This window comes from Somniosus microcephalus, chromosome 21, assembly GCF_052327205.1.
Source record: "Somniosus microcephalus isolate GS21.2 chromosome 21, FLI_Smic_1.0, whole genome shotgun sequence".
Taxonomy (NCBI): domain Eukaryota; kingdom Metazoa; phylum Chordata; class Chondrichthyes; order Squaliformes; family Somniosidae; genus Somniosus; species Somniosus microcephalus.
The window spans coordinates 25,237,458-25,309,546 of NC_141007.1; the positions used below are offsets into that span (position 1 = coordinate 25,237,458).

Below are 72,089 nucleotides of genomic sequence, written 5' to 3' on the forward strand. Positions count from 1 at the left end.
TTGATAGGGTTGCTAGAGAGAATCTATTTCCTCTGGTGGAAAGTCCAGAACAAGGGGGCGTAACCTTAAAATTAGAGCTAGGCCATTGAGGGGTGATGTCAGGAAGCACGTTTTCACACAAAGGGTAGTGGAAATCTGCAACTCTCTCCCCCAAAAAGCTGTTGAGGTTGGGGGCCAATTGAAAATTTCAAAACTGATATTGTTAGATTTTTGTTAGGCAAGGGTATTGAGGGTCATGGAACCAAGGAGAGTAGATGGAGTTACGATACAGGTCAGCCGTGATCTAACTGAATGGTGGAACTGGCTCGAGGGGCTGAATGACCTACTCCTGTTCCTATGTTCCTAAACCAAGGCCCCGTCTGCCTTCTCAGACATAAAAGATCTCATGGCACTAGCTTGATTCCTGGGATGAGAGGGCTGTCCTATGATGAGAGATTCTGTAGAATGGGCCTATACTTTCTGAAGTTTAGAAGAATTGAGAGGTGATCTCATTGAAACATACACGATTCTGAAGGGGATTGACAGGGTAAATGTTGAGAGGTTGTTTCCCCTGGCTGGAGTATCTAGAACTAGGGGGCATAGTCTCAGGATAAGTGGTCAGCCATTTAAGACTGAGGTGAGGAGGAATTTCTTCACTCAGAGGGTTGTGAATCTTTGGAATTCTCTGCCCTAGAGAGCTGTGAATGCTGAGTCTTTGAGTATATTCAAAGCTGAGATAACTAGATTTTTGGACTCTAGGGGAATCAAGGAGATATGGAGATCGGGCGGGAAAGTGGAGTTGCGGTCGATGATCAGCCATGATCTTACTGAATGGCGGAGCAGGCTCGAGGGGCCGTATGGCCAACTCCTGCTCTTGTTTCTTATGTTCTTATGTTCTTATTCGAAGAAGAGCTGGGGTGTTCTCCACAGTGTCCTGGCCAACATTTATCCCTCAACCAACAACACAAAAAAAATTATCTAATCATTATCTTATTGCTGTTTGTGGGAGCTTGCTGTGCACAAATTGGCTGCTGCGTTTCCTACATTACAACAGTGACTACACTTCAAAAGTCCTTCATTGGCTGTAAAGCGCTTTGGGACGTCCTGAGGTAGTGAAAGGCGCTATAGAAATATAGAACCATGGTGCAGAATGGTGGTATAGGCCTCGGCTCTTTGCCTAGACAGTTCAACAGCAACAAAAAGCGTCTGTTTCATAACTCGCCTAGTGTCATCTGTTGTCATGCATATACATATTATTAAGAGGGTCTTTCTCAAGAAGGTTGGAGCCTTCATAATAGCAGATTGTGCAAATTAGACTTGTTTATTGCGGGTTTAAATCATGCTATGAACTAGGCCAACAAAAAGATTGCTTTTTTATGGGGATGATCATTAAATTCTTTTTTTTTCAAAGCACATATCTCTAAAATATTTCACTTGGTCAGTACTTCAAACTGCCATTTAATCAATACGAGATGATAGTGCTCCCTGATGACATATTTCTGGGAAATGCCACAGAGTGCGCTTTATAGTGGACATTCTTCCTGGACAAGGCCCGATTGGTTTCTGCCCACGAGGAAACAACTCTCAATCACTGAGGTTAATGGCTTCGGACATCGTAAAGAGATTGCAGTGAATTTCCTGCATGTACTTCAGCTGTTAAGTGTGTTCCCTGCTCTCTCTGTTAATGCGGGCACCAGGGACTACTCTCGTTTCTGCTAGGGGGGCCTCAGGCCTAATATAGCAACACCAGTGCAGCCCATTCGGCAGCTCTGGGCTGCACCGCGTAAATAAATCAGAGCAACTGTTCCACGCAATAAAAAACGATTCATTTGACCGCACCAGTTAACTGGTGAAGTTATAAGGTGTACCTGATGCTTAAAACCCCTCAAATACATTTAAAGAAGGTTCATGCATTGACAGTAAGAGACTTTTGCCTCGCAGCTCGGGCACTACCCGCACTGCCAGGTGTAGAACCGAACCATACAGACCACCAAGGTCCGTGCCCATCGCTAAGTTAGCTGATTTCATCCGGACTAGCAGTGAGGGTGCTACAGTTGGCCTACTGCTGAGTTAAGAGGGGAAGAAATCAGCCAAGTTGGCCGCACCTGATTACTATCCAGTGTGACTAAACTGGCCCCTCTGGAAACCTTCATCTCCACCTCTCTCTCCTCCTTTATGACCCTCCTTAAACCCAACCTCTTTGACCTCCCCCTCCCCCCCCCCCACCATCTCCTAATATCTCCTCCTTTGGCTCAGCATTCATTTTTTCCCCTTATGCCTTTGTGAAGCACCTTGGGATGTTTTTCTGCATTTAAGGCATCATATAAATGCAGGTTTTTATTATTGTTGTTGATTTGTAACAATTAGTTATCCTTGCTGGAAGGTTTTCCTCTGCAGATGACAAGTGAGGAGAGGGTTGGGTTTAAATCCCCCTCCCCCCACCGTTATCAAATAGTTGCCGATCGTCACATTCAAGTGCAGACTGACCACTTGGGCAAGGTGCGGGAGAGCGACCAGCATTCTGGAACTGTACCCCATACATTAGTCAACGCTTTCAGGAGAGGACTAAGAGTAATCGTAGGGTCAGAAAAAGTGAATGTCGCAACACAGTTGGGACCTGGCCCTACTAGAAGAAAGAAAGAACTTGCATTTATATAGCGCCTTTCACAACCTCAGGACGTCCCAAAGTGCTTTACAGCCAATGAAGTACTTTTTGAAATGTAGTCACTATTGTAATGTAGGAAATGCAGCAGCCGGTTTGCACACAGCAAGCTCCCACAAACAGCAATGTGATAATGACCAGATAACCTGTTTTAATGATGTGGGTTGAAGGTTAAATATCGGCCAGGATACCAAGGGAAAATGTGCTGCTCTTCGGCACCTCTGACAGTGCAGCACTCCCTCGTTACTGCACTGGAGTGTCAGCCTAGATTTTGTGCTCAAGTCTCTGGAGTGGGACTTGAACCCACAGCCTTCTAACTATGAGGTGAGCGTGCTACCCACTGAGTCACAGCTAACACTGGGTACAGAGCTCTGAGACCATCAAGTACAGAGGGAATGAGACCTACACTTCAACATATTTCTACCACTGCTATGATGGGGGCAATCTTTTTAACTATATTCGGTTTCGAGATGTGGGCTTCGCTGGCAAGGCCGGCATTTATTGCTCATCCATGGTTGCCCTGAGCTGAGTGGTTTGCTAGGTCACTTCAGAGGGCAGTTAAGAGTCATCCATGTTGGCGCGGGACTGGAGTCACATGTAGACCAGTCGGCCGGTATCCTTCCCTAGAGAGTGTTAGTGTTGGGTTTTTATGGCAATCCGACAGCTTCGTGGTCACTTTTACTGATACCGGCTTTTTAATTCCAGCTTTTTTAAAACTGTATTCAAATCTGCCAAGGTGTTATTCGAATTCATGTTTACTGATTGTTAGGACAGGTCTCTGGTCCGGTAACATAACCACTACATTACCCACTAATGAGGTATTGGGATATTATGTGAATGCCAACCAGACCCATCGTGGAGTGGCGCAGCCCTCTTCTGAGCTTCTGTGATAGGACCTTCCTGACCGTGCTAGTGAAAGAGAAGCGAGTGCAAAGCCCGTTAGTAATAATGGATATAAAGGTTATATCATCCTGGCCCGAACACCAATCATGCTTTGTCTAATGGGTAAAACCACTCATTGCTTCTAAGTGTGATGTTTCCCTTAACTATTGATTTTTGGATCATTTAGTAACAATGGAAAGATCTTAATATGGGCACTTCATTTAAAAAGGTTTTAAATTACAAAACTAATTGGTGCATAAAAGGGAATGACATTCTGATCGCGGCTGTCTTGATAATACAACTTTAATTTTGCTGCAGAAATAAAGTATAAAAGACAGTTAGAACTCCAAAATCTTGGACCTGAGTATAAATTCAATGTAGGGTCAAAGCAGATTTAAAAAGAGCACAAAGGTCGGGGGCAGTTGGGGGAGTGCGTGTGGGGGGATCCAGGACATAATTTTAGACTTACACATTCTTTTAAATGCAGTAAGAATACAACGTCCCAATGGAATGGAGTTTTGTGCTTGTGTATAAGCACAGACAGTAGGGGAGGCAGGCAGTATATAAGAATGAACGACTTGCGCTAATATAGCACCTTTCCCGAACTCAGGGTGTCCCAAAGCGCTCTACAGCCAATGAAGTACTTTCTGAAATGTAATCACTGTTGTAATTTAGGAAACGCGGCAGCAATGTCCCACAAACAGCAATGTGATAAAGACCAGATAATCTGGGTTTTTTTAAGGTGTTGGTTGAGGGATAAATATTGGCCAGGACACTGGGGAGAACTCCTCTGCTCTTCTTCAAAATAGCACCACGGAACCTTTACGTCCACCTGAGAGGGCAGACGGGGCCTTGGTTTAATGTCTCATCTGAAAGACGACCCCTCCAACAGTGCAGCGCTCCCTCAGTACTGCACTGAAGTGCTGGCTTAGATTTTGTGCTCAAGTCTCTTGGAGTGGACAACATTCAGGCTTGGGCTGATAAGTGGCAGGTAACATTCGCACCACACAAGTGCCAGGCAATGACTATCTCCAACAAGCAAGAGTCTAACCACCACCCCTTGACGGTCAACGGCATTACCATCGCCGAATCCCCCATCATCAACTTCCTGGGGGGCACCATTGACCAGAAACTTAACTGGACCAGCCATCTAAATACTGTGGCAACAAGAGCAGGTCAGAGGCTAGATATTCTGCGGTGAGTGTCTCACCTCCTGACTCCCCGAAGCCTTTCCACCATCTACAAGGCACAAGTCAGGGGTGTGATGGAATACTCGCCACATGCCTGGATGAGTGCAGCTCCAACAACACTCAAGAAGCTCGACACCATCCAGGACAAAGCACCCCATCCACCACCTTAATCATTCACTCCCTCCACGTACCGGCGTACCGTGGCTCCAGAGTGCACCATCTACAAGATGCACTGCAGCAACTCGTCAAGGCTTCTTCGGCAGCACCTCCCAAACCAGCGACCTCTACCACCTAGAAGGACAGGGGCAGCAGGCGCATGGGAACACCACCACCTCCAAGTTCCCCTCCAAGTCACACACCATCCTGACTTGGAAGTATATCGCCGTTCCTTCATTGTCGCTGGGCCAAAATCCTGGAACTCCCTCCCTAACAGCACAGTGGGAGGACCTTCACCACACAGACTGCAGCGGTTCAAGAAGGTGGCTCACCACCACCTTCTCAAGAGCAACTAGGGATGGGTAATAAATGCTGGCCTTGTCAGCGACGCCCACATCCCATGAATGAATATAGACAAAAAACTTGAACCCTTGGTCTCCTGACTCAGAGGCGAGAGTGCTGCCACTGAGCAACAAGATGACATGGCTGGACCTGGTACCAGAACGCCTGGTCTCAATAGCAACAGTATAAACACCCCCTCACATGTCTGCCTCACATGGTGCCAGTGGATATTGTTCAAACAAAGTCGAACAGCAGCACGAAGCACAAAGCAGCAGGATTGTCTTTTGCTATTGACAGATGCATTAAAGAGTTACTAGTCTGGAGACATTTCTACTCTATTAAACCTAACTTCCCCATTCCTGGCGCGGAGACGAATATGCTTCACTGATTTCCAGTTCCACTTTGTCTGAGGTTTCTCCCGCGCGCTTGAAACAGGGCCTGAATTGTGCTGCTCGATTCATAGATCACATCTCTATTGCCAGGGGTCCGTTCACTCACAGTGACAGTCTGCTGCACCGTGTGGATGTGTTAATGTCTTTGCCAGTTCACAGCTTCCTGTCACTGACCTTATAGCTTTACCTTGTGCTCAGTGATATCCATCCTATTTTATTTAACAAATGGTTCTATCGAGAAACTATCAAATTGAAATATTTCGGCGAGGGCAGGAGAAAAAAATCTCTTCCAATAACTACTGCTCACTTCAATGTGATTCATTCTCCACAATCTGTGGTGTGAGGAGCTTTCTGTTTCTTGGGCTTCAAAGATCAGAAGGTCACCTTGGGTTGAAAATGCCTACAGATGAGACTTTATATCCTACATTACAACAGTGACTACACGTCAAAAGTACTTCATTGGCTGTAAAGCCCTTTGGGACATCCTGAGGTCATGGAAGGCGCTATAGAAATGCAAGTCTTTCTAGATGCTTCTTTCTTTACATAAGTATCTGCTGCTGATACCTTTACTGACCCATAAATGCAGAGCGATATCAAATTCCTGCACCTTTTATGGCAACAGCAGGTAGGGATGGGACAAGGAGAGGCAAATCCCTTCTTTATAGAAACATTAAGGTCAGGCAAAGGTATTTTAGTTTGGCAGAGGTGCATGGTCCTTGACTGGCAGCATCACCACATCCTGCACTTAGCAGGGATGCTCAGCCACTTTGTGCCAATGTCTAGTTTTGTTTCTTAATTGTTCCAATGAGCAGCAAATGATACAAGCATGCTAACTGGAACTGTCGAAAGCCCGACTGTACATTGTGTCTCCTTTATTGGTGGGACAGTGCACGCTGAGTCAGTGGGGCAGTGTACTAACACATTGGGCCTGCTGATGAATATGATTGCGGCATGCAGCCCAGCGCTGATGGTGCTGCTGAATGGCTGCATGCTCAGCAAGGGGGCCCAAGGCCATGTGAGGCTAGCATCAATTAAAGCTAGCCTGCACTTCTTAAAGGCTATCTGCACCTCTTAAAGGGGAGGTGCATTCTGGCTGCAATGGGCAATTCAACTGGCTGGGGAACAGATTGTGAGCTGGAAGAAGAAGTACTGATGGCACGAAAGGGGAGAGAACGTGCTCCAAGGTTCTCTGATGCAGCACCGGGGTCCTTGGTGCAGGAGGTGAACAGGAGGAGAGAGGTTCTATTTCCACAGGGGGCCAGGAGGCCCTTGAGGCAAATTTGGAAAAGGCAATGGGAGCAGATAGCCATCATGGTCAATGCCAGCAGTGTAGTCCCGAGAACCTGGCTGCAGTGCAGGAAGAAGTTTAATGACGTCACACGAGTGGTCAAGGTCAGTGAGTTCATTTGCAAATGACATATCCCACCATCTGCACTGCTAGCCTCACACACTGCACCACACCCCCATCACTCACTTACCAACAATCTCTACCAAACATGACTCATACCTCACATTCATAGCTTCACCTCACCCTCACACACTTACCACTGCTGCAAGCTTCACACCCACATCACACACCTTGCCCACACTGTCTGCTATTCAACCACGACAGGGACATCACCCAAACACATTGCACCACACTCACTGACACACTTCACTTTCTCTTGCAGGACAAGGTGATTCACAACCAGAGGCAGCAGGAGCTAACCGGTAGGGGACAAGCGCGCCTGCATAACATGATCCCCATGGAGGAGACGGTGCTGGCCATTTTTGGGAGGGCCATCACTGAGCCTGTGGCCAGCGGTGGGGCTGAAACAATACAAGATGATGGTATCCTCATGCATAATCCTCCCTTTCACATCCCACCTCCCTCATCCCACAATCTCTTCTGATTTACAAGCTGCACATGGTGTAAGCATGCACCTCTTGCTTTTCCTCCCCTCCCCTCACCATAACCCTACCCTTGTGCCTTTCTCCTTTCAGATACCCAAGAACTGCCACTTGGCCAGGCACTGGTGGAGGAGCAGGAACTGGAAGAGGAAGAAGGTGCTGATGATAAAGACACAGTACCGTCACTCGATTTCACGCTCGCAGCCAATAGCTCAGATACTGACACTCCGCAAACTTTAGTGGATAACTTAAACATGGGATCTGCACGTGGTGAGACACTGGGCATGAGTGGCCTCCAGCCAGGGCAGAGAGAAAGGGTAGTGCAGGTGCCAGCTCCCCAGAGGGCGAGGTCGCACACGAGTTCTGCTGCAGAGGAGTCAGAAGAGGACTTCAATGGGGCGGTTTACAGAAGAAGGCTGATGGGTATGCACAATGAAATGCTTGGTGCAGTGGCAGGCCTGCCAGAAAGCCTGAGTGCAATGCCAAGGAGCATGGAGGAGTTCGGCATCAACCTTGCACAGGGCTTTGCGCAGAGCTTGGAGCCCATGATTTCCAGCATGGAAGTGATGGCCAACTCCATTAGAGCACTTGTGGACCCAACCATGATGCTGAGTCTGATGGTCAATGTCTCAGCTTCCATTGCAGCACAGGCAGAAACCATCCAACGTCTGAGTGCTGCAGTGGAAGCTCAGAATGCTCTCATGCAGGCTCAACTTGCTGTCACACAAGCTCAGACTGCTGCCATCGTGGCTGCATTTACCAGTGTGGAAAGGGGCTTGCAGGGTGTCACAGCAGTCCAGCAATCCGTCCTCCAACAGATTACTAGCATTGCTGAGGCGCCGCCCTGGGGGAGTGGCAGTGGCTCCGTGGAGCATGATCCTCTATCAGGATGACAACATTCATCCTCCCAACACTGCCACTCCACCAGTGCCCTTGCTGTTGTCTGTCAGACAGCCAGCCCAGACTGCTGCCACCCATGCTGAGATGGTGCAGTCTGCAGCTGGGCCTTCTAGGCTCAGAGCTGCTCGAGGTCATCCTGCAAGTTCATCTGCAGTCTCCTCCGTTGAAAGTCAGCAGCCTTCCACCAGCCATGTTGCAGCCACTGGGGTAGCACTGCATAGGAGCACTAGAACAGGCAAAGGCTCGCGGAAGGCATGCACTAAGGGAATCCACAAGGGTGATTAATTGACTCTGTTATGTTATATTAGATGGATTGATGTATGCAGTTGGTTTGTGGTGGATTTATTTCAACATTGTAGCCAAGAGGACTCTGTGATGGTCCGGAAGAGAGGGATGGTAAGGTGTGTGACTGTTGTACAATGGGGATTTGGGGTTGTGTTCAGTGAAACCATAGTTGAATGAGACAATCATGGATAGCCCAGCCGGAGATGGGATGTGCTGGTTGCCCCCTCCCTTCCTACTCCTCCTCTTTCTCCTCCTTCTCCTCACTTTGCGAGCAGCTTGTCCTCTTTGCTGCCTCTGTTCCATCTCCCTGTCTTGCTGCAGGCCAAGGGGAATGACAACTAGAGCACACATGACTGGGAGCAAATGGTCTCCACTTGCAGCACCACTCCCTGTCACCAACTTTAAACAACTCTGGAATGCACCAAATACACCACAACGCAATTGGGAGCCCGGTTAAAACTGTTAGTGCTCGGGTTTCCCAGGGGTCGCCGAACCTGGCAGTGAAAGGGAGGCTGGAGATGCCGGCTCCACAAGGTTAAATGCCTTTTTCCAGCATTCTTTCCTCCTGGAAGCCTTCAGCCTCCTCCCTGTCAATCGTGGCCTTTTTCTCCCCCCCCCCCCCCAATCACCCCCAGCCGCGATGGCCTCTCTCTCCCTCCAGTCCCGATAATGAGGTTGTGCCGTTAAGTTCTGCAGGACCTCCGCATCCCTGGACTTGTCGGGTTCTTTGGCCGTTTTCAGCCTCACCTGCACCCAGCCCACCTCCCCGTAAATATTTCTCTCTCTCCCCACTGTCGACTTGGAAGTGGGAGGAGAAAGAGAAAAATATGTTGCTTTATCCCCACAATCTTCCTGTGCCATCTTTTCCCCCAATTTATTTCCCTTTTTCCCCCTGTGCCTTTCAGCAACAACAGCAACATGCATTTATGTAGCATCTTTAACGTAGAAAAAAGTCCCAAGGGGCTTCACAGAGGCATAATCAGAAAAAAAGTGGACACTGAGTCAAGGAAAGAGATGTTAGGATGGGTGACCAAAAGCTTGGTCAAAGTGATGGGTTTTGAGGAGGGTCTTGAAGAAGGAGAAGGGAGTGGAGAAGCCGAGGAGAATTTGTGTGCGTTGGGCCGAGCTCGATGTTGAATAGGACAGTGAGGTTGAGAACAGTCTGATTCAACCTGAGACAGTGGGTCGTGAGGGAATGGAATCCGATGGCAATGGTAAGGAGTTTGTCGCAGAGGATGACAATGATGGGTTCGGTCTTCCCAATGTTTAATTGGAGAAAATTGTGGCTCTTTCAGGACTGGAAGCCTGACAACACAGAGGCAGTGGAGAGGTAGCGGAGAGGTAGAGCCGGGTGTTGCCAGTGTACATTGTGGAAGCTGACCCCATGCCTGTAGTAAGAGGCAGAAACCTGATTGGAGACATTCAAACCTGGAGTTGCTGGAAAGATGGGAATGGACTCTGGAAAGGAAAGGCAGGTTGGAAATGAGGGCTGCAGTTTGCAATATTAGAGGGGTCAAGGGTGAGTTTTTTGAGGAGTACGGAGATGATGGCAGTTCTGAAGGAAAAGGGGACAGTACCTGAGGAGTGGCAACATTTTGCTCCCTTTCTGTGTCAATCACTCTAATTTCTCAGTTTCTTTTTTTCTTGGTCAATGTTTTTGACCAAGTGAAATATTAGCCCATCTCCCATGGCATTGCTCCCAGGTAGCCTGGGGTCCACAGGGTGGTTGTGATGTTTAGATGGATCTGTGCTTGACTTGGTCTGTGCCTCTAGGCCCTGCTCAAGTACTCCTTGCCCTCAAATAATCCAGGTAATTGTATCTGCTTTTTAATCTCCTGAGGTCAGAAAATTGCTTGCACATTTCAGACTCCAGATCAGAAGAACTCAGGATGAAAAATTTCTCTTTCTTTTGCTTTTTTTGAGATTGTTTTGTATCTGTAACAAAGTGTAATGTCTCAATTGTGATGGGCATGTGCCAGCCACATATATATGTATACTAGCAGGGGGTGCCCGGCGTTGCCAGGGCAATTTTGGGCCGCGCGGTCTCCCTGCCCCTGTCTGTCCCCTCTCTCTCTCCCTCCCTCTCCCCCTCTCCTGTCCCTCCCTCCCGTCCCTCCCCCTCTCTCTGCCCCTCCCTCCCCTCTCCCTGCCTAGTGCCTCAGGCCCGGTGCCGTTGTGATACCAGCTGTGCGGGGCCTAGCGGTTGAGGGCTGGCCGGGATGTCGGGCCGAGACGGACCCGAGCTGAGCTCCCCAAGGGATCATGCGGTTGACGGCCAGCAGCTGCCGCTGAGCTCCCCCGTGGGTGGCGCGGTTGACGGGCAGCCGCTGCCGATGACCCGCCCGCTGTGTGTAAACTCACCTGCCGGTCCCGGAATCGCAATGTGGGGGTTTGTTTGGCCTGTGGGGATGAAAAAAATGGCGTCGAAGTTTAGGGAGACTGGAGGATTAGGTCCCGCCCGTGATGCACTGATTGGTCAACCATCAGGTCACTGAACTGTAGGATTGGTCAAGCAGCACGTCACTCAACGCTAATGAGAGGTAGGATTGGTCAACCGCTAATGAGCGGAGTTTTGAGGATTTTTGAAACATTTTTGTATACTGTCCGAATAATTTTTGTCTGACCAAAAAGTAAATACACCTATGAGACTCCCCTAATCATAAGCTTTCTTTTGATATAACATGAGTGTAGGTACACTCTATAACTTTTGATTGTATAGCCGGACAGGCGGAAAGACAGAGGGAAAGACGGAAAGACGGAAAGAGAGACGGACCGTTTTATATCTATAGATAATGACTTAAAAGGGGTGGCCCAGCTAAGGATTGCACAAAGTCCAGAGTAAGAAATGCTGCCAAGGCAAGTACTGCGACCCTCCAAAAAGCTGCTTCTCCGATGACACAGTGAGCACATGCATTGGACATTGTGCTACTCTACATATCGATCAGGAAAGAGCCAGGTTAAATCTGGACTGATCTCGGCCAGGTGGTGCAATTCACCTCAGTGCCCTTAGGCTAGAGGTGGAAGCAATCAGCCAGGAACCCCTACTTCTAGTTTCTACCTAGTGACCCCTGCCAGAAAGCACTCTGTGGCCCTTATTCGTGGTGAGGTACTTCATGCCACAAGCATGCATTGGAAAATTGAGTGCAGCATGCCCGTGATTTTCTGATGTGCACTTGCGGAGCGCCAGGGACCTCATCTTGGGCGAGGGCTCGGAAGGCCTGTCCCCCTCGTGAAGGCAGGTTCGATCAAGGCTGTGGTGACCCTGATGATCAAAATGTCTGTGGACACTCACTGACAAGGTTCACGCATGAACATTGGTCACCAGATAGTAGCTCGTGCCTGTGGAAACATATTGCAGGATAAGTCAATGCCTTCAAAGCAAGAGGGGAGAAATTTGAAAGAAAACCCGGTAAAGGTAGGCACCATCTTCCATATACTTATAAGAACAGAAGAACATAAGAAACAAGAGCAGGAGTCAGCCATACGGCCCTTCAAGCCTGCTCCGCTATTCAATAAGATCATGGTTGATCATCGACGTCAACTCCACTTTCCCGCCTGATCTCCATATCCCTTGATTCCCCTAGAGTCCAAAAATCTATCTATCTCAGCCTTGAATATACTCAAAGACTCAGCATTCACAGCCCTCTGGGGCAGAGAATTCCAAAGATTCACAACCCTCTGAGTGAAGAAATTCCTCCTCATCTCAGTCTTAAATGGCCTACCCCTTATCCTGAGACTATACCCCCTAGTTCTAGACACTCCAGCCAGGGGAAACAAACTCTCAGCATCTACCCTGTCAATCCCCTTCAGAATCTTGTATGTTTCAATGAGATCACCTCTCACTCTTCTAAAATCCAGAGGGTATAGGCCCATTCTACACAATCTCTCATCATAGGACAGCCCTCTCATCCCAGGAATCAATCTAGTGAACCTTTGTTGCACCGCCTCCAAGGCAAGTGTATCCTTCCTTAGGTAAAGAGACCAGAACTGTGCACAGTACTCCAGGTGTGGTCTCACCAAGGCCCTGTACAATTGTAGCAAGACTTCCTTACTCTTATATTCCAATCCCCTTGCAATGAAAGCCATCATGCCATTTGCCTTCCTTATTGCTAGCTTTCTGTGTTTCTTGCACGAGGTCACCCAAATCTCTCTGGACACCAACATTTGAAAACATGACAATTGATTCAGCTATGCCTAGTAAATTTATTTAAAATGCATCTATATTACTGGCATCATTGGCTGTGCACAATTAGCTGACCCATAACTTAAGTCAACTAGACATGAACAACAATGTTGCTTTATATTGCATTCATATTTCAATGCCCTTTTGTATATGTTGTCCATAAATCAGAATGAAAGATAGAGATTAAATTCTAATGCAGTAGACTCTTATATAAAAAAAATACAGGTTCACAGATCTTTCCAAACTTATAAATTCATCGAGTCTCTGTATGTACCTTGACTGATGAGTCCCAAGACACCAAAGCCTCTCCTGGAGAGGAAATGGTCACGGTTTCTGGTTAGGATGAAGAAAGGGATTCTGAAGACTCTGAGGAACCGGAGAGCACTGAGTCAGAAAGCTTAGTGTCCCAGGAGCAGGCAGTACTGCCAAAGACATGTTAGGAAGGATAGTGTCGCCAGGGGCAACCATTGCATGCATGACTATCACCTGCCCAAATGCATCCTGGGATGAGTCGCTGCCAATTGGAGCAAATCAGTCCAGAAAATATTGGTGGAAAAAGGCAAATTAAACAGCTGACATTCTCAAAGTATGATTTAGTAGGAATGTGAAGCGTTACATTCAATTTTATTTTTGCTATGTAAAATGCTAAAATTTACCCTCTTTAATCTTAAGGCTCAATAATAAACCATTGATTTTCATCACTTTTGTATCCTGTTGCTGTGAGTAGTGAGTTGGGCTTCAATAATAATTGATTAAAGTACAGTAGATGGCAAGGCCGATAAATCCCCTCACCCCAGCGTTGGGTACTTGGAGTTCTCAGACTGTTTTCCCCCCTGTAATGGTCTTTTAGTCCTGCACAATCATCTCCTAAATTAGTGAATGCAGGAGCTAGATCTTGCTGATTCTGCCTTCCATATTAGAGACAGGACACATGAAAAGACTAATACTGCCTGGAGATCAAGGGATCAGTCAGCCTGGTGCCACAACTCAGATTGGCATGGCTACTACTGGGACATGAGCCGATCAACCCTTGATTCATTCTTCAATCTTACACAGAGTCCTGCTGCTGCAGGGTGAGCTATCAGTAGTCCGATCATTATCTATAGTGCACACAGGCTCAATGTTACAGGGGCGTTGAAGAACTGCAATAATAACAACAACGTGGTAAATATGTGCTAATTGTGATAAATAGGAGTTCTGTCACAATTTAAATCTCAAGAATGTCTATGCATTTATCTACTAGAATATCTCCTGTGGCATTGCTCATGATATCAAAGTTTTCACTGAAGTGTGACATCGGCAGTGTGACAGGAAGTAGGTGTGATGCTTACAGGAAGGGCACACCATATGCAAGACTTCTAATACATTATATAGCCAATGACTAGTCGCTATAAACGTGATTACAGGTAACTTGATTTCCACAATGCTGTCTGGTAAATGGCACTTCAAAGACATTGGGCTGAATTTTGCCGGTGCTCAGAGTGCGGGTTTGGGGCGGGTCCGCTGTCAAAATCAAAATGATTGACAGCTGGTTGGGAACCCGCTGCGAACCCGCCTCCATGTAAGTTTCCAAAGTGTCGGGTCTGTGATTTCAGAACAGACCCGACACCAAGCGGCGGGGGAGGTATTTAAGATACTTAACTGCTTGTTAAGTGCTTGCTTACTACTATTTTGCCAGCCTTTTTCTATTTTACCACTTTTTTAACGAGGTTCACATTGTTCGGAGATCATGTCAGGTAAGTAGGTTGGGTTCTCTATGTCTCCCCATTGCTGTGAATAGGTGACAGCTGCAAAAGTGGTATGAAAGCTGGTCACTTTCCAATGTCAGAAGCTAGAGCCTTCTGGACTTGGAAGACACTTTTGAGCTGTATGCAATTTGGAAGTGTTTGGATTAAACTCTCTATCCACTGTCACCTCCTTGGAGAAAGCTCTCTCACCATTGACAGATCGCTTCTGTTATCTCAACTTCAGCTGCCATCTATTCCAGCAACATCGGTGCCCTTGAAAAAATCTCACCTTGGTCCTCTGAATCCCTCCACGATCAGCCCCAACACCAACATCACCAGTCACACCAACATTACCAACAACAATACCAACCTTCTCCGCCATCACCTGATGCTGCACAGGACACAGGGCATCAGCACCCGACAACATTGCTGCCCAGGAGGCCATGGATGGCATCACCATGGCCAGATTTACTTCACTTGACGCTGTACACCCTGGCTGCCACATGATGTGCCAGGTTGACACCACCCCACACCAGCACCTTTAAGCATTCCTACAAAGACCAAGCCATTCCTTTCACACTCATCACCGTTGCGGGGGATACCTTTATGTCTCACCATTCACTGCAACTCACTAAGGCACTTCCAAAGGTGAGCACAGATCTGTACAATAAGGCAAAGTGTTGAAAATAAAGATTTCAATGTTTGACAACACATTAGCAGAAAATTTACATGACCATTGCATAAAACACCCAAATCTACCCTTGCATGTTGTTAGTTGGTATGATTGCACTCGGATGAGGGTGAGTGTGAGGGGTGGCTAGTGGGATGGGGATATGATAACGTAGATAGAGAGGATTGGGTGGAGGTGTAAGGTAAGTTGGTGTGAGTAAGGATGTGCAGGAGTAGGGTAGGGAAGGCAGAGTGATGGGGATGTGATGAGTGGCACAGCACCATGAGGTTGAATGTGACTTGGCAGTAACGTTTCACGATCTACTGAGATCATGGAAAGGTTTGTGCCACTGCAGCCTGGTCCTCCTGACGACATCCCTGCTTGTGTCGTCCTGTGCGATGTGCAATGTGCAACCAGGCTGTGTTGGTCTCCTGGGGAGGTCTCTTCCGCCCTTGGAAGGGAAGAGGACCTCTCTGCATGCTGTGACTCCCTCCATAAGCATAGGGAGGGAGTCATGGGAGAGCCTGGGTGCAGCCGTGCACCTCTGTTTTTTTTTCAGTGTTTGCAGCACCTCAATGCTGTAGAACACTGACAGCACAGCTGTCAAAATGAATGTGGCCGTGGTCCCTTTAAGGAAGCCGGCTGATGACGCGTCATCAAATGACGTAATCAGACCCGCTTCCTTTTAATTGGCCGGGAACCCCGCAGTGCGGGCTTAACAAGCCCTATGAACGGAAAATCCTTTTTAAACAGCGGCTGCAGCCTGGAGCGAGACCGGAACCCAGCAACCACCTCTCCCGCCGCGATCCCACCTCCGCTGGCGAAATCGCGGCCATTGTTCCTGTGCTAATATACGTTGATCGTAAAGCAAGTAAAAAACACTTGGCATAGACTTTGTCCTGAAATCAATCTAATGAGGGTGCCTGGTAACCTTTGCAGAGTGAACTGGGGTCTTACATCTGGGCGGAGCTCTGGAGATAATTGTATTCATTCGCTAAAACTTAGTTCAACTGTAGAAGACACCTTTTATGTCCCAGTTTTCAAATTTGAAGTGTGCGAGAGGTATATCCCAGGCAGCGTGTTCCCCTTCATCAGTTCTTCTGGGTTCACTGAGATAGAGAGAAGTACCTAAAGACCCTGTGGTGCGAACCCTGGTATATACCTTTTATGTTACGCACCGTGCTCCAGGTTTAGCATCACCGAGACAGTTTCATGTAGTGTCGTGTCTTTTGTTATTTTTGTGTTCATGGCACTTTAAGATAGACGTTCTGTAACCAAGTGCGGTGTTGACTTCATGCTGTTGTTCAACCTTTTACCTTTTAATAAATCTGAGTCATAGTTCAAGGCCAAAGTCATTGACCTCGATTTTAAACCACCCCCCCACCTCCTGACGGGTGGGAGAGGAATTAAAATATCATGCCACCCGGCCCCTTTAAATTTTTTAAGTGCAGGAATCAGGTCCATGGACAAGGGTCCAGCAAAAGGCAGGTGGGCGGGGGGCCTAATTAACATACTGTGGAACCCAAAGTTTGGCACCATCTCGTCACTACTTTTGATTTCCCTTGTCTTGTCTTTTTATATCCTGGCCTATGTCCTGCACTTTGGTTTATTAATAAAAATTAAAATAAAATAGCCTCAAGCATTGAGCTTGTGGTAGAACACACGGGGCGGTGGTGGGGGGGTGGGTGGGGGTGGGGGGGTGGGGGCGGTGGGGTGGGGGCGGGGGTCTATACAGCCCATTAGTGAATTGAAGGCAGTGATGCAGTCTCAAGATTCACATGGCAAATGCAAACTGTGATCTATGATGACTATTATTTCTTACTGATCAGCTATCGATCATTACTCAGGGAAGCTTGCGGTGAGCACCTTGCAGTCATTAACTCCTCAGGGTGCTGCAGCAGCACACGACAGCAATATGGAGTGCGCTGCCTGGCGACATCCACCATGACAGCCCTCACCCGCTTCATAACGGCCCCTAAGGCAGAGTAAAACCAATCCCTGGACTCATTGACACATATAATCGAAAGGTGGTAGAAACCCTGGAGAGCTGTAATCTCACCTTGGGGTTCAAATGGTGGCTTGTAAACCACTCAAGCTTTGCACTGCTGGTTTATCTGAATTTGATGGGATTACTGCCTTGTAATATACTCTCGTCTATTCAGGAGACAGATAATTGACACAATCAGGAGATTATAGAGCTTCAGTTATTGAATGAGCTTAAACCACTGAAAATGTACAAACAGAATGAAATAAAAGTGCAGGAAATTTACAAGTGTTACTACTTGCTGTGGCACAATATTTTCAGGTCAGAAGTCACATCATCCACGAGTATAGTTTATGAGGCTTTTCTCTTAATTTTGCAACAGCAACTTACACTTTACCGGTGCCTCGGACGTGGCGGAATGTCTCAGTGTGCTTCATGGGGGGTGGGGGCGGGGGTAATTCCATCACTAAGTAAGAATCTGGAGAGGATGGGGACGGGGAAGGGGAGCTTTTGTGGAGAAAATAAAAGAAAGAACTTACATTTGTATAGCGCCTTTCACGACCTCAGGATGTTCCCAAAGTGCTTTACAGCCAATGAAGTGTACTCACTGTTGTAATGCAGGAGAACGCGGCAGCCAATCTGCGCACAGCAAGGTCCCACAAACAGCAACGTGATAATGACCAGATAATCTGTTGAGTGCTGTTGGTGGAGGGATAAATATTGGCCAGGACTCCCCAGGGGGGAACTCCCCTGCTCGTCTTTGAATAGTGCCATGTGATCTTTTACGTCCACCTGAGAGGGCAGACGGGACCTCGCTTTAACGTCTCATCCGAAGGATGGCACCTCCGACAGTGCAGCAGCCCCCCAGTACTGCACTGGAGTGCCGGCCTTGATTTTGTGCTCAAGTCTCTGGTGTGGTACTGTGAACCCACGAACTTCTGACTCAGAAGGGAGAACTCTACCAATGAGCCAAGGCTGATATTTACGTTTTGAAGGAAGGGAGAGAGGTGTCAAGGTGGACGGGTTTTGGAAGAGAATTCAAGGGACCTGGGCCCTAATGGCTGACAGTTGTGTTAAGAGGAATGGAGGGAGAGGTGCATGTAGGGCAAAAGGAGATTGCAGTGATAGGGTGGGGCAAGGCCATGGAGGAATCGGTAAACACGCTTGTGGATCTTTATATCGGTGCACTGTGGGGGGGGGTGGGCAGTTAATGGAGATTGACAAGGACAGGAATGATGGGCGAGCAAGGCTAAGTACTGTACAATAAGACTTTCGTTTTTAGCCATTGCTGAATAAAATGTTATATTACATTTTTTTTTAATAAGAACTGTTGCGTAATTTTTTTTTACAGTTATTTATTCTCCACATTGCAGGGAGAAATAGAGAAGAAAGCTACATTGCTTATCTAGGTCAACGGCTGTCTGATAATGAAAGGGAACCCTCCCACCAGCGTATGACAGGCAGAAATAGCCTAAGACTGATGATCCTTGCTCATCTCCAGTCCCCAGAGCTGTTCCCCCATTGTTCCTGGTAGGGGGCTGATCAACTTGGTCAGTCAGCTGAATCAATACAGTTCTTATTTCCTTTTCCTAGCTCATTATAAGGAGGAGTGTTAGGGGGATGTGCCACAGCCCCTGTCATCACATCTGCACAACAACCAGTGTTCTGCAATATTCCACATAAATGTGTTGATCTGGGGTTTTTTTGAGCAACTTAATTTTAGTCTCCCTTTGTTCTATTTTTAATCAACGTATTTCTCTTGCAAGACGGGGCCTGAGCTGCAGTTGCTTTACATTACCTGAGGCAGATTTTCTTTTAAATATAAAGGCTCATCCCCCAATCAGGATGGAAAAGCAGGCGGGCTAAGGGCCCACGTTTTCTCGAGTAGCGCTCCCTCACAGCGAGCTCTCGTTTGGGGATCCAGCCCTCTATTCATGGGCCCTGCCGTTATAGCACGGGATACGAGCGTATGAAGACTTGGACTCACTCCCTCCCTCCATTACTTTGGTGGAGAGAGGAATTTCAGACAAACAGGTCAACTGTTCGTACACTGATTGTCTTAGGGCAGTGTTGTCGACTCTAGTTGGAGGTATTCCTGCAGGTTTCATCACGTGACCTCGTGCCTCCGGATGACCGGATAATCTGATTCAGTGGTGTTGGTTGATGGGTAAGGGGGTTGGAGTATAAAAGCAGGGAAGTTCTGCTACAACTGTTCAGGGTATTGGTGAGACCACACCTTGAGTACTGTGTACAGTTTTGGTCTCCTTATTTAAGGAGGGATATACTTGCATTGGAGGCAGTTCAGAGGCAATTCACTAGGTTAATTCCAGAGATGAGGGGGTTGACTTATGAAGAAAGGTTGGGCCTCTACTCATTGGAATTTAGAAGAATGAGAGGCGATCTTATTGAAACATATAAGATACTGAGGGGGCTTGACAAGGTAGATGCAGAGAGGATGTTTCCACTTGTGGGGAAATCTAGAACCTGGGAGCAGTTTCAGAATAAAGGGTCGCCCTTTTAGAACTGAGATGAGGAAGAATTTCTTCTCTCAGAGGGTCGTAAATCTGTGGAATTCTCTGCTCCAGAGAGCCATGGAGGCTGGGTCATTAAATACATTTAACATAGAAACATAGAAACATAGAAGATAGGAGCAGGAGTAGGCCATTTGGCCCCTCGAGCCTGCTCCGCCATTTAATGAGATCATGGCTGATCATCCAAATTCAATACCCTGTCCCTGCTTTCTCCCCATATCCCTTGATCCCTTTAGCCTTAAGAAATATATCTAACTCCTTCTTGAATATATTTAATGAATTGGCCTCAACTGCCTTCTGTGGTAGAGAAGGTGGAGATAGACAGATTTTTACAAGATAAGGGAGTGAAGGGTCATGGAGAGCAGGCAGGGAAATGGCTTTGAGCCCAAGATCATCCATGATCTTATTGAATGGCGGAGCAGGCTTGAGGGGCCAGGTGGCCTACTCCTGCTCCTATTTCTTATGTAAACATTGGCCAGGAACCGGGGAGAACTCCCCTGCTCTTCTGCGGCATGAGAGGGCAGAGAGGGCCCTGTTTTTACATAAGCTGTTCTCTCGCACAGATCTTGAAATGTAGGTTTTGACAGGGTATTAGCTGCGCCCAAGCTCCTTTTGCCGATAATTTCAGAACACGTTCATTGTTGACACGCACATGTCTTTAACTCCGACCCCCTTCCCAACTCACCACTGTCAGTTCGGACAAGCAGGCTCTTCATTTCCATTTCACTGCATCACTCACGGGCTGGTATCTGAAAACGAGCCAAATGCTTGGTTTCTGCCAAAATAACTTGATTCCCTCAGCACATCATCTACATTTTAAACCTCTGCATTATTTATGCTTCTTTTTCTTTGTAAATGCACGAGTTACTATAAATATTTTTTAGGACAGAGCCTGGTGAATTTTTTATTGCGTGTCAAACTAATGCACATCCCTTGGTCTCAGCTCCAAGTGTGATCGAACCATTAGCAGGTTACAGCGACACTGTAAGGCTGGATGGTCAACCCAGTCAAATGGCAATATTTTTGTTATTATGTTAAAAAAGAAAATAATTTCAAAAAAAAATATGGTCCCTGACATTGCATTGTGGGACACTAGCATAGGAGCATGAACACACATCCAGAAATTCCTCACACCACTCTTTTAAATGTCAGCTGTGGCTCAGTGGGTAGCACCCTCGCCGCTGAGCCAGAAGGTTGTGGGTTCATAGTCCCACTCCAGGGACTTGAGCACATAAAACTAGGCTGACACTTCCAGTGCAGTGCTGAGGGAGCGCTGCACTCTCGGAGGTGCCGTCTTTCGGATGAGGCGTTAAACCGAGGACCCCATCTGCTCTCTTAAGTGGACGTAAAAGATCCTGTGGCCACTATCTCGAAGAAGAGTAGGGGAGTTATCCCCGGTGTCCTGGGGCCAATATAACAAAAACAGATTATCTGGGCATTTTCACATTGCTGTTTGTGGGAGCTTGCTGTGTGCAAATTGGCTGTCGCGTTTCCCACATTACAACAGTGACTCCACTTTGAAAGTACTTCATTGGCTGTAAAGCGCTTTGAGACGTCCGATGGTTGTGAAAGGTGCTATCTAAACGCAAGTCTTCCAAGTCTTCCTTTAATTGTAAACAGGTTAATGTCTCCTCTCCAATCCCAAGAGTTTCAGATGATCACGAACAGCTCAAGATGTAATCTCAGAGCCAGTAACTTTAAAAGAAAATTCCATGTGTTACAAGAAATGTAAATGTTTAGAACTAAAAAATTGGAACATATGGATGGGAGTCGGCCAATCAGCCCCTGGAGTCTGCTCCGCCATTCAATGTAGGGGTCACTGGGCAGTGATTCCTCAGCTGGTTTTCCCCTCCATATACTGAGGGTGAATGGGCCAGCAGTTGTGCTCCCAACATCAGACCAGTGATTGAACCCGGGACCTCCACTGGTCTGACATGATTCAGTGACTCACTGGATAAATTCACTGAGCCATTGACGGAGCTAAACAGAAGGTTAGGCAAGGTTCCTCTCATCTCCCCTCTCCTGAAGCGAGTAGTTGCAGTCGAATATGGTTTCCTAGGTAGTGGCATCCTCCACGATCTTGTATGCGTGTATATATGTGTGTACTAATTGACCGTGCGAGATATCAGAGCCGAGCCTGATTTTGTCCTTACCCCCTATGTCCACACACCCACACTCACAGTTGGATGACGAGCAGGAACCCTGGCTAGTTTTTGTTCCCTTCTCCTAGAAAACTGAGTACCCTCCCCAGTGCCACCCTAACTGTGACTGACCAACTTGGCACAGATCAATCCTCAGGACACAGTCCCATTAGCCAATAAGTCAGCAGCGGAGTTTAGCCAATTTTATTTTTAGCTTGATTGCTGTCAACATCGTATAAATCCTGAGGTTTTCAGTCATGTCAAAGCCATAGGCGTGGTTAAAAGGGGCAAGCTCGACCCTGCTGCTGCCTTTCTTGTTTCACAGCCTACCTGCTGTGAAGGGGTTTGAGGGTTTAACTCTTGCCACCTCTCACTGGGCAGTGAATGCTTTGGCAGTGAGGCTATCCCAGCACTCAGGGCAGTTTATTAAAATCGCACGTCCTATAGTGTAATGTATATATGTTTAAGGAGGGAACTATTTTTTACAGCTCATGTATACTGCAGTACCGGCAGTGACCACACCTGTATATAACACTGAGTAGTAATCTGTACAGATCAGTTGCAATGTGAGCCACGTTGAGTAAACACCTGTTGTACCGTTCTCTGCAGTCTGTGTCTTATTATACACGGACGTAACATTGGCGACGAGGCAGGTTCGAACCTACCTGCAACTCTGCATCACCTCCCGGGGATTCGTTCCTGGAGATCAGTGGATTGGAGGTCAAGGCCAGAGACTCGGGCGTCGACCACGGGCAACCGCCCAGTCATCCAGCAGAGACTCGAGAATTGCGGGGGAGGCTGTCGAGAGCCAGGCTTGGCTTTCCAGTCGAGGTAGTCCAGCGAAACGGGCTGGCAACAGGTAGTGCGCAGACCCTTCCCGAAGAGCGGCGGGCTAGAGCCCGACCGAGCGGCACAGCAAAGGGACGAGCAGCGTTGACGGGGGAGAGAGAGAGAGTGCAGAGTGCACAGGGCGCAGCCGGTGTTCAGGGGCCGAGCAGCGTCGGAGAGAGGAAGAGAGAAGCGCAGAAACCCACGAGGCGCCGCCATTGCCACGAGGACCGCCGAGAGCGGCGTTGGCAGCAGCGGGGGAGGAAGGAAAGTGCGGGAGACGCCATTTTAAGCCATTGGGAGATGCCATTTTAAACAACACCCAAAATGCCGAAGAGTGGCAGTATCACTGCAAGTCGAAGATTGGACTACATATGTCGAACGAATAGAGGTGTACTGCAAGGCAAATGAGGTGTCAGATGACAAGAAAGCGTCGGTATTGTTAAATTTAATGGGTGCAAAGACGTATGGTTTATTACGAAATCTAGTAACCCCAACGAAGCCAATGGAAAAGAGTTTTGAAGACATAGTAACTGTTGAGGAGAATTTCAGTATTAAGGACTTTTGCAAAGGCTGTCGGGATACTTGACATTAAACTGGTTGACAAAGGGGCCCCCTGAGCTCGCACGTAGGCTGGGATGAGATAATGCCAGCTGCAGTTTTGTTATTGAACGATTGTGGTCACCTTACAACGAAAAATAGATTGGACTTCTGCTTATCTTGTCTGCGGCCAGAGGCCCAAATTAACATATGGCCATTGCTGGTTTCAGAATATGTAACCGTTTGCTTAAGAATAGATAACCGTTTTAGATGTCACGGGGTGTCGCTCGGATTATGTAATCAACCGTCTAAGTTGTTTTGACCCCTGTATAAAAGTAGGCGGCTTAAGTGTACAAAACGAGAAGTGTGGCGATTGCACACCGGGTGTCTCGCTGCTTCTCCCAGAGCTCTGCAATAAAGCATTCTTTTACTTTGCCATTCACTCGTGGTCAGAGTTTTATTTGACTCCAAAGGCTTCTGTTGGGATCGTGTCGACCTAGAATATCACCTGGTCCACGTAGCCCCAAATTAGCTACAACAATTGGCGCTGCGAGCAGGGTCACCGAGTGACTGGCCGCCCTGATCAAGCGGACACACGCTCGAGTGATCTAAAAGAACAAAAGAGAGGTGAGATGGCATATGTAAAATTGTGCTAGGATACTAACAACCGTAAGACTGCATTATTTCTTGTAATTCCAGGGAAACTAGGTATAGCCTGGGAGGAGAACTGGAGATTCCAGGGAAACCAGGTATAGCCTAGGAGGAGAACTGGAGGAGAGGTAAAGGAGCCGGACCAACCTTTACTTACACGTGACGGACCCCGAGAGAAAGGTATTTGTGTTCTCAGAATCGGGGGGCCGAAGATAGTGGCCAAGGGACATAATGTCGAGTAAGGATCTGAAGCGGGGGCCCCCGGGCTCCCTCATCGATACTTTTATGACGGATAGATGTGCCCTAATTGAAAGAATGCAGAAAGACGGGTGGGACGTATCCAAAGGTTTGGACCAACAGCGGTCATGGTGGGACACACAGAAAAAGGGAAGAACTAAAAAAGCAGGAGTACTGTTGGTTCATCAATTGGCAGGATTGATAGAACAGGCAGAAAAGGCAGCGGTGAGTCTTAAGGGAAAACAACTTCAGATAGATAACCTCCGAACAGAGTGTGAGGGATGTAAAAAGCAAATAGAAGTCCTCAAAGGAGTTAATGAAGGACAACAACAATGGCTGAGAGAATATAACCGACAAACCTGGGGAGAGACAGGGAGAGAAGAAGCTCTGCCCCCATATACCAACCCCAGCGCACCCCCAGTTTATAATGTAGCACCGGCGACAAGGCAAGACCCACTGAATGACCTAGTGGTTGCTAATAGGGGAAGAGCAGATTGGAAAGCATTTACCCCAGGTGAAAAGGAAGCCGTTATGAGCCGTCTGGGAAAACTACAGACCCGGAGTTCTAACACTAAATTTTGGGCGGAGCTGGATTCAGTTTGGCAGGGTCATTCCCTCCACCTTAGGGACGTACACCAATTAGTGCAGGCAGCATGCCCCGTGGACAGATGGCGGTTGGTGCCTGAAAACCAAGGCGCTGGCAATGCCAACACAGACTACCGCAACGGAAGATGGGTGAATCAATGCCCACTAAAAATGAATAAGGAAGAAATGACTCCCGCCTTCCAGTTATACAAAATAGCAGTACAAGGGGTGTTAGGAGAGGCCCCCACAAATTGGAATAAAATAACGGCGTGTAAACAAAAGAAAGGAGAGGGCTCTTCAGAATACGGGGAACGATTGTTCGCCGTCTACGGAGAATCCTCTGGACAGCCAAACGCGGTGAGAACAGACCCAGCCTTTATCCAGGCATTTAAAGATGGGCTGTCCCCCCCCCCCCATCAGGCAATCCTAAAACTAGGAGTACTGACTACCAGAGTATATGATGAGATAGTTGAATGGGCATGTGGCGTTGACGGATTACAGACTAGGGAGAAGGAAGAGGTGCAAGTGAAGAAGGAGAGAGTAAGTGCAGTCCAATCCGACAATGTCGGGTCAGGGACAAAACCGAAAGGCGCTTGCCACAATTGTGGTAAGGTAGGACACTTTATTAGAGACTGTAAGCAACCAAAACCGTTGAAGGAGTATTGGGGTCGGGTATTTCCCATGATTGTGGAGATGTAGATGCTGACTTAGAGGGAGACAAGATAAAAGACACTCCGTTACCAGGGGCTGAAGAGACCCTGTACGTGGACGGGTCCCGAAAATATATAGACGGACAGCCTCGTACGGGCTGGGCTGTAGTAAATAGTCAGATGAGAACTGTACGAACGGGGAGACTTGAAGGAGGCTTGTCAGCCCAAGTAGCAGAACTAGTGGCTCTGACAGTAGCACTAGAAGAGTCCGAGAATAAAATTGTAAATATATATACAGATAGCCGATATGCGTTCGGTGTAGTCCATGACTACATGACTGCATGGGGCAGACGGGGATTTGTAACTACCGGAGGAACCCCCATAAGACATCAGGAAAGAATCGAAGCCCTCCTGGAAGCTAGTAATAAGCCTAAACAGGTCGCAGTAATAAAGATTAAAGCGCACCAAAAAGAACCAGCCAGAGACAGTCCAGAATGGACGGGTTATATGGGCAGCTCAGGCAGCCCTGATCTTGGAACGGAAAGAAGCAAACCTAGAAAGGCAAAGATGGAAAGAACAAGGAGCCAGACCAACAGCAGACGGAGTATGGCGAATAAATAACAAGGTAATGGCCCCCGAGTGTATACAGAATACCCTACTCGAAATACACCATGGATTAAGCCACTCGGGAAAGGAGGCGATGCAACAGACTTTAGGTAAGGAGTGGTGGTGGAAGGGTATGGGGCGGGATATTGCTAAGTATTGTCAACGATGCATCGTGTGCGCTCAGCATAACCCAGGAAGACCAGTTAAAATTAGACTAGGACACCAACCCAGGCCCCGAGGGCCATGGGAGCATTTGCAAATTGATTTTACGGGGCCCCTACCCATGTCAAAGGGTAAGACGTATTGCTTAGTGATTATTGATCAATTCACAAGATGGGTGGAGGCATTCCCCACCAGAAATTGTACGGCCACTACAGTCGCTCGAATCTTGGCGGAGGAGGTAATCCCACGTTGGGGAATGCCGCTCCAGATAGATTCGGATCAAGGGACCCACTTCACCGGAGGTGGGTCAAACATATGTGCCAATTAATGGGAATTAAGCAAAAGTTTCATATACCCTACCATCCCCAGAGCTCGGGGATGGTAGAAAGAATGAACCGAACACTAAAAAATGCGCTGGCTAAGGCCATGCAGGAATCGGGAAAAACATGGGTGGAAGTGTTACCTATCATTCTGATGAAATTACGAGCCACCTGTAATCGCACCACAGGCCTTGCCCCGTATGAACTTATGACAGGACGAGCAATGCAATTGCCAGAAGGCATAATTACGGGAGGGGTGGATGTCGGCCCCTTAAAGGACAAGCTACGGCGATATGTCCAAGAAATGAGTAAACAATTAAAAGAAATGCGGACGCAGGTAAGGTACCGCCAGAGGGAGCAGGACGAGAAGGAATTCCCCTTCCCGTTACCAGAAGTCCCTACAGCAGGAACTAGGGTAATGCTAAAGGTATTACCAACCCAATCAGGCTTTGCTCCCAAATGGAATGGGCCTTACGAAGTTATTATTAGCGGAGATACTTGCGCCTGTCTAGACATACGGGGAAAGGGAGTGTGGAAACATTGGACACAGCTAAAGATATATGAGCCAAAGTCATCCCTGGAGCCTCCTGAGACGGAGACTACCGGGGAGAGTGTAACCACGAAAGAAAAGACTGACTAAATGAATGTAACCAGCATAAAATTAAGATTAAAGTTGTTAAGTTATTGTGTTAAGGACTCAATCTGTAGGGGCGTACAACGCAGATTGAGAATTGATACTGTTTGGTTAAGGCATAAGGATTACGCTTCGGGGTTACAGAACTCGTACTCGGCCTTGGAAAGGTGACTGCGATTATGCGAGATCTGTTATGGTGTTTGGATCGTTCTGACCTGCTGACATCCAACACCCATTTTAAGTTTTAAGCTTTAATCTACCTCAGAAGGGGTGTGCATAGAAGTTACTACTAATACACCCTTGTATTATTTTCCAGGTCAACATCAGCTGATTAATGCCTGATACTTTGATCTGTTTGCCTGTGTGGGCATTTATTTTGTGGCTTATTGCATCGGTTGTGCTTGTGTGCTTTTATCTTAACGCGTTGTTACAAGAGTGTTATCGGGAGGGCCAGAGAAACCATAAGCCAGTTTCAGACAGGCAGTCCTTACTTAAAATTGAAAATGAAGACCGTAATATGTTTAGTTGCGATAATATGCATTGTTACGGTAACCCGGGGCAGACCGCGGTGTAAGCGTAATTTACACGTAAATACCTTTGTTTATATGTCCTACGAGTATGCTAAGAAAAGGGAGCAGTCCAGCTGTTGGGTCTGTATCCACATCCCGATACATAGTAGGGGTGGAATACCCCTTCGTCCGGTGGCCTTTAATGTTACTCAAATGCTGATATGGATGCACCGCCAGAACCAAACTAACGTACCGTGTGAGGAGGCAGTCGGAAACCGTACTGCCACCAGGGGTGCAATCCGACGGAACCCTTTTACTGGAATGAATTGTTCCGCCCTCAGGACGGCGGGTTATGAAATGACCGAGTTTGAGGGATGGTATTATACATCCTATAATACCAGTGTAAACCCCCCTTATCTGGTACTAACAAATACCAGTAGATTGGGAAACACCACGAATTTAAGAAACACCGGATTAAAAGAGAGCTAGGAGCTTATCAGAGATTTTTTGGTGTAATAAACCCTCCCTATGGAATAATGAACTTAATGGATGAAACAAGGAGGTTGGCAAGGCTAATAGAGGTAGTTGCCAATGTTACTGGGGAAGCTTTAAAAGAAATGAGTACTGAAATGGTAGCCATTAGAACAGTAACCCTCCAAAATCGAATGGCCTTAGATTACCTCCTTGCAGCACAAGGAGGAACCTGTGTCTTGATAGGAAGTGAGTGCTGTACTTATATCCCTGATAGTTCAGAAAAGATCACAAACTTAGTAAACCACATGAAGGATGAAGTGAAGAGAGTCCATACCAATCCGGGAGAAGGATGGTTGGAGTGGCTAGGACTAACAGGATGGGGTTCCTGGATAATGCATGCATTGGCTATCATCGTTGCGATATGTGTTGCAATATGCTGTTTGCTAACTATAGTGCGAGTTTGCTGCAAAATGGCGATGACAGCGACAATGCCAGTCAGTGCGATTCAGGCAGACGAACTATCGCTTATGGAACAAGACAAGACGGACGAATCCGAGCCGCCTGACGTCCCCGGGAAGAGGCAGTGGTTGTAGGAACAGCACTGTGAAGAAAGAGGATTGGTGGTCAGCTGGGCCAAGAAAATCGTGGTCCAGCACCAAAAGGAGGGATTGTTGAGGAGAATTTCAGTATTAAGGACTTTTGCAAAGGCTGTCGGGATACTTGACATTAAACTGGTTGACAAAGGGGCCCCCTGAGCTCGCACGTAGGCTGGGATGAGATAATGCCAGCTGCAGTTTTGTTATTGAACGATTGTGGTCACCTTACAACGAAAAATAGGTTGGACTTCTGCTTATCTTGTCTGCGGCCAGAGGCCCAAATTAACATATGGCCATTGCTGGTTTCAGAATATGTAACCGTTTGCTTAAGAATAGATAACCGTGTTAGATGTCACGGGGTGTCGCTCGGATTATGTAATCAACCGTCTAAGTTGTTTTGACCTCTGTATAAAAGTAGGCGGCTTAAGTGTACAAAACGAGAAGTGTGGCGATTGCACACCGGGTGTATAGCTGCTTCTCCCAGAGCTCTGCAATAAAGCATTCTTTTACTTTGCCATTCACTCGTGGTCAGAGTTTTATTTGACTCCAAAGGCTTCTGTTGGGATCGTGTCGGCCTAGAATATCACCTGGTCCACGTAGCCCCAAATTAGCTACAACAGTAACGATACTAAAGGAACATTTAAACCCCACACCGCTGCTGATAGCAGAAAGATTCAAGTTTCACAAACGGAACCAGCATAAGGATTAAATCAATGCTGATTATTTAACAGAACTGCACAAACTATCGAAACACTGCCAGTTTGGAGCGGGACTGGCAGATACCTTAAGGGACAAGTTTGTGTGTGGGCTTCAAAGTGAAGGAACCCAGAAATGGCTTTTATCTGAAAAGGACGTTACGCTGGAAAAGGCTTTCAGCGTTGCGGTATCATATGAAGCAGCAGCACGGGGCGCTGCAGAGATACAACAGAGACCGCAAGATTATGGCACAAATGAAATGTCATATGGAACAGAGAAGTGCTATCGCTGCGGCAGAACAACACACGACCAGAATGATTGCTGGTTCAAAGACAAAGTGTGCAGACAGTGTGGAAAAGTAGGACACATAGCACGAGTCTGCAGGTCGGGAAAGAAAACCAGCAATAAGAAGCCTACCAAAGGAAAGTACAAGAAGGTACATAAGATGACGGCGAATAGTTCAGACGAACAAAAGAGTGATAACGACTCCGAAAGCAGGGAACTGAGTTGTCTGAAACTACATAATGTGATCACAACGGAGGATCACCGAACCATTTGGGTCACTATCAAGTTAGCAGGAGTCCAGGTAAAGATGGAATTGGACACAGGATCAGCCCTAACAGTCATAAACTGACGGGACTACGAGCAGCTATTCTCACACATACCCTTGAGAGACACAAAAATTATTTTGAAGACGTACACGGGGCAAAAAGTCTACCCCAAAGGAAAAATAAGGGTGACCGTTATATATAACGTTAAGGAAACACCAAAACTAGACCTGTATGTATTGCAAGATGGAGGACCACCATTACTGGGACGTGAATGGATCCGGAAAATACAACTGGATTGGCATTCCATACAGGCACTGACTGTGGCTGACAAAAAGGATGACGACGTCACACCTGGGCGACTGTCAAAGATCCTAACTGATGTGAAAGAAGTGTTCCAGCAAGGACTCGGAACACTAAAAGGCATGACAGTGATGATTAAAATTGAAGAAAACGCAAGCCCAAAATGTTTTAAGGCCAGACCGGTACCTTATGCAATCCGCCCAGCCGTCGAAGCAGAGCAGGAGAGTCTGGAACGTTCAGGTGTACTGTCCAAGGTAGACTGGAGCGAGTGGGCTACACCCATTGTCCCTGTGATGAAAAAGTCGTTGAGCAGCACGCCTGGGGAACCAAGGAAGGTTCGCATCTGTGGGGACTTTAAGGCAACAGTGAACCCGGTCCTTCACACTGTACAATATCCACTTCCGCAGATTGAAGATATTTTCGCCTCACTATCTGGAGGGAAATGCTTCACTAAGATTGATCTGGCCCAGGCGTATCTGCAAATGGAGGTAGAAGAAGCATCAAAAAAATACCTCACAATCAACACCCATAAAGGTCTCTACCAATACAACCGGCTGGTATTCGGGGTAGCATCAGCTCCAGTTATTTGGCAGAGGGCAATGGAACAAGTCCTGCAAGGGATCCCAGGGACCCAGTGTTATATGGGCGACATCCTGGTCACGGGCGAAAATGACAGTGATCACCTTGCCAACCTGGAGCAGGTGCTCACTAGATTGCAGGAATATGGGCTCCGAGCTAACCGCCCCAAATGCGAGTTTTTTAGAAAACAGATCTTGTATTGTGGCCACGTTATCGATAAAGAGGGGTTACATAAGTCCCCAGAGAAGATTGAGGCAGTAGTCAAGGCTCCAGCACCGGAAAATGTGTCACAACTGAGATCGTTCCTCGGGCTAGTAAACTATTACCATAAGTTCTTGCCAAATCTGTCTACGATACGACACCCACTGAACAACCTACTGCAAACTGGGGTGCCATGGAAGTGGAGTGACAAATGTAGACGAGCTTTCCAGAAGAGCAAAACACTAATCACATCGAAAGAGGTATTGGCCCATTACAACCCAGCATTACCAATTCAGTTGGCATGTGATGCATCACCCTATGGCATTGGAGCGGTGCTGTCGCAAAAATTCTCGGACGGCTCAGAGAGGCCAATAGCCTTTGCGTCACGATCACTAACCTCAGCCGAGTGTAGCTACGCCCAGATTGACAGGGAGGCCCTCAGCCTAGTGTGGGGAGTGAAAAAGTTCAATCACTATCTGCACGGGCAGAAATTCACCTTGCTGACTGATCACCAGCCTCTTGTCTCCATTTTTAATCCGAAGAAGGGCGTTCCGGTGATGACTGCGCAATGACTACAAAGATGGTCACTTTTTCTATGGGCGCACCACTATGAGATTGAATATAAGGGCACGAAACAGCATGGAAATGCTGATGGGCTATCACGCCTGCCACTGCCTACTGCGGAGGAAGCACCAGCAGTGGATCCTGTCGAAATATTCCATTCAACTATAGTTGAATACCTACCGGTAACTAACGCTTGTATCGAAAAGGAAACCCGAAATGACCCGACACTGTCTCGGGTATATGATTTGACGGTGAAGGGATGGCCAGCACATGGCGACTCACTGTTGCCAGCATTCTCGACAAGGAGAGAACAGCTGTCAGTGTGCCGGGGGACCTTGATGTGTGGATCCCGAGTGGTAATTCCACCCAAGTTAAGGGATAGAGTGCTCAATGAGCTTCATGAGGGTCATCTGGGAGGGGTAAAAATGAAAAGCCTAGCCAGGGCTTATGTGTGGTGGCCGGGAATCGATAAACTAATCGAGGACCTGACCAAGACCTGCTCAGGATGCCAGAAAGTCCAAAATGCACCACCACAGGCCCCTCTACACCCATGGGAGTGGCCCTCATCTCCATGGCAACGGGTGCATATTGATTTTGCTGGTCCATTCATGGACTCAATGTTTTTAATAGCCGTGGATGCGCACTCGAAATGGCCTGAGGTCATCAAAATGTCCTCCACCACCACGGAGAAAACTATTGTAGTCCTATGGACCATTTTTGCCAGGAATGGCTTGCCAGAACAGATTTGCTCCGACAACGGACCACAGTTTGTGTCCGAAGAGTTCCGGAGGTTCTTGAAAAAGAATGGGGTAAGGCATTACACATCCGCCCCGTATCATCCAGCCACAAATGGATTGGCTGAGAGGTTCGTACAAACCTTTAAGAAGGCAATAAAGGCTATGTATAATGACAACATTCCGCTGCAGCACAAGGTGGACAATTTCCTGTTCGCCTACCGGAATGCGACACATGCAGTCACCAACCAGGCCCCAGCCATGATGTTCTTTAACCGAAGGTTAAGATCTCGCCTGGATTTGCTCAGACCAAACGTACGAAGAGATGTTGAGAGTAAGCAATTCCAGCACATCCACGAGAAGCCAACAAGGAGCTTCAATGTAGGGCAACTAGTCTTGGTCCGCGACTACCGAACAGAAAAATGGCAGCCAGGAACGATATGCACACGGCAGGGCCCACTAATGTACACAGTGGATGTTGGGGAGAGCATCGTGAGACGCCATGCTGACCAGATCCTAGAGTCACAGGAACAAGTCAACCCCATGCCTCGCCCATACGTACCTGGTGATGAACCCGATGTACAGGTCGCATCTACCCCAGAAACAGTAGCATCGGAAGCTGATGAACCAACCGACGATAGGGGGCCAGAATCGCCTCCGCACCAAGAGCAAGACACTCGGGAAAGGCGCTATCCAGAAAGGATCAGGAAGCCTCCCCAAAGACTGAATATATAAATAGACTATTTTCAGCTAATGTTGCATGTTAAAAGTGTTAATTGTAATTAGTTTGATATTTAATTGTTAAATGAGTGTTATGGTACTGTTAATCTAAAAGGGGAGGAATTGTAATGTATATACCTTTAAGGAGGGAACTATTTTTTACAGCTCATGTATACTGCAGTACCGGCAGTGACCACACCTGTATATAACACTGAGTAGTAATCTGTACAGATCAGTTGCAGTGTGAGCCATGTTGAGTAAACACCTGTTGTACCGTTCTCTGCAGTCTGTGTCTTATTATACACGGACGTAACATATAGTTGCAACAGAGGGCTTTCAATAGTCCGAGGAATGCTGGGATAAAGGTGAGGGAGGGCAAGAGAAAACCCTGGCGTGTGTCACAAAAGGAGAAAGAAAAATGAAGTAGAAGAAATTGCCAAGAAAATGCTACCCATGCATGTAGGAGATTGTGACCCTCAAGCAGGAGTGCATGAAATTCTGATCTCGTGCGCGAATCTGCTGCTGGATCCAGGAGAGCTGGTTGGCCTCATAAACAGCTGGATGACTGGTGGTCGCTGGTGTCTTGTGCTGCCTTTTCAGAGTAGCAAAGAAAGGCATGGAAAGGAGGGCACGGCTTTTTTTGAATGAAATTCTCCACACGGTGTGTTCCCCATCTCAGCGTAACGATGGCTAAAGATGCCAACCTTAGGCCAAGGGCAGTTTCACCGGGCTGGGGAGTGCGAGGCAACCTAAGCCATTTCTGAGCAGCCCCTAGTGGTCAGTCGGTCGGCCAGAGGCTGGGGAGCGGGCCACTTGTGTGATGCGTCACCTGGGGAATGGTGCAGGTCACAAGAAAGGCCTGAGAAAGGGGAAGGAGAGAAGACGTAAAATAAGTACCTCCCACCCGCTCGACAAACAGGGTCTATTAAATAAATCAAACTCAATCTAAGTAATCCGACTTTGATAAACTTCCACTGTGAGATGATCGGTGTCAGTGTGTGTTTAATCTGAGTGCAGGGTCAGATCAGAGGCAGCATGTTATTTCATATTCCTATCCTTCAGCCGGCAGCAGACGGCACTCACTATTCCAGAGGGAGCAGTCAGTCCCACTGTAAATGTATTTCATCCCTCCTATCTGCCCAGCATCGGCACTTATTCACTGTTTGGACACTAACAGGTTGTGCATCAGTGATCTGGAAGGAGTTCAGAGCAACTGTCGTCCCAATGGCTGTTACGCGTCAGGGAGAGCAGAACCTCCTGGTGTGAAGCCCTTTGTCTCTCAGCACCTGCAGTGTGATGGGCAGTGGGGGGAGGAAACTGCAGATTGAACAGTAAGTTACTGAACTCGCAATCGATACTTCCGTCATTGCCACTTTTTAAAATGTAATCCCTGCCTCTGATGTTTTGCCATCATTTCCTGGCCCCCTGCATCTTTTTGAATTATTTGGTTCACCAGACACACCTCAAATGACCTCCGGCCCTTTCCCACTCTGGCCTTTCTGTCCTCAGCCTCCTACACTGAAGCTCAATGCAAGCTCGAGGAACAGCACCTCGTCTTTCGATGAGGCGCTTTACAACCTTCCAGACTCAACATCGAGTTCAACAGCATTAGATCATAACCACCGCTCCCATTTTCTCAGACAGCAGGGGCTGGTAATGGTTCTGCTGTTACCATTTAGGTCTCCACTGGACCCGGCTTTTGTTTCTTTACTTATTCCATTTCCACTCCCTTTTGCCTTGAACCGTCATTCCTTTTTTCATTTAAGCACTCCTGCCCGTCACCCCATCACAGACCTTGTTCTTTCCTGCTCCTCCTCTTTTCCCCTACCTGTGTACTTGTTTAGAAACTGTTAAATCTCCAACATCTTCCAGTCTGATGAAAGATCATCGGCCTGAACCATTAACTCTGTTTCTCTCTCCACAGATGCTGCCTGACCTGCTGAGTATTTCCAGCATTTTCTGTTTTTATTTAAAATTTTCTTTGTTGGGGAGGTGGGGGGCTTAAAAAATAAATGTCAGAAACCCACTGTTCCTAGTAAGTCCACGGGATAGATCTTCATCTTCGCTGCTTAGCTGTTCATCTGGCGGGCCAGGTCGTTCGTCATTACAGAACCGGACTGATTTTCAATCCATTGCTGTCAATAGAATGAAAATTGTACGGGTTCTCAGACAGGCAAAGACAAATATCTAGCCTCCCCCCCTTTTGTTCTGTTGTCTTCTCATTCCTTTGCCAGTTCGTATGAAGTGTCTGGTTTTAATAATGTTCTTGGAAGCAGCTACAGCTTGGAGTTCCTCAGAAACGGTTCAGGTTGCCTTGCACTTCCCAGCCCTGTGAAACAACCCCTAGCCTCCAGCTGACACTCCCTGCCAACACTATGCTGAGATGGAAAAACACACCGTGTGGAGAATTTCCGCAGTCTCCTTTCCCTGCCAACCGCCTTTCTTTCCTACTCGGCAAAGACAGACATTCAGGGCCATGAAAGGTATTCTTGGGTAAATCCACTGGCTTGTGTGGCACTGACACGTAGAGACCAGCAAGGCCAGAAGTTTGATCCCCGGTCTGTACTGAGTTCGCTGATCGCAGGCAGGGTGACAATAGGAGAGCTATAATGGGCCTCAGCACATCTGGACAACTAACTACTAAAACTGCACACATAAAGCTAGGCTGATACTCCCAGTGCAGGGCTGAGGGAGTGCTGCACTGTCGGAGGCGCCATCTTTTGGATGAGACGTTAAACCGAGACCCCGTCTGCCCTCTCAGGTGGATGTAAAAGATCCCATGGCACTATTTCGAAGAAGAGTAGGGGAGTTATCCCCGGTGAACTGGCCAATATTTATCCCTCAATCAACATTGCTGTTTGTGGGAGCTTGCTGTGCACAAATTGGCTGCCGCGTTTCCTACATTACAACAGTGACTGCACTACACTACACCGGTGGTTGTGAAAGGTGCTATATAAATGCAATTCTTTCTTTCTTAAATTTCAGCCCGTTAGCTCAGCAACGACGAAGGGGGCCAAATAAATTCACTCCACTGTTGTGGTTCTGAACTAGCCTGGTCACTCTTGGTCATCTGTATCCCTTTCTGTGGCAATTTGCATACAGCAAGGTCCCGCAAACAGCAATGAGATACATGACCAGCTCATCTTTTGGCTGAGGGATAATTGTTGGCCAGGACACCGGGAGAACTCTCCTACTCTTCTTTGAATAGTGTCGTGGGATCTTTTACTTCCACCTGAAAAGGCCGCAGTTTAACATCTCATCTGAAAGATGGCATTTCCGACAGTGCAGCACTCCCTCAGTACTGCAGTGAAGGGTCAGACTAGATCAAGTGCTCACGTCTCTAGACTGGGGCTATGAACACACAACCTTCTGACTCAGAGGCAAGAGTGCTACCCACTGAGCCAAGTCTGGCACCCTGGATCGAGCTGTTAACATCATTAAAATACATCGGTTGTGCTCTCTGGGCCATACAGTAGGAAGAGACGATAGACAGCTGTGTGTTATTCAAGTCTGGTTCTCATCCTACAGGGCATCCAGAAATGAAATGAGTCAGGTAGTGTTGATTTATCATGTTTCTAGAAATGGTTTCAAACTGTAAAACATAGAAACATAGAAGATAGGAGCAGGAGTAGGCCATTCGGCCCCTTGAGCCTGCTCTGCGATTCAATGAGATCATGGCTGATCATCCAAATTCAGTACCCTGTCCCTGCCTTCTCTCCATATCCCTTGACCCCTTTAGCCTTAAGAAATATATCCAACTCCTTCTTGAATATATTTAATGAATTGACCTCTACTGCCTTCTTTGGCAGAGAATTCCCAGGTTCACCACTCTCTGGGTGAAGAAATTCCTCCTCACCTCTGTCCTAAATGGCTTACCCCTTATCCTTAGACTGTGACCCCTGGTTCTGGACTCCCCGACCATCGGGAACATCCTTCCAGCTTCTAGTCTGTCTAGTCCTGTTAGAATTTTATAAGTTTCGATGAGATCCCCTCTCATTCTTCTAAATTCCAGCGAGTACAAGCTCAATCGACCCAATCTCTCTTCATACGTCATTCCTGCCATCCCAGGTATCAGCCTGGTGAATCTTCGATCTTCGAAAAACAGACTGTAAGGGGCCTAAGTTCCCCTCCCTTTAAGGGGGTGATATACAATGTCAGAATTCCACAGTCTGGGCAGAAGCAGTGGCTGGGGCTGGATTATTCACCCCCCTTGTTTGAAACAGGCGCATGATGGGGCAAAGTGTGGCTGAACAAGACCCTGTTCATAGATGTCTAGTTTGTCCATAACGGGCTACTTCGGGATTTAAAGCCAGTGCTGTTGGCCATTGGAACAAGGAGGGTAAGGTTTAAAAGAGTTTTAGAATTATGATAGACCAGTTGGAAAAGAGGAAACATGAGGGGGGGGGGCCTTTTGCCCATTTTCCCATGTACAGATGTTGAGCCAGCTGTTGCGGGGGACATTTCCCCACAAATAACACGTGAGGTGGAACATTGAGAACTCCAAGCCGTGACGCACAATTCAACGCGTAATAGAGAAACCCCACAACAACTGGCAAATCAGGGGCAAGAGGTTGAGGGATGTGAACCATCCATTTCCAATCCCAAATCCCCGGATCAGTGTTGTGTCTAATCGTTCCTCCTAGCTTATTCTTTACATCATAGCCCACAGCCCAAAGTCCGTAGTCCTCAGTCTGAGCGTCAATGTTATCATTTTGAAATAGTTCCAAGCCTGCACCTCCCGACTGACTCCGAAACCCATCCAGTTCGTTCTTAAAATACTTCTACCAGCTCTTCATTAACCCCGAGTGCTAATTTATTCCATAAATCAGCAGCCCTTGGAGAGAAAAGGTTTCTTTTTCTTATTAATTCTTGCTTTGCCAGTAGTTTTCTAATTTGAAAATTATGCCTCCTCATTCTAACCTTCTGGATTGGATTCAAAGAGCTTATTAGTTTCTAATTTATCTCTTCCTTTCATTACTTTAATTACTCCAATCACCTTTGCTCTGGTTTTACCGATGACCCAGCACCCATTGAACAGCTCCGGGCAGTGGTGGAAACACTAATGGAAAAGAGTTAGATTGGTGTCAGAAAATAAAAATAAAAGATCCATTTTTGTGAATTTTTGTCCTCAGCAGTGTTAATGCTGGGTAATGGAACAGTCTGGGAAGCCTCTGTCAGTACCCAGGCCCAGTAGAGTGCAGTTGGTTGTCAGCCATGGCTCTGTGGTAGCACTCCGGCCTTTGACATTCTGAAGGTTGTGGGTTCAAGTTCTCGCTTCATGAAACTTGAGCACAGAATCCAGGCTGACACTCCCAGTGCCAGTGCTGAGGGAGTGCGCTGCACTGTCGGAAGGTGCCGCCTTTCGGATGAGACATTAAACCGAGGCCACCGCCTGCCTTCTCAAGTCAATGCAAAAGATCCTGTGGCACTACTCAAAGAAGAGCAGGGTGGAGATCTCCTGGTGTCCTAGTCAATATTCATCCCTCAACCAACATCACCTGGTCAGTATATCATTGCTGTTTGTGGGAGCTTGCTGTGTGCAAATTGGCTGCCGCGTTTCCTACATTACAACAGTGACTACACTTTAAAAGTACCTCATTGGCTGTAAAGTGCTCTCGGACGTCCTGAGGCCGTGAAAGGCGCTATATAAATACAGTAATCCCTCCCCAACCGCGGGGGATACGTCCCTGAAAACCCCCATGGTTAGTAAAACCACGGTTGGCAAATACAGTATAAATGTTCAAATAACACAATAAAAAAGAATATAAAAGCAATAAAATCATGTTATTTATCTTAATCCTAAATTAAAAACCGCGTATACGCAAAATTCACTGCCGCGGTTGGCAAAAGTTGTTGCAGAGAGGAAACCGTGTATATTTGAAATCCGCGTATAGCAAAACCACGGTTGGGGCGGGATTCCTGTACAAGTTCTTTCTTTTTAAATGGTCAAAAAGTCATACACAGTGCTCCCGAATTTCCGCTCTGCATTCCTGGCAAGTGAAGCTCCCCACCAGCAAATCGAAGTCTGAAATTACCCCGGTAATGGCATCACTAACGTGTTGTTATGTGGGGAAACACTGTGTGTATGTAGATAAACCTGTATAATCCCCTTTTAACTGCTGTATTCCCCTCTCCCCGCAAGACAGTTGCAAGCTGAGAGGAATAAGGCACGTTCAGACTTACCTGCTGCTGAGAGAAGGAAAACCAATCAGGTTCCAGCAGGTGACCAATCCGTGAGTCATCACAGGTTCGCAGGCTTCACGAATTCAGTACTGTATTGTGAGAGTTGGAGTAAAGACCTATTTCTTGTAGCTCGCTGTGTTGCCTATTTCTTTACGCGGGAGACCATAGTCCCCCACAGTATCACCTTAATCTGCGTTCAATCTACTTCACTTTTATTCCTGCATCCATCTATTTACAACTTTAATGTTTCTTGTTTGTAATTGATATGTACAAGTGACACGGTGACATTGTACTAATGCTTAACGTGCCCGTATCAAATTTTTGTGTCCATATTTTAATAGTCAGGAGTCTGCTTAAAATAACCAGTTAGCACCTCCATTAAAACAGCAGAGGAATTTGATACAACAGCACTAAGTGTTCGTACAGCTTTACAGAGTGTAAGGTTCGGGCTTACCTCTGGTTTTTCCTGATGTTTAAATGAAAAATGTGGCACCTGTCAAGGTGCAATATTTATCCAACTCACACCCTGGAATCAAAACGCCCCGGTGACATTGTCACTCGTGCATCATCCGTTGAATTGATGTGGTCTGAAGGGATAGTTTATCACTAAGTACTCGTTTTGTTTCTACCCATTATTGCCTAAGTACAAAAAAAATCTGTTAATCGCACAGAAATAGTAGACTCAAAAGTGTTATATCTGGTGTTTTTATCACGCCATCATTTGTGTTAGCATCCAGCACCACCTCATCCCACAGTCACTGGTGTGGCAATCCTGCCCATTTATGCATCCTTTTTGCATTCATTATTGTGAATAGACGTATAAGCCTAGTAAACACGCTTGCCGATATTAGCAGAAGAATGCGTTTGCATGACATTCCTTCTTTATGTTAGCAGAGGCATTAATTCAATTAAAATAAATGGATTAGCATTTGTGTAAAAATAACTGCCAAATGAATGTCATTTAAATGCATTAAGTGTTTGTCTGCTAAGATTGCTAAGTGTCATTCTATGCTATGGCTCCGGCAATGGGTAAATGCACCTGGTGTCGCGCTAAGCCATACAGGGTCTGTGTGCAGTCTGACTTGATCTAGGGCAGCAGCGAGGACACCACAATCGCTTTCCCCACTCCTGGGTTAAAGAGGTGTAAAAATCAGTCAGGGTCCCCCACCTATTCGTCATCGTCGCTGGAAAGTGGATGTGTGTATGTGCATGTGTGTGTGTGTGGCGTGTGTGTGGACATGAGTTCATGGATTGTGATCAGAATTTGGGTGAAAATCTCCCACAGAATAGAGTAGCCTGCCGACATTCACTGTCAAGGCTCACACTTGAAGAATGGTCAGTCGGGCAAGGTACTGCAGGGCTGCTGCCTCCCATGGACCTGTAATGACATCCTCTGTGACTGCGACCATGGTGAATTATACCTCCTCATCCTCTAAGCAACCTCTGATATGGTCGACTACACCATCCTTCTCCAACGCGATGCCTCCATTTTCCGGTTCGGTGGGACTGCCCTCGTTTGGTTCCACTCTTACCTATTTAAGCATAGCCAGAGTATCTCCAGCAACGGCTTCTCTTCCTGTCCCTGCACTGTTACCTTCAGAGTCTGCCAAGGATATGTCCTTGACTCCCTCCTCTTCCTCAGCTACATGCTGCCCCTTGGCGACATCATACTAACCTATGTAAACGTCGGACAAGAAAGGAGCAGCTGGTCCATGAAGCCTGTCCCGTACATCCGAAGGCATGGGGACAGGTTCCGCATGTGTGCTGACAACACCCAGCTCTAGCCCTCCACCACCTCCGTGCTCTCAGACTGCTTGTCCGACATCTAGTCCTGGATGAGCTGTAAATTTCTCCAGTTAAACACTGGGAAGATCAAAGCCATTGTCTTTGACCCCCGCAACCCCCCGCCTTAAACTACATACCCTCGCCACCAATTACTTCAGATTGTGCACAACCTTCTGCCTTCTCGCCATATCCCTCACAAAATCATAAGGTAAACAGAGATGAGAAAAGCCCTTGGACCCACTGAACTCAACCATTCAAAAAGACCCTCTGATCCCCTCATCATGGCATCCAACTGTTTCGTAAATTATTCCAGGGTTTTTGTCGCTGCTATTCTGCCTGGAAGTCCATCCCATCTGTTGATCACTCTTTGAGTGAAAAAGAACATCTTGACCTAAAGATGTCTTTTACTCCTGTATATCTGTGTCCTGTTCTCATGGTTTGAAGTAATGTTCTGGATCCAATTTTTACATACTGTCTACTGTCTTATATGCTACACAATGAAGTCACCTCTCAGCTGCCTCCTTTCAAAGACCAAGATTCTCCAGTGTCTCCTTGTATCTCGGCCCTCTGAAGCTCGGGATCAGCCTCGTGGCTCTTCTCTGAACCACCTCAAGGACTCAGCTTCCAGAACTGGAGACAGTAGTCAAGATAAAGTCTGCGCAAAGCATTGAGCAATTTCAGCATGACTTGGCCTGACTTGGCCTCCACTGTTTGCTTTGTTGATTGCTGCTATGCAGAAGTTGGGCATGTTGAACATTGAGTCTGCTAAAACGTCATCCTTAGCTGTGCTAACACCATTCTATTTTACCTAGTTTTTTCCCTTCTCATGCACAGTACATTACACTTGTCCGTATTAAATTTAATCTGCCATTGATCTCCCCACTTGCATATATTGTCTAACTCATTTTGTAGTCCCTCAATATAGGCCAGACGAGTCCGACACAAATGATTCAAATAGACTGTTTGCACATTCTCAGTTACCAAGCTTAATGTATTCCTAGTGTTTCCCTTTAGCTGTTGAACACTCCTGCAGTGTGCATAGGTATTTATGGCTCTTGGACAATAGGAACAAGATTGCCGCTACGTTACAGTATTGTCTGCTATAAAAGCAAAGTGGCCTTTTTTGATAGTAATTTTCTTGCCAAGTGGTCCATTGTGAATCTTTCCCTGAGGAAATCTACATCATCAAAGACCCGAGGGTTTGTTATTGTCATTTCTCCTCTTACTGTCACTTTGTTTGGGCCTCACAAATTGAGCGTGGCAATAAAAGGGCTCTGCTACAGTATCTGTCCGGGGACTTCAGAAGTTATGTGCCTATCTGTATAGTGCTATTGATTTACTGTCTCCATAAATGCTGTCACTTGCCAAGATGCTATTGACCAGTCCCTTATGTTAGGTGATACCACTGGACACTCTGCTTCCCTTCGATTTGCAAAGGCTTCTCCTTGCCCATGTAAAATGTTAGATTTATGTCAGGCTGGCTCAGTTGTAGCCCCTGAGTCAGAAGGTTGCTGGTTCAAGACCCATGCCAGACCTTGAGCACATGATTTAGACTGATACTCCAGTGTAGTATTGAAGGAGTGCTGCATTGTCAAAGGCACTGTCCTTTAGACGAGTTCCTATCTCCTGGATCAAGTAAATGTTAAAAGATCCCATGTTATTATTTGAAGAAGGGCGTTGGCAGTGTTCCCCTAGTGTCCTCGCCAACATTCCTTCCTTAACTAACAGTAAAAAAAACCCAGATTAATTGGTTAGACAACTCATTGATGCTTGTAGGGCATTGCTTTGTGCAAAATGGTGCCATGTTTGCCTGCTTAAAAGAAAAAAAGGGGGAGAAATTCATTATAGCCTCGTTTGGGGCGTTAACTTTTAAAAGTTGAGAAAATTAGCGCCAGACACTAATGTTTCTATGTGAAGGAATGAGCCACACCTATTCAGAAAAATACACCATCGAACAGAATTCTGACTTTATTAAAACATGACAAACTGGGTTTAAAAATCTAAAAGCCTCAACGACACAAAGCTGTAAACAGAATACAGGCTTTTGAGATAAGATAAGTTGTTAACACAAAGCTGTAAACACCATACAGGCTTTTGAGATAAGAATCAGTTGTTGACACTGAAACAATAGCCCTATTGAAGCAGAGGGTTAGAGCTTCGAGAAAGTCTGAGCTTTGGAAAGAAAACAATAAGATATACCCAGTTAAATTGTTTTAAACCAACACTTTGTAAACAGGCACATGAAAGAGCACAATGGTATAATGTTAAGGTGTCATAAATCAACACTTCGGGAAACAGAAACACAGAACATTAAAGAAACATATGCCTTCATAAATATGACATTAAATGAAAAAAGGAGATACAAAGTCTGTAATACAACCAACTGAGGTAGCTAGGAAGACAATCATGCACTCGGTTGAAGTGTTTTTAATTTACATGTTGTAAAAGATACAAACAGAAGACTTTGTAAATATGATATCAATAGATGCACCAAGCAATCACATTGTTTTTGTGTTGAACTTGGAACACATAGGAGACACGAAGTCTTCTTACAACCAGCTAAGGTGACTTAAGAATTGAATAGAAGGCTTTCTTAAAAATGGCATCAAATAGAACCACTGCTGTCACATTGTTTTTATGATAAGTTTTGAACACCTAAAGGTAGAGACACGATTCTGCAAGCTAACAGCTGAACTGACTGAAAGAATAGAAAAGGTCAACAGAAATATAACTAGAGATAATTAGCTTACATCAACAGAAAACTTCAAAGGATATACCACTGAAAAAAGGGTATAAAATATAGAACTTTCAAATAGGAAGACAGAATTCACTGGAAGGGGCAAAGCGATTCTCAGCTTCAGAGACAGGCTCTGAAAGCCTACAACCCTTTGAGTCTCGGGTAATCAAAGGTATTTTGATTTTGGTGGATATCCTGGAATAAGACGTAGAAATGTAAAAAAGTTATGATTTAAGAATAAGGATCTCTGAGAATAAGAATTGTAAGCTATTTGTATTTTGAACTGTTAAAGTTGTGATTGAATCACCAGCTATAATTACATGTCGGTTCTTTAATAAATCTATATATTTTTAGAATTATCTCACATAGTACTTCTGTATCAAACTCGCAAACTCAATCTCTGTACACTCTTTGGTGAGGAGTTGCAGAATTCTGGGGGAGTTTTTGTAGTGTATGTGCCTTTAAGAGCCCCATGTGTACTGTAATGCCAGTAATGGCCACTCGGGCTATATAAGCCTGTATATTGTGTTGTATCCGTTAGTTCCCCTCCAGACTTTGTTTAGTAAACACCTGTGAAACCAACTCCTGTCTTCAGTGTCTCTATCAACACACGGACACAACAGTGGCGACGAATTGGAAACGGACTTACCTGCAATTCGGCAGCACCTCAAGGACATCGATTACTCTGGCGTCCAAGGTTGAAGAGAAATCAAGAAAAAGAGAAAGCTGTGGTTTCACCAGCTAGCCAAGCTGGTGGCAGGTACTGCAATAATCCTTCCTGGGCGGCGGGCTGGGGCTCCAGCGGCTGGCTCTGCAGCTAGGCCAAGCAGCAAAAGCGGAGGCAAGCAGTAACAGATGGGGAGGGAGCACTCGGGAGACGGCCGGCGCTGCAAGCAGGTCGGCGTTCAGACCTAGAGAGAGAGTCCGGCGGGAACGAGTCTCCAACTGTAAATAAATAAATAAAAAGAACGGAAACCGCGGGAAACAGCGTTGTCATCGGCAGCAGTGGCGGGGAAGCGCGGGAAGTGCCATATCTTTTCTGCAGAAAAGAAACAAAAGCGTGGGAAGCGCCATTTTTTTTCTAGGATGCCTAAGTCTGGCAATATTGATGCTTTTAATAACAAGATAGAGGATTGGACCACATATGTGGAAAGAGTGGAGATATATTGCACCGCAAATGGAATAGAAGATGAAAAAAAAGCTTCAGTACTTCTAAATCTAATGGGCGCAAAGACATACAAGCTATTACGAAACTTAATCATTCCAGCCGAACCGATGGACAAGAATTTTAAGGAGATTGTTGATACCCTACACTGCCAATTCGAGGCAGGACTGGCAGATTCTCTACGAGACAAATTCGTCTGCGGTCTCCTAAGTGAAGGAACACAAAAAAGGCTACTTTCTGAGAAAGATTTGACACTGGACAAGGCTTTCAGTGCAAGAGGAGCTGCAGAGATACAGCAAAAGCCACAGGACTTCGGCACCCATGAAATGACACGGGGTTTCGAGAGATGTTATCGCTGCGGCAGATCCACCCATGACCAGAGGGACTGCTGATTCAAGGACAAAGCATGCAGGCAATGCGGAAAGATGGGACACATTGCATGTGTATGCCGATCTGGAAACAAAAAATCCACGAACAGAAAAAAAATCAATAAGGAAAAGCACAGAAAGGTACAAATGATGACGGACATTAGCTCCGAAGACCAGAAGAGCGATAGCGACTCCGGAAACAAGAGACTAAGCTCTCTCAAATTACATAATGTAATTGCCAAAGAAGATTACCAGACCATTTGGGTTACCCTCACAATAGCAGGGTCCCCAGTTAAAATGGAGCTAGATACAGGATCAGCTCTGACCGTCATAAATCGACGGGATTACGAGCGGCTATTTCCGCATATACCTTTAAAAGACACATCCATTATCTTGAAAACATATACGGGGCAGAAAGTATAGCCCAAAGGAAAAATAAGGGTGCCTGTTGTATACAATGGCAAAGAAATACAGAAGTTGTATTTCTACGTTCTACAAGATGGTGGTCCACCGCTGTTGGGACGTGAATGGATCAGGAAAATACGTTTAGACTTGCACTCCATTCAGGCACTGACGGTGACCAGTAAGGAAAAAAATGATGATGACGTCATACCTGAACGATTAAAAGACATCTTGGCCAACGCCAAGGAAGTGTTTCAAGAGAAACTAGGAACCTTGAAAGACATCACCGCCTCAATAAAAGTGGAAGATGCGGCAATTCCCAAGTTTTTTAAGGCGAGACCGGTGCCATACGCAATTCGTCCAGCAGTCGAGGCAGAGCTGGAGAATTTGGAAAAGGCAGGCGTATTATCCAAAATAGATTGGAGTGAGTGGGCAACACCCATCGTCCCGGTCATGAAGAAAACTTTGAATAATGATAAATCTGAAGAACAGAGAAAAATTCGCATCTGTGGAGACTTCAAGGTGACGGTAAACCTGGTCCTTCACATGGTACAGTATCATCTTCCGAGGATAGAAGATATTTTTGCCTCACTATCCGGAGGGAAACGTTTCACCAAAATTGACTTGGCACAGGCATATCTACAGATGGAGGTTGAAGAGGCCTCTAAAAGTTATCTCACGATAAATACACACAAAGGTCTGTACCAGTACAATCGACTGGTTTTCGGAGTAGCATCCGCTCCAGCTATCTGGCAAAGAGCTATGGAGCAAGTCCTCCAAGGGCTTCCGGGGACTCAATGCTACCTAGACGACATCCTTGTAACAGGAGAAAACGACAACGAGCACCTTGCCAATTTGGAGCAGGTGCTCACTAGGCTGAGAGAACGGGGCCTACGAGCAAATCGCCCCAAGTGTGAATTTTTCCAAAATCAAATATCATATTGAGGCCACATAATTAATAAGGAAGGGTTGCATAAGTCACCTGAAAAAATTGAAGCGGTCATAAAAGCCCCAGCACCTGAAAATGTTTCACAATTAAGTCGTTCCTGGGATTAATAAATTACTATCATAAATTTTTACCGAACTTATCAACTCTTCTACACCCTCTTAATGAACTGCTACAAACAGGAGTAATTTGGAAATGGAGCGAAGACTGTAAACGTGCCTTCCATAAATGCAAAGACTTAATCACGTCCAAAGAAGTTTTGGCTCATTACAACCCATCACTGCCAATCAGACTGGCGTGCGATGCATCCCCTTACGGCATAGGAGCAGTATTATCGCATAAATTCCCTGATGGCTCAGAACGGCCGATAGCTTTTGCATCACGATTATTGAACTCAGCTTAGCGTAACTATGCCCAAATCGACAGGGAAGCACTCAGCCTGGTATGGGGAAGTGAAGAAATTCAACCATTACCTACACGGACAAAAAATTACCTTGTTGACTGACCATCAACCCCTCATCTCCATATTCAACCCTAAAAAGGGTGTTCCCATCATGACAGCGCAAAGGCTACAGAGGTGGTCCCTTTTTCTAGGGGCACACCAATACAACATAGAATACAAAGGATCAAAACAGCATGGGAATGCTGACGGTTTATCGCGCCTACCGTTGCCAACGGTAGAAGAGGCACCTACAGTAGACCCAGTGGAGATGTTCCACTCAACCATAGTGGAATGTCTACCAGTAACAAATTCTGCCATTGAAAAGGAAACGAGAAATGACCCGACTCTCTCACGAGTCTACGACTTAACGGTGAAGGGATGGCCAGCACATGGCGAACCACTGTTGCCAGCATTCTCGCAAAGAAGAGAACAGCTGTCAGTATGCCGAGGAACCTTGATGTGTGGATCCAGAGTGGTGATTCCACCCAAACTCCAGGATAAAGTGCTAAAGGAGCTTTACGAGGGGCATCTGGGTGGAGTGAAAATGAAGAACCTAGCCAGAGCGTTTGTATGGTGGCCAGGTATCGATGGAGACATCGAAGAAATGACCAAGAGCTGCCTAGGATGCCAGAAGGTCCAAAACGCTCCACCCCAAGCCCCTCTACATCCATGGGAGTGGCCCTCATCTCCCTGGCAAAGGGTACACATCGACTTTGCTGGTCCATTTATGGACTCAATGTTCTTAATCGCGGTTGATGCACACTCCAAGTGGCCGGAGGTAATAAAGATGTCCTCCACCACCACGGAAAAAACCATCACAGTATTAAGGACCATATTTGCCAGGAATGGGCTGCCGGAACAGATCTGTTCTGATAATGGACCGCAATTTGTGTCCGAAGAATTCAGGAAGTTCTTAAAAAACAATGGGGTTAAGCACTACACATCCGCCCCATACCATCCCGCCACCAATGGATTGGCTGAAAGGTTTGTCCAGACCTTCAAGAAGGCCATAAAGGCCATGGGTAATGAAGACATAAAACTTCAGCACAAGGTGGATAACTTCTTGTTCGCATACAGGAATGCAACACATATGGTTACAAACCAAACTCCCGCCATGATGTTCTTCAATAGAAGCCTAAGATGCCGGCTGGATTTGATCAAGCCCAACATCAGAAGAGACGTGGAGAACTGGCAATTTCAAGGCATGAATGAAAGGCCAACTAGAACCTTCCAGATAGGTCAACAAGTTTTGGCCCCGGACTACCGTACCGAGAAATGGCAGCCTGGAACTATCTGCACATGACTAGGACCACTGATGTATACCGTGGACATCGGAGAAAGCATAATAAGGCGCCATGCTGACTAAATCATAGAGTCATCCGAAAAGGGACAACCTACACCACAACTCTATACGCCTAACAATGAAGTAGAGATACCCATATCTACCTCCGATCCGGTGATACTGGAACCCGATGAACCCGACACTGGCATTCAAGCCGAATCAGCCTTGCCAAAAGAACCTACTACACCACCAGAAACTACTACACCACCGAGGTGTTATCCGGACTGAGTCAGGAAGCCTCCAGAGAGACTGACTTATAATTAATTAACTGCAGCAATGTGTATATCATTTTTCTTGTAACATGTAATTAATAATTACTTAAAATATTATGTACTGGTTAGCTAAAAGTGGAGGAATTATAGTGTATGTGCCTTTAAGAGCCCCATGTGTACTGTAATGCCGGTAATGGCCACTCGGGCTATATAAGCCTGTATATTGTGTTGTATCCGTTAGTTCCCCTCCAGACTTTGTTTAGTAAACACCTGTGAAACCAACTCCTGTCTTCAGTGTCTCTATCAACACACGGACACAACAGTTTTCCGGACCCTCATAATATTCGGAAGGTTACAGTCTAGCTAAACTTCTTAAAAGTGCGATCTGGAGAATGGTAACATCTTCAGGTCGTTCCTTTCCTTTAGGGAGAGATAGTCTGGACCTTTAGACCCAATTAAGCGTCTTATAGGATTCGGCTATCTCTAACTTTAGTTGAAGGTGAACGTCTGGGGAATACGCCTGATCCAGGATAGCCCAAAAAGGGCTAGGACTAGTAATTATCCCTTCATCTAAACATTAAAAAAAATTGGTTTTGCTCTCCAGGAAGGAAGTGGAGCACTAAATCAAGTGCTCCACTTCATTCTTGGAGCGCAATCGGCAGCAGGCCAGGCGGAGACTTCAGCAGCACTGCACAATGTGTCATGCAGTGCTGTCACGTTCAAAGGCTCCTCCCCTCCCTTAAAGGGAAGGGCCATCGCTGCAGGCTCTGCAATAGAAAAATTACCAACCTGGACCACCAAGGCAGCTGCGATCCCACGCGATCAGCACTCAAGCAGAGTGCCAGGCTGATCGATCGCGGGCAGGAACCCGCGAAAGAAAGCGGAACAAGAACAGTAAGGTTTTTTTTACTTACCTCGGCCACCTCACCTTTAATCGTCACCCCCCGAAGCGGCTGGCCGCCCGATGCATGCCTCCTGCAGCTGTCGGAGTTTTCGACCGGCGCTGCTGCAGGGGGTGGAAGTCAATTTCGGGTCTGGGGCAATGCGCACGGTGATGACATCACAATCTCTGGGCGAAGGAAATCGGGGCGCAACACTGTAGCGCTGCCGCAAAACTCCTACCGAATATGGCAGGGGGCGATGTCAGCGCCGCGCCCGGTCGCAAAACTATTTGCGCCCTGTTAGCGCCCCCCCTGGGGGGTGCTAATGAGAGGCACAATGGCACCCAATTTTGCCCCCAATGACTTTCAATTACATAGCACCTTTCACAACCTCAGGATGTCCCAAGGTACTTCACAGCCAATGAAGTACTTTTGAAGTGTAGTCACTGTTGCAATGTAAGAAAATGCGGCAGCCAATTTGTGCACAGCAAGCTCCCACAAACAGCAATGCGATTATGACCAGGTAATCTATTTTTAGGTGTTGGTTGAGGGATAAATATTGGCCTAGACACCGGGGAGAACTCACTTACTCTTCTTCAAAATAGTGCCATGGGATCTTTTAAGTCCACCTGAGAGGGCAGACGGGGCTTCAGGCTAATATCTCATTCGAAAACGGCACCTCCGACAGTTACTGCACTTCAATGTATCTTTATTGAAAGTAAAGCTCTTCGAGGTGTTTCTCAAGGAGTGATATAGTTCTATAGTAATGGAAATCTTATTTTTTTATTACCCTCCTATGTGGTGGCGGATCTGGTGGTGATCCACTTACTTGTCTGTTTGTCATTACCAAAATTTCACAAAATGGCCTTCAAACATCTTCATCAGATTTTGTGAGTGATTTCACTGGAACCTAAGCTTCTGTAATTAGTTTGGGCGGGGAATAAAATAAGAATACAAAGCAATGCCACCCTGGATCCCGTTAATACAAACACCAAGGTGACGTGGTCATAGGTCATAGGCTGCCGTATTTTAATTGCTTCTTGGAGCCAATATGGTTATTCATGTTTTTTTTTCACTTTTTCTTTAATTTCTTTACAACTTCGGGATTGATTAAGTTTTAATTGTTGGTGCGTGCTGGAATTGTTGACATTAATTGCCGCATGCTGTATCTGAGGGATTCTTGCACTTTGCGCCAGTTTAGATATACTCCCAGTGGAGGAGCTATCCCAGGGCTCTTGAGGCTGCACGCATGGAAGGAAAATAAATTTTAAAAATGACCTGCATTCGCGATGTCCAGTATTTAATAAAGAAAAGTTGCCTTTTGAGTGTTTCCAATAAGGAACCAAAACAGAAGCATCAGAAAACCATTGACCCTGGCCACGTTTACACAGAAACCCTGACCTCGCCAATATATTCAGTGGCATGCTCTTCTAACTGAACAATCCATATCAGTAATTGATTGGTTGGCTATTGATGAATCAATAATAAAAAAAAAACATTGCCCTAGAAAGGCGCTGCTTGTGAACTCTGCAGTTTCAAAGGGAGTTCTGAATGAGGAAGAGCCAGATGCTTCCTCTCTCCAGCCCCAGACTTCTCCACCCCAGCCACAAACACAAAATTTGATGCAAAATCAGGGACAGATGCCCTTGATTTGCCTCACAGCATGAATATGATAGCCTTGATTAAGCTGCAAAGGAGCAGTAGGCTAACATGTTTAAAAGATGCGAGTGTCTTGTGCAGACATGTGGAGCTCTAGTGGTCATCTTGTTTTTGGAGGAGCGGCTGCCTGCCGACCTCAGGTAAGACCTCATTGCTTCCATAATAAAGACAAAATAAAGCCTTTGATCATCCACTGGACTCCCATCTCAAGGGGATAGGAAGGCATTCAACAAACCACGGCCCTTTCAAAAAGCATTCAACGGGCATTCCCAAAGAAGATGCTGTACACAGATGTGACCAGGGCGGAGGCCTGAAGCTTGTTTATTCACGGTTGGAAGAGGGGCAGAAAGGCATGAATTGCTTCAAACAACTAACTCATGATTGCCACTTTACACACGCCAGGAATTGAAACCTCAGCACCAGTGATATTCAACAACAACAACAACTTGTATTTACATAGCGCCTTTAACGTAGTAAAACGTCCCAAGGCGCTGCACAGGAGTGTTTTAAGACAAAAAATTTGACACCGATCCACATAAGGATAAATTAGGGCAGGTGATCAAAAGCTTGGTCAAAGAGGTAGGTGTTAAGGAGCGTCTTAAAGGAGGAAAGAGATGTAACGAGACGGAGAGGTTTACGCAGGGAATTCCAGAGCTTAGGGCATAGGCAACAGAAGGCACGGCCACCAAAGGTTCAGCGATTATAATCAGGGATGCTCAAGAGGGCAGAATTAGAGGAGCGCAGATATCTCTTGTGTTGTGGGGCTGGAGGAGATTACAGAGATAGGAAGGGGCGAGGCCATGGAGGGATTTGAAAACAAGGATGAGAATTTTGAAATCGAGGCGCTGCTTAACCGGGAGCCAATGTAGGTCAGCGAGCACAGGGGAGATGGACGAACGGGACTTGGTGCGAGTTAGAACACGGGCAGCCGAGTTTTGGATGACCTCAAGTTTACATTCAGGAGCGAATGACAATATGCAGGTGTGTGCTAAGCTGCTATTCTATTTGCTACTACCGCACCAGCCAAACATTGAGAATCCTTACATTAATGTCATTGAATTAGATAGCTTTTTGGGCTGGAATTTGCGGTGGGTAATGATGGCGAACTCTCAGCATTCGGCATAATAACCCCTGTGAAACTGACCGTAACTTCAGGATTTAGCGCATACGCATCCGAACGCGGGAATCCTGAAGTTGCAGTCAGTCATTCACTGCTGCGACACAGGCTGTGCTGTGTACCTCTGCCACCCACCCTCCCAAACCCCCATAGCTGGCAATCAGTGAAATCAGTGGAACTGACGAAAACGTAAGCTTTTCCACGGTAATATCGCTGTTAAATACTCCATTAAATGTTAAACCTTGTTGGATTCATTTTAACTGGGGTTTTAACAGTGTATTGACTGCTTAGAAAAAGTTTTGGCCCTGAAAAACTAATTTTTATGTTTGTGGAATGTCAAATTTTTCCATTATGATAAAAATTACAATGTAAAAAAAAACTTTTTTTTAAGTTTGTTCATGATATTTCAGCTTCTACCTTAACCCCATGCGTAGGTCCCAATCTTTATTGCGCTCTCTGTAACATTTTATAAAAAGTGCAGATAATCAGTGCTTTTCATTTACTGGTTTGCTGTCTGTGAGAATTGTTCAATGTGATTTGGGTGATTTACTGTCAACAAGGGCAGACGTCGATGACGAAGTCCAACACCACCTTCAGTGTGCCAGTGCAGCCTTCCGTCGCCTGAGGAAGAGAGTCTTTGAAGACCAGGACCTCGAACCCGGCACCAAGCTCATGGTCTACAGAGCAGTAGTAATACCCGCCCTCCTGTATGCCTCAGAGACATGGACCATGTACAGCAGGCACCTCAAAGCACTGGAGAGGTACCACCAATGCTGCCTCCGCAAGATCCTGCCAATTCATTGGCAGGATAGGCGCACCAACGTCAGTGTTCTCGCTCAGGCCAACATCCCCAGCCTCGAAGCTTTGACCACGCTCGATCAACTCCGATGGACGGGTCACATCGTCCGCATGCCCGATACGAGACTCCCAAAACAAGCGCTCTACTTGGAGCTCCGACACGGCAAGAGAGCCCCAGGTGGGCAGAGGAAACGCTTCAAGGACACCCTCAAAGCCTCCTTGAAAAAGTGCAACATCCCCACTGACACCTGGGAATCCCTGGCCCAAGACCACACAAAGTGGAGGAGAAGCATCCGGGAAGGCGCCGAACACCTCGAGTCTCTTCGCCGGGAGCAAGCGGAAGCCAAGTGCAAACAGCGGAAGGAGCGCACGTCAACCACCGTCTGCCCCACCTGTGACAGAGACTGTAGGTCCTGCATTGGACTCATCAGTCACCTGAGAACTCATTTTTAATGTGGAAGCAAGTCATCCTCGGTTCCGAGGGACTGCCTAAGAGAGAGAGAGAGATTTACGAGATCTCTGTGGACAGCTTTCTTTGAGGCCAGAGGCGATCGCTGTTGCACGGCCGCTGACTGCAAATTACGGGCTTGTGGCAAAGCCACCAAGAGACTCTTACAGCAACGTTTATAATTGTCTTTAATCATAGTTGTTACCTTTAAGTGTGTGCGCTGTTTAAACAGCGCAGGATCGATAAAATCGCGATCTGACGCGATGACATAATCACGCGGGTCACGTGACTTCCCAACGGCGGGAAACGTGATGACGTCATGACGTCAGGGGGGTAGGGCGTTTCAGTTCAGTCCTCGTGGATCCAGCTTGTGTATAGACCTGTTTGGAGTTTCTCCTGCGTTCTTTTGTTTATAACTGTTTCAGTACATTAAACCACGTTTGTTTAACTATCAGTTTCAACTGCAGTATTTTCGTAGTAGTGTGAAGACACCTACATTGGTGGCCCCGAAACCTTGCGAACGTTTTTCGCGGTGGACACGGAACGCAGGCCAATGATGGAAGCCAACGCAGTGGCCTTGAAGCTCCCCCAATTCTGGGAACAACAGGCGGCCTCCTGGTTTGTGCAGGCTGAGGCACAATTTGAGCTCCGCAACATCGTGCAGGACCAACTCCGATATTTGTATGTGGTCTCCGCCCTCGACAGTTCGACGGCGTCGAGGATCATCAGCCTTCTGGAGAACTCCCCGACCGCTGACAAGTATGTCGCTATCAAGACACGGCTGCTGCAGGTATTTGGCCTTACAGAGGCGGAGCGCGCTCGCTGTCTACTTACACTACCCGGGTTAGGCGCCTCCAAACCCTCGGAACTAATGAGTTACATGCTAATGCTCCTGGGGTCCGAACCCCAATGTTTCCTGTTTCACGAGCTGTTTCTTAGCCAGCTTCCCGAACAGGTCCAAGCAGCACTCGCCAGGTCGGACGCTGGGGATTGTATCGCGCTCGCCGAAGAGGCGGATAAAATATACGCGGTCTGACAGAAATACTGTGCCATTGCGCAATGCCCAGCCCCGAAGGGCCCCGCCTCGACACCTCCGACGACCGGTTACTGTTATTACCACGCTCGTTTTGGCCTGAAAGTCCGCTGCTGCCACCTGCCTTGCAGTTTCGTGCCCAAACCGTCAAACAGACTGCCGCAAGTTAAGAACACCGGAACCGGGGCGTGCCCTGCGGCCACGATGGCGATCAGCGATTCCGGGAATTTAGGAGTCGGTCAAACAGGCTTGTCCGACCGCCTCTGCAATTGACGTTCCTCGTTAAAGACAATTCTGGGGGGGCGTATGTGGCAAAGCCACCAAGAGACTCTTACAGCAACGTTTATAATTGCCTTTAATCATAGTTGTTACCTTTAACTGTGTGCGCTGTTTAAACAGCGCAGGATCGATAAAATCGCGATCTGACACGATGACGTCATCACGCGGGTCACGTGACGTTCCCAATGGCGGGAAGCATGATGACGTCATGATGTCAGGGGGGTAGGGCGTTTCAGTTCAGTCCTCATGGATCCAGCTTGTGTATAGACCTGTTTGGAGTTTCTTCTGCGCTCTTTTGTTTATAACTGTTTCAGTACATTAAACCATGTTTGTTTAACTATCAGTTTCAACTGCAGTATTTTTGTAGTAGTGTGAAGACACCTACAGGCTAATATTTCTTATATAAAAACTCACAACGTCTGTCTCTGGTTGTTGACCAACCTTATCTTATGACAGTATAACAAAGCGTTGGCCAGATCTCAAGTTATTCCCAAGTATGCTCTATTTTTTAAACTTTGCATGCTTTTGAAGTGGGATAAGGATTTACCTACATAGAAAGAAAGAACTTGCATTTATATAGCTCCTTTCACATCCTCAGGTTGTCTCAAAGTGCTGCACAGTCAATCAATTGCTGTTTGAAGTATGGTCACTATTGTTTCTACTGGCAGGTAGGTCAGTAACCAGAGGACATAGAAGAAAGAAGATAGGAGCAGGAGTAGGCCATTCGGCCCCTCGAGATTTAAGACACAGATTTAAGATTATTGGCAAAAGAACCAGAGGAGAAGTCTATCTACGCAGCGAGTTGTTGTGATCTGGAACGTGCTGCCTGAAAGGGCGGTGGAAGGAGATTCAATCATAACTTTCAAAAGGGAATTGAATAAATACTTGAAAAGGGAACATTTGCAGGGCTACGGGGAAAGAGCCGGGGAGCGGGACTAATTGGACAGCTCTTTCAAAGAGCTGGCACAGGCACGATGGGCCGACTGGCCTGCTACTGTGACATAAGAGACCTTTGCTCTCTCAGGTGCACGTAAAAGATCCCGTGTTACTATTTCAAAGAAGAGCAGGCGAGTTATCCCCGGTGTCCTGGGCCAATATTTATCCCTCAACCAACATCACTAAAGCAGATTAGCTGCTCATTTATCTCATTGCTGTTTGTGGGATCTTGCTGTGCGCAAATTGGCTGCCGCATTTCCTACATCACAACAGTGACTACACTTCAAAAGTACTTCACTGGTTGTAAAGTGCTTTTGGGACATCCTGAGGTCATGAAAGGTGCTATTTAAATGCAACCCTTTCTGCTTTCTTTTACAGCATTTAACTGCACTGTACCTGACCTGCTTGATGCTGACTCCGATTGCCTGTATTTCGTTCCCCAGCACGAGCACAAAATTCGCAAACTAAATAAAGCAAACTAAACCTGACAGTTGTGGCTGGACAATGTAATTGTCATCAAGGGGACTCCAACAGTCAAAAACCTGGCGCAGTCACGTATTTCCAAACATCCAAGTTTGCATACACTTTATGTGGTGAGGAATTGCTGTCAATCATAGGACTTCCCCTTTATGAGAATAAGGTGACAGGGGAAAGAGTGCACTGAGGAAAATTCCAGAGAAACCCCCTGTAAAATCAAAACCTCATAAAACTGAAGCTGGGATGTTGTGCGGCTGTTTACTGATGGATCAGTTTAAAATCCACTCAAAGCCTTGGCCTAGTTCTATGACAGCTTAGATATATTCAGGGTTGGAGCTCCCTAATAATATCGAGTATTTCATGGACTGAGCTCGATGTCAGTGGCTTTCAACAATGAAAGCAGTTGGGAAACTTAGCAAAAGATACAAATAAGGCAGGCTAGGCTATGAACTCGCAGGAGTGTGATCGGATTGATGCAGACACCTGTCCAACCTTGACTGGTACAATCTCAGTGATGAATTGGCTGTCAGAAGCGGCTTAAACTCCTCTCAGAAAAGTTATCCTGGAGAATAATCTTCAAGCATAGAATGGTTGGAATGCATTGTCATGGGCTGGTTTATTGTCTGCCAGCTCAGGTACTGCTGCCTCCATCGCTCTTTGACTCAATGGTAACGCTTCATAGTGAAATGTATGTTAACTCCAAGTGTGACCCGTTAGTGAGTAATGCAGAATGATAGAATCCGAATCACATTAAAATATGAAGGGAAACTAAATCCACAATGGGCAGAGTGATACAATCAATAAAATTATCGATCCTTGTAACTATCAAGGCAAAGGGAAATGGAAGCATCTATTGTGCTGTGTGTATCTGTATGTGTGAATGTGTGTCTCTGTGTGTGTGAATGTGTGTCTCTGTGTGTGAATGTGTGTGTCTCTCTGTGTGTGAATGTGTGTGTCTCTCTGTGTGAATGTGTGTCTCTCTGTGTGAATGTGTGTGTCTCTGTGTGAGTGTGTGTGTCTCTGTGTGAGTGTGTGTGTATGTGTGAGTGTGTGTGTCTCTCTGTGTGAGTGTGTGTGTATCTGTGTGTGTGAATGTGTGTGTCTCTCTGTGTGAATGTGTGTGTGTCTCTGTGTGAATGTGTGTGTCTCTCTGTGTGAATGTGTGTGTCTCTGTGCGAATGTGTGTGTCTCTGTGTGAGTGTGTGTGTCTCTCTGTGTGAGTGTGTGTGTCTCTCTGTGTGAGTGTGTGTGTATCTGTGTGTGTGAATGTGTATGTGTCTCTCTGTGTGAATGTGTGGCTGGAATTTTCCCTACCTGGGCGGTGGCCATGGCCGGTCGCGACCCCTTTGCTGGCTCCATCCCACTGCACAAAGTAACTTTACGTCAATAGGGCCTATTAAGCCCGCCCTGCGTGTTACCTGGCCCAATTAAATGGTGCGGGTCTGCTGACGTCATCTATGATACATTTTCAGCTGAGATTTTTAAAGGGGCCATGGCCACATTGCATTTGAATGTCAATGTAACATAGTCCATATGCTTATGGAGGGAGTCAGAGCACGCAGGGAGGTCCTCTTCCCTTCCTATCGGCGGAAGAGACCTCCCCAGGAGACCGAAACAGCCTGGTTGGAAATTGCAGTGGAGGTCATCAGCAGGGATGTGGTCAGGAGGACTTGGGTGCAGTGCTGCAAACATTTCAATGATCTCATTAGATCAGGAAACATGAGTCCAAAGCCACACTCAACTTCATCCTGCTGTGCCTCCCATCACATCCCTATCACTCTGCCTTCCCACATCTTTAATCACACCAACATACCTTGCATATCCACCCATCCCTCTCTCTCTATCTACATTATCACATCCCCATCTCACTAGCCACCCCTCACACTCACCCTCATCCAAATGCAATCATACCAACTAACAACACGCAAGGAGGCCACTTGGCTTTGGCATGCAACTCCATCATAGTCTCCCTCTAAAGATCTAACCCATCCATTCCTGGCACTCATTCCATCACTCTCACTCAACCTTCTCTACTTTCCCTCCTTGCAGGAAAAGAGAGCCCAAAATAAGAGAGAGGGAGAGAACCAGCAGTGGCCCTTCATCATTTGCAAACCTTACAACAGCAGAAGAGGCTGCTTTAGAAATATCTGGAGTCGCCAAGCAGCTGGAGGTGAGAGACGGAGAGAGAGAAGGGATAATTACTAGTCCTAGCCCTTTTTGGGCTACCCCGGATCAGGCGTATTCCCCAGATGTTCGCCTTCAACTAAAGTTAGAGATAGCCAAATTCTATAAGACGATTAATTGGGTCTAAAGGGCCAGGCTATCTCTCTCTAAAGGAAAGGAACAACTTGAAGATGTTACCATCCTCCAGATAGCACTTTTAATAAGTTTAACTAGACTGTAACCTTCCGGATATTATGAGGGTCCGGAATACTCCCCCAGAATTCTGTAACTCATCACCAAAGATTGTACAGAGATTGAGTTTGCAAGTTTGATACAGAAATACTATGTGAGACAATTCTAAGAATATATATATTTATTAAAGAACCGACATGTAGCTAACAGCTGGTGATTTCAATCGCAACATTAACAGTTCAAAATACAGATAGCTTACAATTCTTATTCTCAGATTTTAACTTTGTTACATTTTTACATTTCTAAGTCTTATTTCTAATCCAGGATTTCCACCAAAATCAAATAAGAATACCTTTTGATCCCCGAGACTCAAAGAGTTACAAACTTACAGAGCCTGCCTCTTCCTTGAGAATTGCTTGCCCCTTCCAGCGACTTCTGACTTCCTATCTGAAAGTTCCATATTTAATACTGTTTTTGCAGTGGTTTATCCTTTGAAGTTTTCTGCTGATGTAAGCTAATTATCTCTAGTCATTCTCTCTGTTGACTTCTTTCTAATCTTACTGTCAGTTCAGCTGTTAACTTGCAGAATCCCGTCTCTACCTTTAGGTATTCAAATTTTATCATAAAAAATGGTTATGACAGATGTATCTCTTTGATGCTATTCTTACAAAGAACTTCAATTCAATTCTAAATCTCCTCAGCTGGTTATAAGCAGACACCGTGTCTCCTAACTGTTCCATTTTCAACACAAACACAATGTGATTACTTGGTGCATCTATTGATGTAATATTTACAAAGTCTTCTGGTTGTACCTTTTATATGTAAATCAAAAACACTTCAACTAGGGTGTTCTATGCATTTCTTAGCTACTTCAATGGTTATATTATAAATTATGTCTCCTGTCTTTCATTTGATATTACTTTTACAAAGGCACATGTTCCTTTAATGTTCTGTGTTTCTGTTCAAAATGTTAGTTTATAACACTTTAAACTGGGTAATGGTATTGTGTTTCTCCCAAACTGCAGACATTCTGGAAGCAACTCTTTACTTCTTCAATAGGGCCATTGATTTAGTATTAACAACCAAATCCCATTGCAAAAGCCTGTATGGTGTTTACAGCTTTGTGGCAACACTTCATCTTATCTCAGAAGCCTGTATTCTGTTTACAGCCTGTGTCATTGAGGCTTTTAGATTTTTAAACCCAGTTTCCATGTTTTAATAAAGTCAAAATTCCGTTCATAGGATGGTGTATTTTTCTGAAATATGGCTATTCCTTTACAAGAGGGGGACATCTCACCAACCTGGTGATAAAATTACCTCTCATACAGCCACATGGCACGCATCAGTTACTCATATGGAGACTGATGTCAACAGCCAATGAATGGTCATCATGTGCATAATGGTATCTGTAACCATTCTTCATATAACATATCTAACTCATCTCTTTACACTTTACAGGTCCATCAAGAGCTGCCACCCCCCACCCCCACTGTCCAGGAGGAAGAGGAAGATGACTCCTCTGTGGAAACTCCAGCCTCTGAGGGCGCACCATCACCAGACAGAAGCGCACCCAGCACCAGCACAGATACGCTCACGTGGGTGGGTCCCACGTGACATAGAGTAGTGTTGTCACCTGGTGTCTCACAACTCACAAGTGAGCAAGAGCAGATGGTGGAGACAGGGACAGTAGTGGGGAGTCCTCGCTGGAGGGTGCAGGACACGCCGTGCTCTGCTCAGCTGCGTGCAGACGCTGAGCCTTGAGGGCCATCCAGAAAGAGGTGCAGGAAGAAGTGCTGGAGGCTTTGACAGGTTTTGCGAGCGTGATGTCTGCAAATGTTCAGAGAATGGAGGAGTCCATCTCCAACATGAGCACGACCGTGTCGCAGGTGATGGCAACTGTAGGCTCCTCCATGGATAGGATGGCCATCTACATGGAGCAGCTAATGCGCCACTCACAGGAGCACATGGTCTCTATGGGGAATAGATGGCTATCTATGAAGGATAGATGGTTATGTATGGAGAATAGATGGCAGAGGCTCATAGACCTCCTCTCTAGGAGGGATGTCAGCATAGACGTGGGTCCTCATGGCCCCACTGATGTGCAGTAAGGTGTTCTCCAGCTCATTGGCAGCAGGGAAGTGAGCAGGCTGTCTCTACCTTTGCTGAAGCCACAGGGGTAGCACCTCATAGAAGCATGCGGAAGAGAAAAATGACAAACAAGAATGTACAGAAATTGAGCTTGTGAGTTATTGATACAGAAGACTTATGTGAGACACTTCTGAAAATATATAGAGATTTATTAAAAGAACTGACATGCAATTTACAGTTGGTGAATCAGTCAATCGCAATATTAACAGTTCTAAAAAGAGAAAAAATATTATCTTTTTAACAGTGAATCTTGCTTTTAAATCTTAACTTTGCTACAGTATTACAGTTCTTAAAGTTTTCTATACAGGATATCCATCAGTATCAAATACCTTTGATCCCCGAGGTACAAGGAGTTGAAGAACAGAGAGCTGCCGCTGTGGTCGAGAATCACTTTGCCTGATTAAAGCGGGTCTGATATCCCATTTGAAACTTCAATATTTATACCCTTTTCCAGTGGTATTTCCTTTAAAGTTTCTGCTGATGCAAGTCAATTATCCCTATTCATCGTTCTGCCGACCTCTGCAATTCTTACTGCTATATCAGCCAGAATCTTGCCTCATTTCCAGGTGTTCTAGGGTCACCATAGGTGTGAAAGGCAGGTGTTCTTTATTTTATGTCATCTTTACGAGGGCAGGTGTTCCTTATCTTATGTGGTATCTTTACGAAGTTTAAATTAGAACACCTTATCCAGGGTGAACCATTGTTTTTGTTCCCAAAGGCCAGCCTGTCGGAGCCATGCACCTTCTGTTTCAATAAGGTTATTTATTCAGGGGCAACAACTGTCTTATCTCAATAGCCAGATGCTTTCATAGCTATTTCATAGTTAGGTTTCTAAATTTCCAAACCCAGTTTGTCATGTTTTAATAAGTCCAGAATTCTTTCGTAAGAGAGTATATTTTTCTGAATAGGTTATATGGCTTATTCCTTCACACACCCATGTTGATGGAATACATGGCAGGTGACGTAGAGATGGCAGAAGCACCCTGTCAATGGTGAGAGAGGTTCTTACAATGAGATGACACTGGATGGAGCCTTTGCTGGAAAGACTTGCAGCCTGCAGAAAGCTGAATCTGTGCTGGGAATGCAGTCAGCAACAGCTTCTGTCTGAGGAAAGTGATCAGCTGTCAGGTGGGAGCTTTTATAGTACATTTGATGCTGTCAACGAATCAACTGGATCAATGGCCACTGAACTCCCGCCTCAGGTTGACAGACATGGTCACCGAGCAGTGTGAGTCCTGTGGGCATCCAGTGAAATTGCAAAGGTAAGGTTAAAAAGACTTAAGGGTCTGACGACAAGCTAATAATACTTTAAGTTGGGTCGCCCGCCTCTGCCGGTCAGGTCGCTGCCGCACTGACAGACTCGCCCGAGGGAAAGGCACATGGGGGTGGGATGACGGCGGGTACCCAACCTGTATATCTGTATGTGTGAATGTGTGTGTGACTGTGTGTGTGAATGTATGCGTCTGTGTGTCTGTATGTCTGAATGTGTGTGTGAATGTATGCGTTTGTGTGTCTGTATGTCTGAATGTGTGTGAATGTGTGCGTGAATGTGTGCTTCTGTGTATCTGTATGTATGAATGTTTGTGTCTGTGTCTGTATGTGTGAATGTGTGTGTCTGTATGTGTGAATGTGTGTGTCTTTGTGTCTGTATGTGTGAATGTGTGTGTCTTTGTGTCTGTATGTGTGAATGTGTGTGTCTTTGTGTCTGTATGTGTGAATGTGTGTGTCTGTGTTGTGTGAATGTGTGTGTCTGTGTGTCTGTATGTGTGAATGTGTGTGTCTGTATGTGTGAATGTGTGTGTCTGTGTGTCTGTATGTGTGAATGTGTGTGTCTGTGTGTCTATGTGTGAATGTGTGTGTCTTTGTGTCTGTATGTGTGAATGTGTGTGTCTGTATGTGTGAATGTGTGTGTCTTTGTGTCTGTATGTGTGAATGTGTGTGTCTGTATGTGTGAATGTGTGTGTCTTTGTGTCTGTATGTGTGAATGTGTGTGTCTGTGTTGTGTGAATGTGTGTGTCTGTGTGTCTGTATGTGTGAATGTGTGTGTCTGTATGTGTGAATGTGTGCGTGAATGTGTGTGTCTTTGTGTCTGTATGTGTGAATGTGTGTGTCTGTGTGTCTGTATGTGTGAATGTGTGTGTCTGTGTGTCTGTATGTGTGAATGTGTGTGTCTTTGTGTCTGTATGTGTGAATGTGTGTGTCTGTATGTGTGAATGTGTGTGTCTTTGTGTCTGTATGTGTGAATGTGTGTGTCTGTATGTGTGAATGTGTGTGTCTTTGTGTCTGTATGTGTGAATGTGTGTGTCTGTGTTGTGTGAATGTGTGTGTCTGTGTGTCTGTATGTGTGAATGTGTGTGTCTGTATGTGTGAATGTGTGTGAATGTGTGCGTGAATGTGTGTGTCTTTGTGTCTGTATGTGTGAATGTGTGTGTCTGTATGTGTGAATGTGTGTGTCTGTATGTGTGAATGTGTGTGTCTGTGTGTGAGTGTGTGTGTGTATGTCTGTGCATCTGTGTGTGTAATGTGTGTGAATGTGTGTCCGTGTGACTGCGCAGCTCTCTGTGGGTGCTAGTTTGTCTTTGCATATGTCACATGTTCATCTGTAATTATAAAACAAATACTGAGTGTGTCCAGGTATTTACCTCTCCGTGTAGCTCTTTGTTTATACCTGTATCTGTGCCAATGTGTGTGCATGTCTATATATGTGTATTAGTATGTGTGTCTGTGTGTGTGGTGGAGTATATATGGATGTATCTCTCACTGTAGCTTCATGCGTGTCTGATTCCTTGTATGGGATTGCGTTTGCCTCTGTGAGGGACTAATTTCCACAGTTGCTATCTCTAGCAATGCTGGAAATGTGATCAGGAAGATTTTCTCTGGTTGGTTTCCCTAGATCTTTTTGAAAGTATTTCTGGTTTTGTGTGAAACAGCGACAAGAGGAAATCTTCCTGAACACATTTCCAACATTACTACACACAGTGATCAGAGCCCTGTGAGACACCGTGTTTGCTGCATTCATTTCTGCAGCTGTGTGTATCGGAATGAGAACTAACAAACTTAAAATTCTCATTCTCGTGTTTAAACACCCTTCATGGACTCGCTCCTCCCTGCCTCTGTTAACTTCTCCAGCCCCACAACCCTCCAAGAACTCTGTGTTCCTCCAATTCTGGCCTCTTGTGCATTCCCCCCTCCCTTCACCTACCATTGGCAGCCGTGCCTTCAGCTGGGATTCCCTCCCTAAACCTCTCCGCCTCTTCACCCGCCTCTCCTCCTTTAAGACCCACCTCTTTGGCCAAGCATTTAATCACCCCTCCAAATATCTCCTTCATTGACAGCCTCAATTTTTGTCTTGAGTACGCTCCTGTGAAGCACATTGGGACCTTTTTCTATGTTAAAGGAGCTTATATAAATGCAAGTTGTGTTTTTCCTCAAGGTCGTGGCTCTTGCTGGGGCACAGAAATCCAGCCAATTGGCGGTTCTTTACGTGCAAGAGTAGACAGTGACTGTTGGTTGGGTTTTGTACTATAGGAGGGTCATAATGGAGCCTGATCCTGCTCTCGCTCAACACCACCCAGGAATGTTTTCTAACCGGGCTGAACTGCGTAGGAATCAGGAGCGGGAATCTACGCTCGTTGTCACCCTTCCCAGCTCAGGGACATTGAGCCCACTTGCAGCCCACCACTACTACCTTGGCTGAAATCAGTTAACTCAGCACAGACCAGGGACTGACATTTGGACCTTCTTGTTCTGTGGGGTTCGGGACCACATGAACGTTCCAATTTACCACTGGGCCATCAGGAGATCTGGAAAGGGACTGTTATCATTTCCCAGGCAACATGTGCAGCCTGTATACACAAATACACATATATATATATATATATACACACAAAAGCAAAATACTGCGAATGCTGGAAATTTAAAATAAAAAGAGAATAGAGTTATGCTTCAGGTCAATGACATATCATCAGAATTGGAAGTGATGAAAGGTCATTGACCTGAAACGTTAACGCGGTTTCTATCTCCACAGATGCTGCCTGACCTGCTGAGTGCTGAGTATTTCCAGCACTTTCAGTTTTTATTACACATATATGTGTGTGTATATGTATTCGTGTCTCTATACATATATATATATATTTTTTATATATATATATATCTATATGCATACTGCAATTATATAGGGCCCTGGTGAGACCACACCTGGAGTATTGTGTACAGTTTTGGTCTCCTTACCTAAGGAAGGATATACTTGCCATAGAGAGAGTGCAACAAAGGTTCACCAGACTGGCTCCTGGGAAGGGGGGATTGTCCTATGAGGACAGATTGAGTAGACTAGGCCTATACTCTCTAGAGTTTAGAAGAATGAGAGGTGGTCTCATTGAAACATACAAAATTCTTACAGGGAGGATGTTGCCCCTGGCTGGGGAGTCTGGAGCCAGGGGTCACAGCCTCAGAATAAGGGGTCGGTCATTTAGGACAGAGATGGGGAGAAATTTCTTCACTCAGAGGGTGGTGAATCTTTGGGATTCTCTACCCCAGAGGGCTGTAGAGGCTCAGTCGTTGAGTATATTCAAGACAGAGATCGATAGAGTTTTGAATATTAAGGAAATCAAGAGAAAGGGGAATAGTGCAGATGAGGTAGAAGATCAGCCATGATCTTATTGAATGGCGGAGCAGGCTCAAAGGGCCGACTGCTGCTCCTATTTCTTATACATGTGTACAATGTTTATATATATATATATAGAGCCAAGCTCACTTGCATTGATATGTAGTTGTGTGTGTGTTCCATGTTTGCATGTACATGTTTGTATCAGTGTTTGAGGCACGCTTGCTTCTAAGGAGCACTTGTTTTTTTTTAATTCATTCATGGGATGTGGGCGTCGCTGCCAAGGCCAGCATTTATTGCCCATCTCTAATTGCCCTTGGGAGAGTGGTGGTGAGCCACCTTCTTGAACCACAGAGGGCAGTTAAGAGTCAACCATGTTGCTATGGGTCTGGAGTCAAATATCGGCCAGACCAGCTAAGGACGGCAGATTTCCCTTCCCTAAAGGGCATTAGTGAACCAGATGGGCTTTTACGACAATCCGGTAGTTTCATGGTCACCATTACTGATTTTAATTACAGATTTATTTAATTAATTGAATTTAAATTCCCCAGCTGTCTGTAGTGAGATTTGAACTCACGTCTCGCATAGATTATTAGGCCAGGCCTGCTGGTTTACTAGTCCAGTAACATAACCACTATGTTACCGTACCCTGTTGGTGGGGTGGGTGCTGGAAACACACGAATTTCTGAGCAAACTACCATGGCTGCAGGGAGAGCCAGCTGTCTATCTCCCACACAGCCCGGGCCCACGATGAAGGGGAACAGAACTGCATAGGAGAGGATGAGTAACACAGAACACGGAACCTATGAAGAGGGAAGCAGAAGTGAAAGCTTGCACAAAATAAATATTAAAAATAAAACCTCATCCAGCTGCCGCACTTACAGTATTCCGCCCCCCCCCCACCCCCAGAGCTTAACTCTCCACTGAAGGTTATGTGAAACACGCACATTAAGATTTCTCCGTCCTCTAGAATGACGGAGACTCCCCACAGTACGCACATGATCAATACTTAATATTGGTACCTGCCATCTTCGTTTAAATGATATAAATGGCTATGTGAATTGCAAAAATTTATAATGAACCAGGCCTTATTTTTCTTCGCTTAACTGACACACAGTAGCATTTGTCAAACTTTTGCGCGTAATTAAATCAATATGCTAGTTACTGGCGTCTAATGACTGTAGCACAGCCGAGGGCTTTAGCCATTTGTCAGGGTGCAATAAAGGTGATTCCAATAGCCACTGTGGCAGTAAAAGATGACTTCCCACACACAGAGCATTTTTTTTTTATGCGAGCCTTCAATCTGTAATTGATAGCAATCAGTCTCGACATGTCTCAATTTCACACCCAGTATTGATGCTTTAATATTAACCTGTCTTTGCAGTGAATATATGAAGTAATTTTCTCTTGGGCCTGTTAATATGTCACCCGGAGGACACTCAGTCAGAAGTCAGAGGCAGACAGCTACTGCTTTGCCCCGGGAGTATGTCTGGCCGGGGACCAGCCCCTTGAAAACTCCAGAGCTGAGTCTGCAGCAGCTCTTCAGACAAGTGGTTCTGACTAATTCAGTGAGTGGCTTCACACTCGGTATCTGCAGATGATTTTAGGTGCTGGACTAGGGGTTTCCAGCTCAGGTTGGACGCATTCCTGGAGGTCTTGCCGCGTGACCGCCCGTCTCCAAATGTTCCGCCCCCGCATAAGAACATAAGAACATAAGAAGTAGGAGCAGGAGTAGGCCATACGGCCTCTCGGGCCTGCTCCGCCATTCAATAGGATCATGGCTGATCCGAACCTAGACTTACGTCCACTTCCCTGCCCTCTCCCCGTAACCCCTAATTCCCTTATCAGCTAGGAAACTGTCTATCTCTGTTTTAAATTTATTTAATGTCGCAGCTTCCATAGATTTACTACCCTCTGAGTGAAGAAGTTTCTCCTCATCTCAGTTTTGAAAGGGCAGCCCTTATTCTAAGATTATGCCCCCTAGTTCTAGTCTCACCCATCAGTGGAAACATCCTCACCGCATCCACCCGATCAAGCCCCCTCACAATCTTACATGTTTCGATAAGATCGCCTCTCATTCTTCTGAACTCCAATGAGTAGAGGCCCAACCTACTCAACCCTTCCTCATACGTCAACCCCCTCATCTCCGGAATCAACCAAGTGAACCTTCTCTGAACTGCCTCAAGAGCAAGTATATCTTTTCTTAAATATGGAAACCAAAACTGTACGCAGTATTCCAGGTGTGGCCTCACCAGTACCCTGTATAACTGAAGCAAGACTTCCCTGCTTTTATACTCCATCCCCCTTGCAATAAAAGCCAAGATTCCATTGGCCTTCCTGATCACCTGCTGTACCTGCATACTAACCTTCTGTGTTTCATGCACCAGGACCCCCAGATCCCTTTGTACTGTAGCACTTTGCAGTTTCTCTCCATTTAGATAATAACTTGCTCTTTGATTTTTTCTGCCAAAGTGCATAACCTCACACTTTCCAACATTATATTCCATCTGCCAACTTTCTGCCCACTCACTTAGCCTGTCTATGTCCTTTTGCAGGTTTTTTATGTCCTCCTCACTCACTGCTTTCCCTGCCATTGGTCGCCCAACACCTCCATCCTCACGGCGCCACACCAATTGGAAAGCGAGCAGACTCTTTGTTGTCTGATTGGATGATTCTTGACTGTCGGTCAAACATCCTTTTTACCCCCCTCTCCAATTTTTTTTTCCAATGCCCTGATGAAATTTCTCCCGTGGTGTTAGCAGTGTCCGGGAGATCAATCTTTCATTCTTGAAGACCCCAGGACAATCCGGGAGGGAAGGCAGCCCAATGCTGGACTGGATCAGGTATTTCTGAAGCTCACTGCCTCCTCTGACACCCAAGGCTGTAGACAAATAGCTCGGAGTTCCAGTGTCTATTTGCTCATGCATTTAGTGTAGCCGTCACAAAAAAAATCGTTAATTAAAGCAGAGTAGCCACTTAAAGAAAGGGAAAATTGCAAACACATTACAACGCCTATAGCACCCATGTGGACAGTATTCTGTGTCCAGTGTGACAGCATGTGAAATTGGGCACCTGTGCCGATCTTAAAAAGAAAGCTTGCACCAACGTATTAAAAGTAAAAGGATAGTTAAAGTAATTTTGCGGCCGATTAGGGACAAAGACGTAAATTTTCTTATGTAGGCGGAGGGCATGACTGAGGTACTGAATGAGTACTCTGCATCTGTCTTCACCAAAGGAGAGGACAAAGTTAATGTCACTGTAGAGGAGGAGGGAGCAGAAATATTGGACAGAAAGGAGGTGCTGAATAGGTTGGCATCACTCAGAGATAACGGCCCAGAAATTCGGGTCGGGGGCTTCCCGCGGGTGCAAGCCTCCGACTTGTACTTACCTTGCGCGCCGGCCGTTGAGCGCTGGGCTCCCATGGAATTCTGATCCGGGGCCTGGTCCAGCTGCCAGCACGCAGTGCTTGCGTATCTCAGGGGTGCAGTTAGTTCAATGCGTCCCCTGGGATCACGTGGGCCATGGGCAGCCAATCGGAGCAGGGAATGCGCCATTCATAAGATTGACAGGAAGAGCTGTCAAGACTTATAAATACTACGGCCCCAAAATAGCACTAAATCTTCAAATATTTTTTTTTTTAAATCACATTTTTTAAATAAACTATAAATTACATGAAATAACTATTTTAAACAATATTGGCCCAGAAATTCGGCTCTCCACGGGTGAGTACGCACGGGGTACTCACCCATAGGCCGAATGGAAATGCCGGTTTCCTGCATGCACTGCGCATGCGCGGGAAACCGGCACTTCCGATCCTCTGAACGAAGGGGTTCAGAGGTCGAACGCGCGCGCAGGGGAGGCTGAGCGTGCGCTTTGAACTTAGGTTTTTTTTGCAGGTTTTCACGCGAGGTTAAGCCTGCAGGATTTACACATTTAAAAAGCAGGCGTAAAGCCTGCTTTTTACAAGGTAAGTAGTCAATGAATTAAAATTAAAACATTTTTTCCACAGGTTTATTATTTTTAAATACTTTAAATCAAGGTAAGTTTATTTTTAGCCCCGTTTTTTTATAAAATTATTTTTTTCAAAAATTTAAATTATTGTTTAAAATAGTTATTTAACGTAATTTATAGTTTATTTAAAAAGTGTGATGTTTTTTAAAAATTTATTTGAAGGTTTACTGCTATTTTGGGGCCCGTAGTATTCATAGGTTTTCACAGGTCTTCCTGTCAATCTTATGAATGGGCTTTTCACTCCTCCGATTGGCTGCCCATGGCTCACGTGATCCCAGGGGATGCATCGCACGAACTGCGCCCCTGGGACACGCAAGCACAGCGCGCCGGCAGCTGGGCCAGGCCCCGGAGCGGAATTCCACGGGGCCCTACAGCTCAACTGCCGGTGCGCAAGGTAAGTGCAGGCCGGGGGCTTGCACCCGCGGGAAGCCCCCGACCCGAATTTCTGGGCCAATAATTTAAACTTTTGAAAAAAATAATTTTATTTTCTAACGGGGTTACCTTGCTTTAAACTATTTAAAAATAATAAACCTGTGGAAAAAATGTTTTAATTTAAATAATTCACCACTTACCTTGTAGAAAGCAAGCCTTATGCCTGCTTTTTATAGTTCTAAATTCTGCAGGCTTACCCTCGCGTGAAAACCTGTAAAAAAAACGAAGTTTGATGCGCACACGCAGCCTCCCCCGCGCACGCATTCAACCTCTGAACCCCTTCGTTCAGGGGATCGGAAGTGCCGGTTTCCCGCGCATGCACAGTGCATGCAGGAAACCGGTACTTCCATCGGGCCTACGGGTTAGTACCCCGTGCGTACTCACCCATGGAGACCCGAATTTCTGGGCCAACAAGTCGCTCGGTCCAGATGGGATGCATCCTAGGTTGCTGCGGGAAGCAAGAATGGAGACAGCAGAAGCTCTGACCACAATCTTTCAATCCTTCTTGGATATGGGAGTGGTGCCAGAGGATTGGAGGATTGCAAATGTTACACCCCTGTTCGAAAGAGAAGAGATAAACCTGGTAAATACAGGCCAGCCAGTCTAAATATCAGTGATGGGAAAACTACTGGAGACATTTGTCAAGGACAAAATTAATTCTCACTTGGTGAAGCATGGGTTAATAAGGAACAGCCAGCATGGATTTGTTAAAGGCAAATCATGTCTGACTAACCTAATTGTGTTCTTTGATGAAGTAACAGAGGCCGAAATTTCCCAGGGTCCGTGCTGGCACGATCGGAGGCAGGTGGGAAAGTTGACATTTCTTGGAGTGGGTCGGGAACCCGCAGTCACCCCGCCCCCATGCACCTTTCCCTCGGGTGCGTCTGTCAGCCCAGCAGCGACCCGACCGTCAGAGGCGGGCGACCCAATTTAAAGTATTATTAGCTTGTTGTCAGACCCTTAGGAGTCTTTTTAACCTTACCTTTGCAATTTCACTGGATGCCCACGGGACTCACGCTGCTCGGGAACCATGTCTGTCAACCTGGGGCAGGAGTTGAGTGGCCATTGATCCAGCTGGTTAGTTGACAGCATCAAATGTACAGTAAAAGCTCCCACCTGACAGCTGATCACTTTCCTCAGACAGAAGCTGTTGCTGACTGCATTCCCAGCACAGATTCAGCTTTCTGCAGGCTGCAAGTCTTTCTAGCAAAATCTCCATCCAGTGTCATCTCATTGGAAGAACCTCTCTCACCATTGACAGATTGCTTCTGTCAACTCTACTTGACCTGCCATCTATTCCATCAGCATGGGTTCCGTTTATACTGTCTCAACTTGGTCCTCAGAATCTGACCATGATGAGCCCCAACACCAGCAGCACCAGGCACACCAGCAGCACCAACAACAACACCACCAAACATCTCTTCAACGTTCCTGATGTTGCACAGGACAGAGGGCATCAGCGCAGCGCTGCACCGCGCCGGAGGCGATACCGCCAACACAGGGTATACAGGCAGAGGATGAGTTTCCTCAACATGACTGAGCAGCAGTGCCAAAAGAGGCTCAGGCTATCGCGCCAGGTCATCGCAGACATTTGCACATTGCTGGAGCAAGACCTGCAGCCCAGAGGAGCGGGTGGACACGCCTTATCAGTGGCTGTCGAAGTCACCAGCGCCCTCAACTTCTTCACCTTAGGCTCCTTCCAGGGATCTGCAGCAGACATTTGCGGCATCTCGCAGTTGGCCAACCATAGATGCATCACACAAGTCACTGATGCCCTCTTTGTCAAGTCAGCCAATTATATCAATTTTACCACTGATGAAGTCAGTGTTACCGAGCGGGCCCTGGCCTTTGCCACTCTGGCTGGTTTCCCATGGGTGCGAGGCGTCATCGACTGCACACATGTGGCCATCAGGGCACCCCATCATCACCCAGGAGTATTTGTGAACCGCAAGGGCTTCCACTCCCTCAATGTGCAGCTCGTCTACAACCATAGGAAGATCATCATGCATGTGTGCACCAAATTCCCTGGCAGCTGCCATGACTCTTTCGCCCTTCGCCAGTCCAGCCTCCTTCAGCTCTTTGCGCCTCCAAATAGACTTTCCGGCTGGGTGCATGGAGACAAGGGCTATCCACTGAAGACATGGCTAATGAAACCCTTGAGGAGGCCAAGTACTGAGGCCGAGGAGAGATATAATGAAAACTACATTTCCACCAGATGAGTCATAGAGAAGACAATAGGCATGCTCAAACTGCGCTTCAGATGGCTTGGAAGAGCCCTT

General features: G+C 46.3%; 1 long non-coding RNA gene across 1 annotated transcript; it reads left to right on the plus strand.

Moving 5' to 3' along the window:
- Nucleotides 1-23,679: 23,679 nt before the first annotated feature.
- Nucleotides 23,680-29,227, plus strand: LOC147102657 (uncharacterized). Its single transcript, XR_015073043.1, has 2 exons — nucleotides 23,680-23,909; nucleotides 27,444-29,227. It is a non-coding gene; the product is annotated as an uncharacterized LOC147102657 (long non-coding RNA).
- Nucleotides 29,228-72,089: the final 42,862 nt, after the last annotated feature.